At 42.1% G+C, this 72,089-nt stretch overlaps 2 protein-coding genes and 1 long non-coding RNA gene across 4 annotated transcripts in view; all 3 read left to right on the plus strand.

Moving 5' to 3' along the window:
- The first annotated feature begins 29,050 nt into the window (after positions 1–29,050).
- LOC134444610 (uncharacterized) lies at positions 29,051–55,619 on the plus strand. The gene is made up of 3 exons (XR_010034043.1): positions 29,051–29,215; positions 40,323–40,487; positions 55,539–55,619. It is a non-coding gene; the product is annotated as an uncharacterized LOC134444610 (long non-coding RNA).
- A 5,952-nt stretch (positions 55,620–61,571) lies between these two features.
- LOC134444613 (E3 SUMO-protein ligase ZBED1-like) lies at positions 61,572–64,688 on the plus strand. Of its 2 annotated transcripts, XM_063193869.1 has the most exons (3): positions 61,572–63,247; positions 63,462–63,816; positions 64,243–64,688. In XM_063193869.1, the coding sequence occupies exons 1-3, from the start codon at positions 61,766–61,768 to the stop codon at positions 64,299–64,301; spliced, it is 1,896 nt and encodes a 631-aa protein (XP_063049939.1). In that variant the 5' UTR covers positions 61,572–61,765; the 3' UTR covers positions 64,302–64,688. The 2 variants fall into 2 exon arrangements, with proteins under 2 accessions (XP_063049939.1, XP_063049938.1); XM_063193868.1 differs by having other exon boundaries at positions 63,462–64,688.
- Positions 64,689–67,850: 3,162 nt separating this feature from the next.
- LOC134444611 (uncharacterized) overlaps positions 67,851–72,089 on the plus strand; it is a 5,712-nt gene continuing 1,473 nt past the window's right edge. The window contains exon 1 of the mRNA XM_063193866.1: positions 67,851–68,021. Coding sequence (XP_063049936.1) covers positions 67,897–68,021 — 125 coding nt within the window. The 5' untranslated portion in view covers positions 67,851–67,896. The remainder of the gene's footprint in view (positions 68,022–72,089) is intronic.

The raw sequence follows: 72,089 nt of genomic DNA on the forward strand, positions 1-72,089 counted from the left end.
AACATTTGACATCTATATATGAGGTCTATGTATGAGCTTTATCAAATGCCTGTCACAGTACAAATTCACCATTTATACTAGAAGTCTGATGTGCACTTTACTACAAATACAGTGTAAGAGAGAGAGAGGACCATTGGGTTAATGTCATGCAGGTCTCGATTCTGCCCCCAGTGGCGTAATTGCGCATTTCTTTGTTTAAAACATTTTTTTTTTTTTTTAAATAAAACAATTCCTCCGGACCGGATCGAACCTTCTGGCGGGACGGATGCGGCCCGCGGGCCGTATGTTTGACACCCCTGCTGTAGCGCTACAGGTGGGAATGTTTACATTTGGCATCTGTTACCATCACATGGATTTAATGCTACAAATATGATAATCATGTGGATTTAATGCAACGTGTGATAAGTGACTTACCCTGCTGTGGGCCTAAATAAGCACTGCTGCTCTTGTTCTACAAAATTATGAGGTGCCTGCTTCCTACATTGGTACCTAGGCTTTACCCTCTAGCTCATATATCTGGCTACAAACACAGCATATGATGTTGTGGATGTAGCCTTCCTTAGCCTGTTGCAGACCTTTTTGTCAACTTTTATCTTATATTTTGCTGTTTCTCAACAAATTGCTAGTGATTTCTATGGGCAGAGCCGAAATTGACTGGGGTGAAAACATGTCGCATGTCATTCATTCTAATGCTGAGAACCTGGAATACGTGAAAGCGGAGTTTGCGGAAAGGTCAATAGGGTCGTAGCACTGCTTTAACGGTGCAATTTGCTGACGAAGCACGACCAGGATTTCAAACAGTTTTCTTTGATTTTCTTGCGACCCTGCAATTGCACGATCGTGAGGTGAAATCGCTTGTCGTTACCCCATGTACACTGCACGATGCGAGACTCACGATTGACCTGCGATTGAGCAAGAAATCGGCCCGACTTCCAAAAAGTCATGCGAGTGCCAAATCGGGGCAAAAGTCGCACAGTGTAAGCCCAGCTTTAGGCTGACTTAACCACAAACAATCTTCTTATAATCCACTTTGTTTACAGGCGATAGTTTGCCATGCATTTCGCCAGCATGTCCAAACTCATTGATTCGACACAGTGCAACCAGGGCCGTAACAAGATATTTTCAAATACCGCGGTCAACTACTGCATGCTATACATTTCGTTTTTCATTAATCACTGCCTTGAGGATAAATGGGGGGTGACGTAGGCTTATACATACTGAATTTATTGGCAAAAGGAAAAGGATAACGAGCTCTCCAAGTCTTTCCTCCAGATAGAAGGAGTGCATCTGGTTAATCCTTTTAAGGCTTCATAGAACATCACTGAATCTAAAGCACTCTCCTCCGAGTCAAGGTTGAAGTTATAATGTAATGTAATGTAATGTACGCCCTGACGAAGGCCAGACGGCTGAAAACGGTCTGCGTTTTTAAGTTTGTCTACCCCAATGTAGAATATAGGGTTTTTATTTTATTTTTTTATTACTGGCTGAGTATATCAATGGTGGAATCAGTTACCATTTGCTACAAGAACAGGGTCATCCCTCTCAACCTTCATTAAGCTAGTGAAGACTCATCTCTTCCGAAAGAGCTTTTCTGCATAACATTACTAACTCTACTCTCCTCTACTCATGGGTACTAACCTGCACTACACTTCATAGGTCCTCCACTATTTTTTCTGCTCTTTATCTGTTCTACATTATCTGTATACTGCTGTACTCTGTACATGCACGAATGTCCTCATTGTACGTGATTTGGTCGAAGTGTCTGCTAAATGCATTGTAATGTAATTAATATATCAACCAATGTCAACAGAGGGTAAGTATTTCTGGTCCAAAAATGATGGCAAATTCTACATGAATAGAATATTCCAATTCAAAGGATACCAAATATCGTTTTGCTTTATTTACTCTACCACCACCTTTGACCCTTTTAGGCCAATTCAGTTGAACAACTCACATTTAGTAGGCCATTTTAAAGGCTATGTGTCCCCCATGTGACTAATCTGTAGAAATTTGATTTTGCTTAATTTAACCGAGAGGCAGAGCACTAAGTTCCGTACAGCGCCTCCTCGCAGAATGCATTTTTAGCTATTTTGGAGGCTTTTGTCCACATGCATTACCCTAGCTCTGAAAGAAACTAGCCAATTTGTAGCTTTCCCTTTACACTTTCAAATGGTAACATTTATTCTGACATCAACTTATAGTGTCATGATACGAAAAACAATGCAGTCCTCAAAAGTTGGTTTTACATGAAAAACACTTTAGGTTGTCTGACTTCATAGTGATGCTGCTTTCACCTCCATTATCAACGTAGGTGACCTCAGACCCCAATTCTGAATAGATCTGTGTCAAAACTTTTGATCTGCACCCTATAGTGGCTGAGATATGATGACTGTGACAACCTACCCGTGTGACAACCAACCCCGCTCTCCCCTACTAGAACACAATTTCATAGGGGAAATGTTGTAAGAAACATTGAAATTCGACTAACATCTGTCATTCATAGAATCAGTAAAATGCCTTGGTATTATAGGCCTATATATTGCCAATTAGATTAATATAGCCAATTAGATTTCCCTATTATGTACCTTCTTCAGCCAATAGCAGCAAATGCTTTAATTTTATAGTCAATTGCCAAACGGCTTGAAGTTAAGGCCCTCAAATGACTAAATGATCTGTTTGGCTAGTAAATAGGACAACTTATACTTTGACTCGTGGTGAGTGTATGTTTGGCTCATTGATTGTATAGTAGGGCTGCACAATTAATCTAAAATAATCGAAAATGGTGATAAAATTTTGAAAGTCGTGATTTCAATCGTGATTTAATCATGGCAATACTGACCTACCTTTGAGAGCGTCCTTGAAGCCAGAACGTACTGACAGGCTGCTCATCCCGTATACAATTCATTCTTGGTTGTATCTCATCTTGTTATAATTTTTTTTTTTAAATCTGCAGAAAATCATAATAATAAAAAAAATTATAATCATGATTACGATTTTGTCCAAAATAATCATGATTATGATTTTTTCCATAATCGTGCAACCCTATTGTATAGCCTATTATCTAATATATAATCAAAGGTTTGGCTATAGGCGAGTACATTTAGGGTTTAACCCCAAAAAAATTGATACAAAAGTTTTTTTATGGATTCTATTACTATTGGACCAGCTAAATGACATACTAAAAATCTAGTAAAATCTGACTTTGGGAAATGAGTTTTTTCAACATGGCTGCCATAGGCTTATTATAAGGGTCAAGAGACACTCCAGGTGAATAGGCCAAAACATTTAGCTTGCCGATATCACCATGAAACTTAATCCGGTGATTACTCACATATTTGTGAGAAAAAAATGTATTGCAAGTTTTCTGAAATAATATGTTTTAATATGGTAATTGGACTATATCTAATTAAATATGCATTAAATTTCAAAATGCAAAACCTCAAAATCTGAAAAAGCCAAGCTCAAAATTACTCTTTTATTTTGTTTCTAGTAAGCCAGAAGATATCTTCAGAAGAGATTATGGACATCTCTTTTTGTTTCGTAGTAAATCTAAAAATCTTTGTGCAGACACACCAGCTAGCATTTTTTTAAAAAAAACATTATTATTTAACATCTCTCTTAGATAAATAATTGAGTTTTATGTGTCTCAAGTTCTTCCAGACATTCTTTGAGTCTGGTGGTATCATTGTTAGCATGTATCAAGGGCAAGGTCAGCTGTCCTCAAATCATAGCCTCTCCACAGAGGTGTCCTAAGGGCTGGTGCTGGGACTCCTATTTGCCATGTACACCACATCACTGGGCCATGTTATCTGTTCTCACAGCTTCTCATACTACTGTTACACCGATGAAGCACAGTTACTTTGTGCCAGATGACTCCACGGTCACACACATTTCCGCTTGCCTCTCTGAACTATCCACAAGTATGAAGGAATGCAACCTTCAGTTGAGCCTCGCCCAAATGCACTGCTGGTGATCCCAGCCAAAGATTTAGGTTGCCATGATATCGAGCTCAATATGGATTCTGCTACTGTTGCCTCAAATAAGGCCACAAGAAATCTAGGTGTCATTGTTGATGACCATCTATCATTCTCTGACCACATAGCCTCAGTTTCCCAGTCATGTCCTCTTTCTCATGCCCTAATTGAATACAAGGCCCTGACCCTTGCCTATGACGCTACAACAGGCCCTACTCTGGCTTACCTGAAAGCTATGCTAAAGCCCTATGTCCTTTCAGGACATTGTCTGTCTCCAGTACCAACCGTTTCACCTTGCCCTCTACTTACACATGTAGTGGCTCCTGTCTATTCAGTTCAGCTGCTGAAAGACCCAAAATACCTAGTGACACCATGATTCATCACTGATGATGTGCCCTGACAAAACAGCACATGGATATTATCATAGCAGTAGTGTCTTTATCCACCCAAACAGCACTCCAAACAAACAGATCCTGAAAACATGTTAGTTCATGCCAATGTAATTATCATGTAGTAACCTTTATTTTTTAAAACTTTGATCTTGAAAATGACACCTTTCCTGAAGTCAGATTTTCCTAGATTTTTAGTATGTTATTAAGGACACTTAGAGGTAACAAAATCAGTTGAAAAACCTTTTGTATCAATTTTTTTGGGGTTAGGTCTTTTTTTTGCATAGATGTACTCGCCTACTACTAAGATTAACATATAGCCATATTGGCTGGTGATTAATGGGCTAAAGTTTATGTAGAAGACCGATTTCCCGTAGGGCCTACACCTTGGCATTTTACTGGTGTTATGGATGTGAAACAAAATGATCTTCCATGGACCTTTCCCCTATATTTTAATTAATAGAGTATGGTAGTTCAATGTGCTTTGAAGAGCAGGAGAATCTGGTGAAATAAAAGATTTGCCCGATATCCTTAACTGGTCTGGCGCAAGCAATGTAAGGTCAAGCAGGCTCTCAGATGGGCCCGCTGGCGGTCTGGTTGCTTCGCCATGGTGCCGTCGACAGCATTTTTTATACCGGGCTGGGGTGCTGGACACTGTCACCTTTTTTTTCTTTGTCACGTTTGCAGGTCTGTAGATTGTCTTGCGACATTGTTGACAACTTGTAATGAGTAAATATGTCAAGGAAGAGAGAGACAGAGAGACAGAGACAGAGACAGAGACATTCGGTCACTGATTTTTTTTTTAAAAAGGGCGGTGGCTCCATTAAGGATCCAAAAAAACCAAAGCGGCTCTTTTACCATGGGAGAAGCTGTGCATGAGAGACCGCTACCAACAAAATATCTACACCTGACTGTTATTCTAAGAGGCACAACTCGAAATTCCTCATGCTGAACTTTTACAGGACGCGGCAAGCACTAGGCCTACATGCTTGCAGACATGAGCAATACTCCAACGCATATAGCGAGAGTAGGCTAGGCTAGTCGTTAGTTTGTCTTCAAAATGCATTTCCATCACACGGAAAAATGAGCAAAATGGCACAGCCTGGAAAGATTTAAATGGTTCGGGAACATGACTGTTGCTTGTGTTCTATGCAATATGTGAGGTTTTTGGTGTTAGAAATGTGTAGAAATGTGTGCAATAAATATCACCCTTCTGGTTGCACTGCATTACTGTTGCGATGGCAAAATAACTTCTAATGTCCGCCCTTTCCTTTTTTGTCGTCGCTGAGGCTTATAAAGCTCACATTCATCATTAACACCCATGCAGTTTGAGTTGAGGGCTTTCAGCACCACCAGCACATGGACCACTGCTTCCACTTGAAACTAACTGGCCGTCTTATGTAGGCCTACCATCACTCTGTTGCACCCAATATCGGCAACATGGGTCGTCATAGCTTCAAATAAATATCGGAATCTCTCATATCATAAACAAAACAGACAGTTTAAAATGTTTTTTTTTTTTTTTTTAATTAATGCTACCACTGTGTAGGCCTAGTATATTGAAATATAAAGTTATTCAATATAGATTTTCGGAAATCATGCTTCTTATGGTAAATACTGGAAGATGATGTCATCAGTCAAGCTTAATTTTTTTATTTTATGTCTACAGAAAACAACAGAAGATGCGTGGACAAGATTCAAATGCTCAACAGGGTCTTCTTAGTACTTTTGAGGTAAGGGATTGTGTGATTTGGTAAGCTTACATCAATATGTCCATGCTGAGATTTTTACTATGGTTATTACGGTGTGTGTGTGTGTGTGTGTGTGTGTGGTGACACAGCAGGCGACTTGTGATAGCCTTGTTGGTACGTAGAATGCGGGTGTACAGAGTATGAATGTATGTGAAAGTGAGCTATATACATGAGTGATTCTACGATTCCCCTACGCTTTTGGCAAAAGCAAAATGTCAATTATCAGTATTTTTTTTCAACTAAATGACCTAGATGTTGACATAGTGTATATATTTAAGTTTCCAAACAAACAAATTGCCAAGCTTAATCTTAAATCATTTGATAAATACTCTAATGAAAGCGATCATTTGCTTAATTATTTTGTCAACAGTGTTATGGACAAATACTATGTCATTTCAAACATATATAAAAATACTACAGAGTTGAAACAATATATGTTTGAAAGTGCTTATGTCCCTTAGCAGTAATGTTGTCATTAATCTGTGCAACTGAAAATGTGATTGTTGAGCTTCATAAGTAGGATTTTATGAGTCACTGTGATACAGACTGACACATTTTTCATCATAAATCCCTGTAACGTCTGATTTGAATATAGTCACCCTCCTTACACAAGACTTCCTTCTCCAGAGATAATCCCTAGTGTATGTTCATAGGATTTTTCCAACACATAAGGGATCAATAGCGCAAAAACACTTTCAAAACAGTCAACGGTGTTACGGTCAACAGTGCAGGGGAACAAGTCGGCACTTTTTTAGGAGAAAAAACAGAGCAGACAAACCCATCTCCCTAGAACACAAATTATTTTGTTTGTTTGTCTGTCAATATGGATATAAATTGGCAAAAACATACTCTTCCTCAACTGTCATCAGTGTTGCCAGATTGGGCTGGTTCCCGCCCAATTGGGCTGCTTAGGATGGCCGTGTGCGGGTTAAAATGGCATCTATCAGAAAAACCTTCCCACTGCCATATAAATCAATAGAATTGGGCGGGTTTTTAGGGCGGATTTTGATCATTTTTTGGGCTGGAAATCATCAGCCTCATCTGGCAACCCTGACTGTCATACTTAATTGTAACACCATTGACGGTAACACCGTTGACATTTCAGCCATTTTTATGGTGTTGTGCTAACTGAGGACCTCAGAAGTTCCACCACAACACCTTAATCAATTCATGTATCTGTATGCTTTATCTGTGTTTTTCTACATGTGATTTCTAATTCAGATTCTTATGAATATGTTGATAACACAGTTGACAGGCAATTTTCCCGCTATGAGAACATGAAAAAGAATGGATTAAATTATGGAAGGATGGAGCTCAAAATTTACCAAAAATTCTTCCCGTATCCTGCCAAAGAGGTTATGACATCACGTGATGTTATTCGTATGGCCTAAGACCAAACCACTACTGATTTATGGAGGAGGTTTCAGACCGTGACACAGTTAACACAGTTTTCGTGGACACACACAAAATGGCAAATTTCATGTATAATGGAAAGGACAGTGGTCTTTCTGACAGTTTTGTCATATTGTGATGATTACTGTGAATCAACATTTGCAATTGTCTTGGGCAAAACAAGTTTCTTTACATGCTAATATGAAGACTGAATCTGACATTTGGAAAACAGGACGGCATGAAAACGCCCAAAACCAGTATTAAATATTCATTCTTGCTGAGGGAAATAAGGCTATGTCTACACTTTCTGTATTATATGAAAGATAAATGTTTTCTAATGTCCAAAACATCATTGGATGCAGTTAATAGTTAGTGGAATTGCCAAATAAAATCCACGGACTTAAAATTGTAGGCGAATTAGAGAATCACTCACATATATGGTTAATGTGTGGAATGATGTGTGTAATGTCTTGTGTGTAATGTCTTCTGTATTTATGTAAATATGCTACTTGACACCTTAATTTTCCCCTGGGATCAATAAATGATACTCTACTCTCTACTCTGCTCTCTACTCTCCTATTATGGTTTAGACCAAATTAATTAACCTAGTAGGCTATATTGACCAGGCATTAGTTCCGACCAATATCCAAACCCCAACTCTTTTGAAGTTTGGACACAAAAGTGTGAACAATTTACAAAATTGACATAACAAAATACTGTCATTGTCAAAACATCTGATTCTTACATTATATGAGAACAGGACAAAGAAAACATGTCAGCTGCCAAACTGACAGAAATTATTGTTTTGGGGGGTATTCATGAACACGAAAAAATAACACATCTCAAAAGAGTTGGGATGGGGGCAACAAAAGACAGCAAATATTGAAGAAGACAAAAAAAAAAAAACAAAGGACAAAACTTAACAGTTAATTACATTAACCGATTTTTATTTTAAAAAAAAAACAGTGTTAATTCCTGTTTTGGATATGATTTCAACAGCTCAAATGGTAGGTGTATGTTTCATCATGTTTCATAGGGTTTTCCTTTCTATAGTGCTTGCAATAGGACAGGTCTTGACCACAAGTCGGCCATTTTATCACCTGGTTGTCCTTATGATGGAGCTTAATGGATCCGGCCATTTTATCACCTGGTTGCCCTTATGGAGCCTTTGCATCTTTATTTCTCAGTGACACAGGCTCTCTGTGATGGGTATATACATGGGACAGTCATGTTTTCAGTCAATATTATTCATTTTGAAATATTCTTACATGTCTTATTTTATATTATTCTGATGTTTATTGCATTTCACTGATACTGTTCCAATTAATTTGATTTTATGTTGCAGTTATCAGATTGGGAATGAGCACATAGGCCTATGTCCACCAAAACAATATTTTTTCTTGGTTTTAAGTTAACGGATAATATGTTGTCTTTACACTATTCTCCATCCAATGACTGGGTTGAATGTTTTGAAAATGAGAGCATTTTGATTGTATTAACAGTTTACCAAGTTTGTACATACCCCAACTCCGGTGAAGTTGGGACGTTTGGTAAACTGAGAATACCGTAAAATGAAAATGCTATCATTTTCAAAACATTCAATACATTCCTTAGATGGAGAATAATGAAAAGACAACATATCAAGTGTTAAAACCAAGAAAAAAATATTGCTTTAGGGGACATATGTACTTATTTCTAATTTGATAACTGCAACACGTTTCAAATACACTCGCCTCCAAAAGAGTTGTCGCCTATCCATCTGTTTGGAATAACAGCTAATAACCTGACTTTCAATTAAACACTTGGCTTCAGAAGTCACTCATATGAAAGCTACAACCCTCCCGAATGAAAATGTATGTACAAAAATACATTTCATGCACCAACGAAAGATTGACCATTTATTGAACACAGACAGGGCAGATTTTCACAAGACAAAAGTTTTGTCGCCTATCGAACATAATATGAAAATGAGCAGATAAGTCACTTCAAAACACTTCAAATACGCAGATTGGGTGTCATACTTAATCACTGAATCACTCTCACCTCTCCAGAAAATCAACTTTGGCCTTAGGTGTATGTTTATGGTCATTGTAATCATGGAAAGCAACACAATGAAAATCAATGGAGTTCAATGAGAGATGGTGACATATTCGCTATTCGTAGAGCAATACATGTTTAACTTCATGATGCAATCAATGATAAAAGCCCTCAAACACCTGCAGCATGCATGCAGCTCCTCATAAGAGCTGTATCTGTACCATGTTTCACGTTATGCACCATTTCTCTTTTTTCATATTCTTCATCTCCAACACCATATAGTTTTGATGCTATCAGTTCTAAAATGGTTGATCTTGGGATCTTGACTTCAGAGTATGAGTCCCATTAGCCTTCATTTTTGTCAGAATTAGGCCTGACATACTCTTGGCTGGCTTTTTTGAGACAGGACAGTGGGAGAGACTTCTTTGGTGTTAAAGGTGAAGAATTTGGAATAAATACATGGTGCCTAAAGTCAAACATGGGAGGGATACAGCTCTTATGTGGAGCTGCATGCATGCTGCTGGTGTGTGAGGGCTTTTATCATTGATTACATCATGAAGTTAAAATGTATTGCTCTACGAATAGCAAATATGTCACCATCTCTCATTGAACTCCATTGATTTTCATTGTGTTGCTTTCCATGATTACAATGACCCTAAACATACACCTAAGGCCAAAGTTGATTTTCTGGAGAGGTGAGAGTGATTCAGTGATTAAGTATGACACCCGATCTGCGTATTTGAAGTGTTTTGAAGTGACTTATCTGCTCATTTTCACATTATGTTCGATAGGCGACAAAACTTTTGTCTTGTGAAAATCTGCCCTGTCTGTGGTCATTAAAGGGTCAATCTTTCTTTGGTGCATGACATTTATTTTTGTACATTCATTTTCATTCGAGAGGGTTGTAGCTTTCATATGAGTGACGCCTGAAGCCAAGTGATTAATTGAAAGTCAGGTTATTAGCTGTTATTCCAAACAGATGGGTAGGCGACAACTCTTTTGGAGGCGAGTGTAAGTTGGGACGGGGGATCAGTGAAATGTTATGAACATCCAAATAAGATAAAACAAAAAGGAAGATTGTTTCAAAATGAATTGTGCTGATGTACAATTTGAGTGTCCAGGTATAAGACACTCACAGAGAGGCTGAGTCACTCAGAATTAAAGATGCAGAGGGAACAATTACCATAGTTATTACATAAAGTTTTGAATTCCCTTGATTTACCGTGATTGAGTGTATATAAGACATTTTTGTCATTAAAATCATTGTATAGGTTCATCACATCATGAAATATATATTGGCTGTAGTCTCACTCTAGTACTCAGAGAATTACAGCTGGTTAAAAATTGACCATATTAAGGACGCTTCATGTGTCCAAATGATAGAGGGGTTTAACATTCTCCTGTTCACCCGAGCTCACTTGAAATATACCCAGAAGACATGGGAAACTGTAATTTGTTTACAGAAGTCAGCAGAAGTTGCAGAAGTCAATTCTTTTTGAAAATACAAGAGTCTTGCACATTCTGTACTACATTGAAAATTGACCATGCAACTTGTGTTAGTGCTAACTTCAAAAGTCAGCCTCCATGATGGCATGGGTTGCAGTAGTACATTGGTTAAGCTGTTCTAACTCACCTGTAGAATACAGTACTGAATGAAATAAATGGGTTTTAAACAGCATGAAAAGCCACTCGTGCTTTACCTTTGGAGGGAGATCTTCAATTACTGCCACATAGTAAGGACAAATTGCATTCTCTACTATGCTTTAACAGTTTAACTCCAACATAAGGACCAGCAGGACATAAAATGGCTGACTTTTGGTCAAGACCTGCCACACTGTAAGCACTACAGAGAGGAAAACATTGCAAAACATGACAAAATACACATACCATTTAAGCTGTTCAAATCATGTCCAAGATAGGAATCAACACTGTTTTTATATAAAAGCATCTCATCCGTTAATGCTATTAATTGTTAAGTTTTGTCATTTGTTTTGTTTTTAGTCTTCCTCGACATTTGCTGCCTTTTATTGTCTCCGTCCCAACTCTTTTGAGACGCCTTGGATTTACATATTCAGGAATATCCACCCAAACAATAATTTTGGTCAGTTTTGATGGCTGATATATTTTCTTTGTACCTTTCTCCATCTAATGTCAGACCCAGACTTTTTGAAAATGGCAGTATTTTGTTATTATTCACAACTAACCTTGCGTCCCAACTTCTATGGAGTTGGGGTTTGTAACTACAGTCTACATTATGCTGACCACATACAGACAGTGTTGCCAGATTGGGCGGGTGCCCGCCCAATTGGGCTACTTTGGATGAGCGTCTGCTGATAAAAATGGGAAAAATTGGCTGTTTTTGGCCCATAGAAGTCAATGTAATTTGTAGAATTTGGGCGAAATTTCGCGCAATTTGGTAGTTTCTGTGAAAATTTTGGGCAGGATTTGGTCAGACACATTTGGCAACACTGCATACAGACATAACTGTGTTGTAATCACAAAACAGCTGCAGAGGGGCGGAAAATTCCCTGAAATTTTCCATGGAAAATTTTGGGAATTTTTAAATGGTTAACTTTGCATAGGAAGTACGGGAATTAATGAGAATCAACTGAAATGTTGCAACATAACTAACATTTTAGTGTATCTGGTTTTCCAGTAAGGTGTACACTGACACAGCACATTTACATAGCACATTTAGCACAAATGTACAGTATAATCCATTATTAGTGTATCGAAGCAGACAGCAGTCTTTTTTTCAGCATTTTTCTTCAGAATTGGGCACGTAGCACAGATTGCAACATAAATCTGTGTTTGGTCTGCCTAGATGTAGTGTTTTTACTTTAATATTATACTGTACAGTAAATGCAATATCCTTTTTCTCATTATAGCCACACAATTGACCACATTTAGTTATGTGGCTGAAATGTGTAGCTTCAGTATTCTGTATATGGTATGTTGTCAGCATATTGTATATAACTTGATTAACATAAATTTGATTCATTTAGCATTCACAGTGTGTTTTGTGATGTCTTTAAAACTTCCACTTTGAGAATTCCCAATTTATTCCTGGTAATTCACGATTGAATAGTCCCCCATGGAAAGTTTCAACCTTTGGAAATTCCCGGAATTTAGCAACCCTAATGATAAGCACTGACTCGGAAACTAATGCCGGGGACTACTTGACTGGCAAGCCAAACTATAACATGAAAAGTGTAGTCTGGGACCATATCATTAGCAAGGAAAGTCACTTAGGGCGCACGCAAGGAATTGAGAAATATGAAATGTTTCTTAGTGGGATTTTTTTTTGATGAGTAAATAGTATACATCTTCTCTTTCAAAAGTCACTTGCACTCTAACCTTCTTGGTGCTTCCAGTCCAGGGCCTCGTTTCCCGATAACGATGGTTCTTAGCCTTACGTGTGTCGTTAACCAGTGATCCTACGAATGTTCTTAGATTTCCTACAACTGTTTCCCAAAGACACTCGTACAGTACATGAACGTGCGTGCACAGTCTCTATGATCATTCGTAGCGTCGCTCTTAAGGATCGCTGTCCACATATGTGGTGCTGAAGTGTCCTCGGAGTGAACTGCGCCGTCATGCTGCTAAACCATTTACAAAATGTAAGGCGTGTGTCAGTATCAAAAGTTGTTTTCTATAAGGGTGGGACTACATTTGTAGCAGTTTGCAACTATCGACAGGAGTTATTGTTGGCAAATGAAATAAAATGCACACACACAATGAAATCATGCAAAACCATGAGCTACGCCGTTAAACCAGACAAAGCGCGTGCAGTTGGCTACCGTGCTTAATATTTAAGAAGACAAGTAGGCCTAGGAGTTCCAAATTGGGATGCGCATTTGGGGAGCGGCGCGCAAAGTACCGCGCACTCAAGGCTTTAACAACTGTGAGGAACATTTTGCACGGCAGTCTGCTGTTATTAAAACAAAAAATCTACACGAATCCCCATCGCTGCCTTTTTTATGTCATAGTTTACCCTTAGCCTACAACTATCGTGTATTTTCTGCGTCGCCTTCCCTTTCTTAGTGAAAATGAAAGAGGGCGCAACGACTCGCTGACCGTTTTTCTTTTTTTTAATGTTTCGGTAGTGGCCTTCCGACATCACCACTCTTGTCTCTGGTCGCCGAAGCCCCCTATTTATTTTGCGTGTGGATGCAGTGTTCTTGTTCACGAAGCACCCACACAAATTATGATTGATCACAGTTTAATAATGCCCTGATTTATCAAACACAGCTGAACTATTTTACTGCCAGTAAAATATTTCCCAAACACATTGCTTTTATTTTATACACTTACACAATTAATGTTACCTTCTTATTTTCGTTACAGTGTCAACTGTGGTGCCATGATATGTACACTCCCCTCTTAAAACATCAACTTGAAGCGCGAGTTTCCTCTTTTCTTGTGGGTGTCTCCACTGTGCCATGCCATTCGCGTTTTAAAACAGCAATCTTATGCGCAAGTTTCTTCTTTTCCCTTCATATCCTGTGGGTGTCTCCACTGTGCCATGCCGTTACGATCAATCTTAGCGCGTTAAGACTACCCCAGACCACTCGTGGATTTCTCTTAGAGTTACGTGTCAACCTGCGATGGTTCTTTGCTAAGTTGGCTTTGGGAAACGCTCCGTGAGCTCTACGATGGTGTTACGTGTGAACTTAAGTAGCACGTAGCGTTAAGTAGTACTTAAGGCCCTTTCGGAAACGAGGCCCTGGAGAGTAGCCAATGGAAAGCAAACTTGTCCACTTCAGAAAGACTAGGCCAGGGATGACTGGAGCACTCAGATACTTTTCAGTCATTTTATTGTGGTGCAAACATAATGACTGACGTTTCGACGCAGTGCACGTCTTCTTCGAAGCAGTGCACATTTAGTCAAACCATACTGACATCACTGACCAGAAAATAAAGACATCATTCCCTCACTCCACCATTGGTTGTTAGTGAGGGGTGGGTCAAAAGCAATCAACCAGTAAGGACACATTTGTGAAATAAATGACGTCTTGTAATGTGAAATAAATTGAAAAAACCAAAACACCATACACCAAAGTGAAATATAAAAACATTCATAATAGACTCAGAGAAAGCATGTAAGGCATAATTCTTCATTGAGACCATTACAGGCTCCAAATGTATGTATTGAAATGTTAAAAGTATGTATGCTTCACGTTTGAGTAGCAGTTTTATCAAGTCCCCATCTCTTGAGGGAGGCATAATTTTGTCAATGCCCCAAAATCATAGGCGGCGCTACAACAAGACTCTTGGGGAAGCAAAAAAAAAAAGGGGGGGGGGGGGTGCAAACGTCATCGGAGAGACTGTGGTGGTAGGAGGGTCTGGGGGCACTGTATCAGTCGCCACGCGAGGCCCTAACCGCGACTTTTGATATATTATCTGCATGACATTATATGATGTTGAAACAAAATTATGAACAACTAAAACGGAACATTTCCATGTGCAACTACGGGTCTTCATGCTTGTGCGCCAACGGAACTCTCAAACACGACAGGCACACGCACGCAAGCGCACACACACACACACACACACTGGAGGCAGGAGAGGAAGACGGCTATTTGCCAGACCATGGACTATTATCTCCCAAAAATGTCTCGAGCAATCAAATCATACACCCGACTGTCCACACCTTTGTTTCTATTGACATTTTCATGCGCTAGGTCACTCTACCTCAGACCGGTATCAAAACTCGCAATCAAACTCGCAAAACTAATGACGAGGCAAAATGCGCACACACGGGGGGAAGACAGGAGAGCAAATAAGCCAGCTGATTGACCATACCATGCCCAAAAATATCATATGGGGCTCTCATATCCAACAGGCTGTCTTCAGATGTCAGTTTTGCAGCCCAAATATGCTGTAATTTTTAATTTCTACACTGTGTGCAGAATTATTAGGCAAACATGTTTTTTCACCATATTGTCCATTTTATGCATATTTTCCGACACCAACCTTAATGAACATGAAAACCTATTGGATTTAAGCATATGTAGGGGTAATCCCACATTTATTGGACGTGAGGAATATTCTTCCTCACATAGGGGCACCAAAATATGTAGGGTCAACTACAATTAATGGGTACGACGTTAAATGTAAGGGAAGTACAGTAATGTAATTATAATTACATTAATAAGTATACAATTCTTATACAGTTCCAAATATGTAATGTGTTATTACTATATGTGAGGAATAAGAGTATAAGAAATGATGCATGAAGAGTGTGTTAAACTCTTCACGCTGGGTATCAATAATGTGTATGTGTGTACTTATGGAATCGTCAATTGTCTAATTAATGATTGCATAAAACACGGTTCATGACCGTCTCATAAAATCATGACCATTATTGACTAATAATCTGAAGGTTTTGTGTGAATTCTTTTCTGGTTGACTTCGTAGAAATTGTTCAAATAAGACAAACACAGTTCACCACAATGCACATTTATTGTAAAAGCATCATCCGGTCATAACACTGATACAGCCAATGTGACTTGCAGGGCATAAGAACTTAGGTAAAATATACAATATATACACGGGGTATGAGAGGATGCGCTATGCGTGTGTGTGTGTGTGTGTGTTTGTGTGTGTGTGTGTGTGTGTATGTGTACGCTATGCGAGAGAGAGGAAGAGAGAGAGAGAAGGAGGAGCGAGTGGCGTGCGCTTTCTGGAACGCCGCTTGCGGAGCGTTTCTAGAGCGACCGGGGAAGAGAGAGAGAGAGATGTATGCTCTGTATGAACTATGGCTCAAATGATTCTGCGCAGCTCGGGCGCGCAGAACCGAAATATGAGTTCCAAGGAGGGGCGTTAAGCTTTCGGCTGATGAAGCGGGAACTTATCTTCAAGATAGGAGTTCAGGCTGATCAGAGAATACAGTCCTTTGTTTAAAGGTTTTACAGTATGCGTGGGGGGAAGGGAAAGGGAGCGCTTGGCGCTCTTTTCCGACAATAGCTTACGTCCTCGACTCGGTGACTCTATGGGTTAAAACACTGGTACGTGTATCTCTGTGAGTGGATAATTTACATGTGGGTGCAAGTATGGCCTATGGCAATATTGCAACTAATGTAAACTAAGAATAGTGTGTGGCTCTCTGTGGTGATGAGAGGGGGAGAAAGAGAGAAAGAAAATAAAGAACAGATAGAACAAAATAACCCAAAATAAAATATATCACACTCTACAAGTGTGGATATTTAAACACAACTCCTCAAAGCTATGTAACAGTCCTAACTGCATACTTATGTCCAATTCAGTGCTTACTGCGTTATCCTTGGTATGGAGAGAGAGAATCCTTTCGATCTCTCAGGGCGAGATGAATGTGCGCGTCGTCGTGCGCGCGAGATTCCTTCTCTTAGATGCTCGGGTCCTCGTCTGTGGATCCGAGCGATACCACGTGGTTCCGACCGCGAGGTTGCTATATGTCCAAAGAGTCTTGCTTCGTTGAACAGGGAAAGGAAAGGGGTATTTCGTTGTGTAATCCGATTGTCTTTGCGGTGCCTGCGGGGCCAAGTGAGAAAGGGGTGCACGTGAATCCGTTCCATGCGTAAACTGTACTGGGTTGTCCGCTCTCTTGGGGGACAGACCATTAGGCCTCGACCGAATCTTTTCCGACTCCAGGGAGGTTCCTTTGATTTCAGTACTAGTAAAAGATTAACAATTGTCCGTATAGCGCGTGAGTTCCTCGTGTGTCCTGACTCACTGCTCTCCTAGCAGTGTCCGCAAAAGTCAAATGCAATACAAACGAAAATCGGTTGAAGGAAAAAATATATCGACCGTAGTGTTAACCTGGCCAGGATAACTTGCAGTTTCAATAATTTCTAAAATAGACATCTCCAAGGAAGGAGACGTGTCCCGGCACGTCTCACATCTCGATGGAGGAAGTCGGGCGTCGGGGCGATAGGGGTTCATTCATACCTTGACCTGGGTTTTTATAGGTACAGGGGCGGGGCTGAGCCACGTATGTAATTCGAACCAGGTACAGTATAGAGAGAAAATGGTGGCCTCATCTTACAAAATGGCGGGCATTCGTAAAATGAGGGGAAATTAATTAAACTTTGGTGTAATAGTCCCTACACATTCCAGATCATGCATATGTGTATAATAAGATGGGGTGTGATCAAAGGAGCCCAACACCCAATATCCGGTGTGCATAATTATTAGGCAACTTTGCTTTCTTCTGGGAAAATGGGCCACAAAATAGATCTAACAAACTCTGAAAAGTCTATAAACAATTTTGAAGTCTTCCAGAGGGATGTGGCTCTCTTGAAATTGGCAAGACGTTGGTCACGTTAGCACAGAAGTATCAAATGCACCGTTACAAAGTCATCAGTCTCACATGAAATGTCACTGCCAAAATTTGAGAAGAATTTAAGGTGAAACTACAAGAAAAGTATTACCCTGCAGTGCTATCATATTCCAGAATGCAAACTTACATCAGGTGTCCAGAGGAACAGGTTGTTGAGCACTCAGAGACATAGCAAAGGTAAGAAGGGATGACACCAGACAACCATTTAACAAGTTAATTAAGTCAAGACTGGGTCAAGAAATACCATAGGACAGAGTTTTCAAAGGTATTATGGACTGGTGAAAGTGACTATTGACCAACAGGGTGGATGAGCCCATAGCTGGATCTGTGAGGGAAAAGTTTGCAACTTTCAAGAAGACAATAGTATTTATGCAGTATTCTGCTGGCATTTGAGTAGAACTCAGGAACTAATCTGTGTGTGCACATTACCGATCTAGCCATGGGCTCATCGATCTGATCCAATTACAGTCACTTTCACAAGTTCATAAAACCATTGACAAAATTGTCTTAAGACCTTTCTTGACCCAGTGTTGACTTACGTTTCTTGTTGAGTGGTCTTCAGGTTTCAACCTGTTTTACCTTGGTCATGTCTTTGAGTGCTGAATACAATGTTCTCCTGGACACTCGATGTAGGTTTCAGTTCTGGAATATAACCGCACTGCAGGGTAATCATTTTTTGGTAGTTTGACCTTCAATTCTTCTCAATCCGGCAGTTACTTTGTGAGCACAATGCATGTGACACTGATGGCTTTGTAACGGTGCATTAGATGGATATGACCAATATCTGGGCAATTTCAAGACAGCCACATCCCTCTGGAAGACTTCAAAATTGTTTATAGACTTTTCAGAGTTTGTTAGATCTCTTTTGTGGCCTATTTTCCCAGGGGAAAACGATGTTGCCTAATAATTATGCACACCTGATATAGGGTATTGGGCTCCTTCGATCACGCCATCTCTTAATATACAAATATGCATGACCTGGAATGCTTAAATCCAATAGGTGTTCATGTCCATAGAGATTGGTGATGGAAAATATGCATGAAATGGACAATATGCTCAGAAAACATGTTTGCCTAATAATTCTGCACACAGTGTAGTTGAAGTAGCTTGTAATGTAGTTCGCTACATTTTCCAGATGGTTGTAACTAGCTTAATATTTCTATTGGATGTAGCTTGTCTAGTGGAGCTAAATGTTAGCTTACTAGGTTCTACAAATAAGTAGCTTGCGCAGCCAGACAATGTTCTCGCTGCCTCGCACTGTACTGTCCACTCCAGTCACACGCAGATGCCCAACAAACACAAGCGAATATACACACATCACATTACATATGGTAACTAAACCACCCTGGCAGGCCACCATGAATTCAGGAAAGGTGTGCATTTTTGAAAGTGGTGTTCGCTTGGTGACAGGATAGCACAGGTGTTTTGCTTTGAAGTGATGGCTAGTTAGACGGAAGACAAGTAGACAACTACATCGATAACAACATTGACAACAACATTGCCACCAAATAGTAAACTTAGCGCTTCGGCGAGCACATCAGGGGGAAAAACAGATTTCCTACCTTATTCTGTCCTGTTAATTCCTGTTACTTGAAGATAGAGGCAAAATATCCATTTAGATTCGCCAAATAGGCTATCCATTTGATAGATGTAGTGTGGTTGAATAACGAATGCTAAAGAGGAAAATGTCAACATTGTGACCTATGGCTGGTGGAAAAAAACGAATGATCTATAAATGAAATGCAGTGGAATCCCAATTTATTCTAGAGGTCATTGCTTTATCAAGATATTAAACATTCCAGATTTCATTTCATAAGCCACGAGCCCGCCTCACTGCCTGGCTCTGTTGAAGCCAGTAGAATTGACACCTGATTGGTTGACCGCAGCATGACATCGCCGCAACGAGGCTACGAGGCTAGATCTACTAACAAGGTGAATAGGCACATCAGTAGGAAACCCTCGTTCTGTTTCCTTGTGTGTGCCTGCGACATCGCTGGATATAGGCCTAGCCTATATAAAAAACCATGATTTAAAATTTTCATTTCATGTATTTCTTGACAACTTTGGGGAAGCTAAGCTTCCCCTAGCCTCTTAATAGCGCCGCCCATGCCCAAAATTTCAAAGTTGTGCATGAACCGTGGTTGGCTAGGATGTAATGACGCGCAATCGCATAGTCCATATTTTTATTCCTTTTGGCGGCTATGTGCTCAGCTGGAACATGCGTGTGCCATGCTTTATAAATCTGAATATTTTCCTGCGTTCCTGAGATTCCTGCGTGCACCATCTTTTGTCGAATTTCTTCCGTAAAGTTTTATGAATGAGACCCATATACTGTATAGATTTACTTCCTTGAATTTTCAAGTAAATTTACTACGCCTATGAGTGTATGGCTACTTTATGACAGGATATAGATATTTGTGAATATTTCATTGTACATTTTAATGGGATTTTGTCCAAAGAAGTGCTTATAAGTCTTTTAGTTTCTAAATAACCCCAAACATTTTTGTTAGACTGTGTAACAGCCCCTCCAACCACATGAGTAGCCTGTCTCAAATTCAAAAACGCCTATAATATATAGCTGCTATGATAATATATGTTTGTTTTATAGGATTATATTGGTCATTTCAATGGAATGTGTTAAAATATAAATATAATAAGATGATATGTACTCATCATATTGTCCAGCTTCTGCTGAGTAAAATGATATACTGTAAAACACTTGATAGTACACCTCCCTGAAGCACTCATACATGTAAATAAATTCAAAGGCTGATACGTGAAAAGTCACAAAAAAACGCTCAGAGTTCTAAGGGTTAAGCTTCCTTAGACATTTACTGGATATAATGAATACAACATTGACAAATAAACTAATGAGTGACAATTACTACTTGTGTATTGCACACAACAATACAACCAACAATGATGCAGTCAATCAGGAAGAGTATGGTGATAGTTCAAATAGTAAAGCCTTACATGACTTGTAGTAGTTGTGTGAGAATTAAGTCATTAAAAACACACCATGACTTGCAGTCGTTATGAGGATTAAGTCATTATGGTAACACTTTATTTTAGAGATACATCTATTAGCACTAATACATACAATATTAATGCCTGTGTAAGTAACTTGTAAGGCACGTACTAAGCAAACTCAGACAGTTGTTAAGCATGTATTCACAAATGTCTTGTTCATGCCCAATTAGGGATTTATTACTAATATAAGCTTAGTAAGGACCAGTAAACCTGTATTTCTATTTATTAGTAAGTAGTAAATGGCAGAATACAATGTGTATAAGCTCCCGACACACTGTGTGAACAAACCCTGAACATTGTGAAAACAGATGTGGAATAAGGGTCCCTATACTAAGATGCGGCATTGCTCAGCCCAGATGGCTTAGGGCCCCTGCACTACCTAGATCACCCTCATTACCTAGGGCCCCCACACCACCTAGGCCCGCACTACCTAGCCCCCCCTGATCAGCAAAGTGTAAGGTATATTAGGTAATCAATACGAAGTTAGCTGAGACTTCTAGTTTTCTCTTGTTCAAACCAATGCAGGTAAGGTAACAGGAGCCTTTATATAGCAAGGATCGAACGTACACTTGTCAATGGCGGTGGGTTGGTGAAATGTAATGTTTTTCATGTACCACTGAGTTTTAATTATAAAAAAAAACCCAACATAAATGCAGAACATTAATAGTTTTGAAGCGAAACTAAACTATTCTTTTGTGATAATTAAGTTAATGTTTGAGAACATTAGCTTCAAGAAGTGCAGTGCATGATGGGTACGCAATCTAGGCCAACAGACAACCTACCCAGCTCTGAGCCTACCTACGTCCTTAGCTCCTCCCCTCACTCGTGCAATTTAGTTGCTATCCAAACAATTTGCCATGTACGTAACAACAGAAATATTATCATTGCTGCATTGGCCATGCATTGCATTTCTGACTAAGGGCGTACCCATCATGCACTGCACTTCAAAATGACATCTCACCACCCCACCGTCATTGAGAAGTTTACGTCCAATCCTTGCTATATAATGCTTCCTATCACTTAATTGAGTATTAAGAGAAACAAGTAAGATCTACACATCTACTTAGACTAGTGCTAAATAAGAGAAATTCTTACATTTGCTTCCTGGGGGGCTGGGTAGGGTAGGGTAGGGTAGGGTAGGGTAGGGTAGGGTGGGGGCCCTAGGGAATACGGGGGGCGAAGCCACCTGGGCTGAGCAATGCATCACTTTAGAATAGGGACCCTTATTCCACATCTGTTTTCACACTGTTCAGGGTTTGTTCACACAGTGTACCAGGAGCTTATACATATTGTATTCTGGCCCTTACTGCTTACTCATAAATAGAAGTCTAGGTCTACTAGGTCCTTACTAAGGTTATATTGGTAATAAATCCCTTATTGTGCATGAACAAGACATTTGCGAATAAATGTCTAACAACTGTCTTATTTTGCTTAGTACATGCCTTACAAGTTACTTACACAGGCATTAATATTGTATGTATTAGTGCTAATAGATGTATCCCTAAAATAAAGTGTTACCAGTCATTACAAACACACCATCTAACATCTCAGGGTATGTCTGTGAAACTCATATTTCACTCAGCTGTTTCCATATTTCACAATAATGGGGTCGTAGGCATGTGCAATTTTTCTCAGTCATTTCAAATTGGTGTTTAAGTTTGGTTTTCACTTCCAAGTTGAAGTTTAGGGTCTATAGAACAATTTGGGTTCGAGTGTCAAACACACAGATAACAAAATGGCCTGCGGGGGGCGCTCTAAAATATATAAACTGCTATAACTTTTGATTAATTAAACCAAATTTAACATATGAGGTACGTATGGATTCAGCATGAAGAGGAGAAACCGGTGAGCTAAGTATTTGGTTACCAGATTAAAGACACACTATGTAATAAACACACTTTTAGCCCATGGACAGCAAAATTCAGGGGGTTTTTTTAGATAAAGGATGGAAATGCCCTCCAAGTTGCAATGAAACATCATTTATTGTTAAAAGTTATTGTAAATAAAGCCTGGGATATCATTCAACTTGATTTGTTCAGAATATCCCTGAAGCACAAAGATACTTAGGATACCTATAGCTGCATAAAGCCTATGTGATATTTAGGACCCAACTTGCAACTTAGAGTTAATGAATTTAGGATCAAGAGTAACTTTTTTCAATCAAGCCATATTCTATTCACACATAACATTACAAAAACTGTTATATCTGGAAGAAAATAAATCAATAATAAATAAATACATAAATAAATAAATAAATAAATAAATACATAAATAAATACATAAATAAATAAATAAATAAATAAATAAATAAATAATAATAATGCATTTCCAGAGAGACAATGCTATTAGTATGCTTGCGGCTTATGCACACACACACACACAGAGCTGTTGTATACACACACAGAAACACAAGGGAAAGAGACAGAGGTCTGAGTGTGTGTCTGTGTGTGTGTGTATGTGTGTGTGTTTGTCTGTCTGTCTGTCTGTGCGAGAGAGAGAGAGAGAGAGAGAGAGAGAGAGAGAGAGAGAGAGAGAGACAGAGAGATGTGTGTGTGTGTGTGTGTGTGTGTGTGTGTGTGTGTGTGTGTGTGTGTGTGTGTGTGTGTGTGTGTGTGTGTGTGTGTGTGTGCGCGCGCGCGCGTGTGTGGAGATGCTTCAGGTGCCTTTCAGCAATGGGTGGGTAGGGAGAGGTAAGGGTGGGATTCGAACCTGCAACCCTCTGACAGACCAACACCCTACCCAGTAGGCCACTGCCACTTACTGGCAGTGGCCTTCTGGATAGGGTGTTGGTCTGTCAGAGTGGCCACAGCAGCATATTAGGCCACGGTTGCCCAGGTGACAGCAGAGGTCTAAAGTTCTACAAGGCTGCATGTGTGTCTGTGTATGAATGAAGATTCTAAAGCTGAGTAATATGTGCAGCCTATTTACGCTGTCATATCTCCAAACGTTTTGCAAGTTGTCAGATGATATTGACACACAAGTGGCACAACCCTGCTCTTCATGTAAAAGCAGAGATCATTTTTCTAGGCCAAATGGTTCAGTCAAAAAATGGACGGCTTATGCACACACACACACAGAGAGAGCTGTTGTATACCGGTACACACACAGAAACACGAGGGAAATGCCGTGTCCAGACCAAGAGCGAACTACGCTGCCTGGTAGCGTGGGTAGCAGAAGAAGTTTCGCCTTGAATACGCTGTATTCGCTCGAGACGCAGCATTGACATGTTTGATGCAGCTAATCACATAACGGCTCTGGCTTGACAGCCTGGGACATTCGGAGATATGAACGTTCCGATTGGTTGCCGCCGAACAGCGTCAGAGCGAATTCGCCTGCGATTAGATTTAGTTTAATCTTCAAAATTCGCTCTGGTAGCGCAAGAAGCTTCGCTCATGGCGAATTCGCTTTGGTAGCGCAGGTCGCGTGCCCTCCATAGAGAAATAATGACTTCCGTCGCTTCGTTCGCTCCGTTCGCTCTTGGTCTGTACACGGCAAAAGAGATAGAGGTCTGTGTGTGTGTCTCTGTGTGACAAATGGACATATTCGGGCCTATGTGCTGAGCTGTTCACACATTTTTTTCTAAGTAAATGGGGTCACATCATAGGGATTTTAAAACTGGCACTCGAACCGTGTCTCTATCTCGAACGCTGCAACGATTCAAAGCCGCCGTACTAATGAATGGCGATTCCCATAGGCAGAGGTGAATGGAAAAATGTAGAATAATAATAAACTGTTGATGAACAATTAGTATGCTTTCCCACAAGCATACTAAATAACCTGTTGGAGAACAATTAGTATGCTTGCTGGGGACAAGCAGAGGCCTTTGGCAAGCATACTAAATAATACTATAGGACTATTTCATACATGGTGGGACACAATCATCTGCTGTTATGAAGACAATCAATGAGTATCATTCATGAGTATCACTGCTTAGCCACGCAGAGAGCTTAGGCTTATAACAACTTCGACATTTGGAAGTACCCGAAGTGGGCACGCATGGTTAACAGTTATCTCGGTAAGACTTGGAAGATGTTTCTTAGCGCACGTAACATAATGGCAGATCAAGGAACTTTAGGCAGTAGCTCAATAGAGAGCGGCACATTTCCTTTCTTTGGTAGAAATCTCCTCCTGTTTTACATGACATTAGGTCTGAGGTAAATGGAGGAAATCAAACGGTTATTTGCTTTTAATTGTGAACTAGTTTTACAGTGATTCCGTACTGAGAGATATCGCTGAAATCTAACGCAGAGCTCACAGAGATGACTAAAAACCGTCAAAAATCCACGGAAAAGTGTCAAGTTTGGCAGAAGGGCAATAGCCTACTGACATTGATCTGTCTTTGTTGTACAAATAAATACAGACAGGACGCCCTTACTCTGTAAGCAGTCCAAAATCATAGCGTAACAGGCCGTAGCCCAACGCAAGTTTGCCCTTGCTAGAACCCTGACAGGACTCCGATTTTTTCCGAAGGGTGGCAGGGCATAGCAAAGGCGTGGCGGCCCGCCACGGTGAAATGAATGTGGCGGAAACCCTGTACTGAAATGCCCATGTCGATTGATTTATGTGGGACAAACAAAGTGTTCTCTCAAACTGAGAATAGCTAAGCACAAAGCCGCCATAAGGAATAAAAATATGTACTATGCGATTGCGTTATCATTACATCCAACTTTGAAATTTTGTGGCTTTGACAAAATTACTTGATACAACTGCTACTATACTCAATGGTGAAGTATATTGGATACATACTCTTAAAACAGTGGAGCCTAATGGTCTCAATGAGGAATTATGCCTTTCATGCTTTCTCTAAGTCTATTATTAATGTTTTTAGATTTCACTTTGGTGTACGGGGTTTTTTTTTTCTTCAATTTATTTCACAGTACAAGAAATATATAACTTATTTCATGAGTGTCCTTACTGGTTGATTGCTTTTGACCCACCCCTCACTAACAACCAATGGTGGAGTGAGGGAATGATGTCTTTATTTTCTGGTCAGTGATATCCGGTTTGAATCTGAAGAAGACGTGCACTGCGTCGAAACGTCAGTCATTATGTTTGCACCACAATAAAATAACTGAAGAGTATCTGAGTGCTCCAGTCATTCCTGGCCTAGTCTTCTGAAGTGGACCAGTTTGCTTTCCATACTTTTCTTTCAGTTTGAATGGATTTTGGAGTGATAATTTGACCTTGGCATAGTGTAATTTCTTACACTTCATCATTAGGTTATTTCTTCAAATTAGTGAAAAGTTGCTTCATCAGGACACCTACTCTAATCAGACAAGCAGTTGCATTGTTCAAGGTACTTAAACTAATGACCAAATCAAACTTCTTAATGGTAAATGCAGCTCTAATGGGGCATGTGTGCTTTGTTCTTCAATGTGCAGGTTCCTGGTGAGGCTTCAAAAAACAGTAAGATTTTTTCCTTCATTGCTATTATGATGAACTTGCATTACAGACAGCTGAAATGCACAAAAATATTCAGCTGTTATTTTAGTCACATCAGACGTCTTACATTGTGTTCCCTGTGTCAGTACTTGCAAGACATTTTCTTTTTTTTTTTTTTTAAACTAGGTGAGCAGATTGCAGCCTGTCAGATTGAAATGAAAAGAAATCTCAAGAGAAAATATCAGAATGTGTTGGAAGGAATAGGCCAACAATTAAAATCTGGTTTGCTGGAAAATATCTACACTGAGATCTACATCATTGAGGGAGGAAGTGGGAATGTATCCAATATGCATGAAGTCAGACAGATTGAATCCATATCAAAGAGTACAGCCAGACAGGAGAAGCCAATCAAATGTTCAGAAATCTTTACGCACTCACTTGGTCAAGACAAAAAAGTCAAAAGGGTTCTCACAAAGGGGGTAGCTGGCATCGGCAAAACAATCTCTGTACAAAAGTACATCCTTGACTGGGCTGAAGGAAACGAAAACCAAAACATTGATTTCATCTTCCCATTCTGCTTTCGGGAACTCAACCTCATGTGTGACAAGAAGTGCTCTTTCATAAATCTTCTTCACACCTTCTTTCCAGAACTGAAAGAGATCACTTTTGACATCCATATGAATTTCAAAGTGCTCTTTATCTTTGATGGGCTGGATGAGTGTCGACTGAAACTGAACTTTAAAGAAGATGAAAGTTTGACTGATGTGAAAATCGTGAAATCATTGGATGTACTTTTGACAAATCTGATCAAGGGTAATCTGTTTCCCTCTGCTCTACTCTGGATAACGTCTCGACCAGCAGCAGCCTGTCGCATTCCTTCAGAGTGTATTGATATGATGACAGAAGCACAAGGTTTTAATGACGAACAAAAGGAGGTGTACTTCAGGAAGAGGGAGAAAAATGATCGTCTTGCAAATAGAATCATTACACACATTAAATCATCAAGAAGTCTTCACATCATGTGTGAAATACCTGTGTTCTGCTGGATTGCCGTTACTGTTCTTGGGAATCTTCTCCCCTCAGGACACACACAGATCCCAAAAACGTTGACGGAAATGTACACATATTTCCTTATTCTTCAAACTAGACAAAAAAACGTCAAATTTGACAATGTGACAAACCTTGATCTACAATGGAACCATAAGCTGATCCTTGATCTTGGAAAGCTTGCATATGAACAGCTAGAAAAGGACAATCTTATCTTTTATGAGGAAGACCTTAGGGACAGTGGTATTGATGTGCATGAGGTAACAGTACGCTCTGGGATGTGCACTGACATCTTTCGGAGAGAGGACTTTCATCAAGGAAAAGTATTCTGCTTTGTCCATCTCAGTATCCAGGAGTATCTTGCTGCTTTGTATGTGTTTTTGATGATGATAGTTGAAGGAAGAGACATCATATCCACACCTGCACCTCAATCGGTCGCCATGACCACCTTACACAAGAGTGCTATAGAGAAAGCTTTGGCTTATGAAGATGGACGCTTTGACCTTTTCCTGCGCTTCCTTCTTGGACTGTCTATGGAGTCAACCCAGACTCACCTGCATGGACTAATGACAGTAAAGGGCATTATGCACATGATCAGAGAATTTTACAGATATCCTCTGACATTCTTCCAGAATCAGGGCAATGATGAAACAATCAAGTACATTAAGGACAAGATCAAGCAGGACTCTTCTACAGAAAAAGTTATGAACCTTTTCCACTGTCTGAATGAACTCAATGACCATTCCTTAATGGATGAGATTCAGAGCTTCCTGAATGCAGGCACACTTTTGGAAGGTCAGCTGTCACCTGGCCAGTGGTCAGCTCTAGTGTTCGCACTGTTGACATCAGACCAGAATCTTGATGTGTTTGATTTGAACAAATACATTAAATCTGATGAAGCTCTCCTGAGGTTGAAGCTGGTAGTGGAGGAATCCCAGACAACCCTGTAAGTACTATGTTGACAATATTAGGTTTAACAGATGATGGGCCTTTTTATGGCCCACATTTCATCTCACACTTCTTTTACTATTGATGTTGGTTAATGATGTTGGTTAATAGGACTACCATACTTATTTTTTTTCCATAACGCACTTCTGCCATCCAGAGTTTTGATTGACTATGACACTTGGCCAATGAAGATATGCGTATCGTTTTTTTTTTTTTTTTAACTAAAAAGGGGAAAAAAGCCAAAAATTGTGCCTACGTAAATATATAAAACAAATCCTAACCCTAATCGGTCCACATATAATAACCTTGTTGTTATAGCCACATTAGCATTCTATTAACATAACTAAAACAAAACAGTGGCGGTGGTGTTGATGGTTTTGCCCCTATAATTCTAACAAGCAATCCTAACCCTAACCTCTAATGATTCCTAATCCCAACCTGTCAGTTAGATATTATTTAATTTGAGCATGGTGGTAGTTTTGGGAAAAACAACAAAGTAATCGCTGAGGCGGTCGAGGCACTGATTCTTGATGCTTGAAAGACTTATGTTAACAACAGTCAAAACGCAGCGGTCTCTAGTTATGGTACAACTGTGTTGTGAAAAAAGATACACTATAAGAAACATTACAAGTTTACCAGGTGCCTCAGAATTCCTAGTTGATTGAAGTCCTTATAAGTTATCATGACTTACCACTGATATATTTTTACAGTGTACAGACAGCACCAAGGTCTTTATGGTAACTTCTAGTCATTGGTTGCTGTTTTCCCCTTCAGGGTCAATGGCTGTGGGCTCACTGCACAGAGCTGTGAAACACTAGCATCCATCCTCTGCAAAGAATCATCAAAGCTCAGAAAACTGGATCTTAGTGACAACTGCATTGGAGACAAAGGCGTCGAGCAGCTGTGTAATGGACTGAGGAAGTCATATGCCCTGAAAACTCTGAGGTTGGTGGTGATCTGAGACAATTGAAAATGAAAAAGAACTTGAACTTGACACAACTGCGCCATTTATGCTTCCTGAGCTTTAGCTACACCATAAATTCATTATAGATTGTGCTTGCAAGTTTTTGATCAAATAAATAAATCAGCCATCTTGAAAGCTATTATTATAATGTGTTAGCGCACAACAGAAATTGCACAGATGTTGTCGCCTTATTTAATCCTTATATAAGTCGGTTGGGCAGATGGGTCGTGCACTGAACGCCTCCCCCCTTCTCACCCCTTACTTAGCGGATCTAGAGGAAGAGATGACAGTTGCGTTGCGTGAGGGCAAGCCCACCTAGCAGACGTGGATGAAGACTGTCATGGATCTCGTCCTACGGGTCTCGCAGTGCTTGGCTACTGGGAGGACTCTTGGTCTGGCCGTAATAGGGCAGAGGAGCCTCTGGCTCAACCTCCATACCATGGCTGTAAAGAATAAGTTACCGACCCCCCGTGTCCCTATAGTGTCTGTTCGGGCCTGCAGCTATCACTGCCATACAGAAGCAGTTTGAAGCTTGCCAGAAACGACAGCCGACCATTAAGGCCATGGTGCCTCCCCTGCAGCAGTGCACATCACAGCCGCCGAGGCAAAGACCTTCCTCCGCCCCCCGAGCATCCACTTCCCAGTGGACGGAATTCTCTCCCTGTTCCCGATGGCAGGGTACCTCTACGGAATGCCTGAGAAGTCCTAAGCCACAGGGCGAACGGCGGCATATTACGTGGCCCAAGAAGCCCTCCAATACTGGTGCCACGTAGGCTCCCCAGCCCTCGTGACAGAGAAAGACGAAGCAGACTTAACCATTCTGCTCCCCTGTGTCTGAGTAGTGCACGGCGCATTGGGCTGACGAGGCATTGGTGCAGCCATCTCTACGTTTTCTATGTGCACAGCCACCCTCTCCATGTCCGGTTCGGAGACCCGCCTTGTGCGCGTGCTGTGACCCAGTGCCATTTGTCTCCATGCGCTTGCAGTGGGATGATCGCCGCCTTCAGTGCTATTTTGCATGAACTGTTGCCCAGTGCTACTTGTTTTCATATGGTGCTAGGAGCCTGACCCACATGCCCCTTAGGCTAGGCAGTGCTCTGGCTATGCCTCCGGGAGGGGGGGGGGGGGATTCAGTGCTCCAGTGCTTTTAGGAAGACTGAGTAATTGTTTGTGTACTTCGCCAACCCCTCCAGAGGGCTTGCATCGTCGAAACAGAGGTTTGGTTCAAGTCATTGCGTTGGCATATGAGTCCAAGGGGCTTTGACCCCCGGCTCAGATTAGGGCGCACTACTAGAGGGGTCTCTACATCCTGGATCCTCTTTAGAGGAGCCCTATTCTCAGAGGTGAGCAGCTCCTCCACCTTTGCAGGGGTGATAGTGAAAAAAAATCCTGAGCCTGAACTTTTTCCCCTGCTCTAACGACGACGACAAGATACTGCATAGTGACGTAACGTAGGCCTATTTTGACACATTATTCAAACATTTAATAGCCTGTGTATGACCATTATTCAAGCCTGATAGTAGAAGAAAACCCTGAACTTGTAGCACTTTCTGAGATAAGAATAACCTAATGGCTAATTATATTTTTGCAAACTCTGTCAAGCCTGAAATCAGGCATGGAGCCTGAATACTATCAGCCCTGCCTTTGTCCAGTTCTACCAGTTGGAAGTGACCACGCGGCCACTGGAACACAGGGTTTAGGGCACGTCCACTGACTGTCACTAGGTTGAAGGGAGCACCGTCCATACAGAAGGCCTTATGGAAAGTCCTATCTAACGGTGCATACAAACCGACAGCGCGGACGTCTACTTAACGTCCACTTCACGCCACTTAACGTCCACTTCACGTGTCCGGCATCAGTCCGAAACGGTTAGAATACATGAAAACAGATCATGCCATGCACACAGGAGCGCGGTGTGAGAACGGCGCATGTCCGGCCTGACCGGACATGTCCGTGATGTTCCTTGAAAATAGAACTCGAGTCTATTTTCCTGCGTGGACGTCCGCGTTCAATGAGCGGCTTCCATTGAAAATGAATGGCTGCTGCCCGCGGATAGAACGTGGACGCTGACTGTGCAGTGTGAAAGGCAGCCCGCGAACCTCTCGGACTCGCGATGCTCCCGGATGAGTTAAGCGAACATGAATATCTTGGTGTGTATGTACCGTAATGGGGTCGGTTAAGTGCAATCAGGAGTGATTGTAGCGCTCCCATAGACATGGTGAACCGAGTCAATATGAAAGAGAACACAGGGACATGTATATGTCCCCTGTTCTCTGAATGAGATGAGGGAGCCATCTCTCTAGGACACCCTTCTTGCGCCATCCGAAGAGAGCATGACTTGAAATGTGAGGTTTGCGCATAAAACAGATGGTTTTGACAAAGAAGGCATTTCGCCCCCAACGCAGCTCGCCCAATCAGGAGTAATTAAAGACGGTCTTCATCAAGATGAAATGCGTCTTCCATATACACGTTTGTACACGTTTATACACTGTTGTTTTGAAAATGTGGACATCCCGCCCACGAAACAGGTCATTGGACCTCTGGCGTGATTCGTCAAATCGTACAGCTGAATAAAGATGGCTCAATCATCACCATCAGAGAACCGGAGCCATAACTTTGTCCTATATTTCGGTAATTGGTCACGCAAAGGGCGTTATCCATAGAGAGATGTCTCGTTTATCTCCCTCAGATAAACGGGGTTACCCTCTGTAACACATATATGTAACCAGTTCTCTGAATGAGATGAGGGAGCCATCTCTATGGGAGACACCCATTGGCTGTTCGACATGATGAAGACCGTCTTTAATCGGGTGGTTGACGTGACGGCTTGTTTTTTCGTAACATTGGTTAAAAACCTACCTTGCTTTTCCTTTAAAAAACAAATGTCAATGAAAGAAGATGTGGTACATTATGTTTCATATTAGTCTTAGATGAGAAGAAACATTTTTGTTAAGATGTATGTTAAGGTTTTATATCCTGTGGTGTGACTGTAACATTAATGAAACTTGGAATATATATATAAATTAATCAACAACATTTTGAATAATGTATGAAGCATTTGACATGATTACATAAATATTAAAGGGTAACATTTAGGTTACATTTATAACCAAATCTATACTGGATGTTGTCAGAAGAGGTGTTTTGAAACATATATGCGAAATTCAGTCTATAGCAAAGCCAATCTGCAATATTTTTTATGAAAATGTATCATTTTACAGCTACTTCTGAAGTATTGGGCTCCTCGCTGGCAGAGCCTCTATGACGTAGATAGAGGGAGTCCAACTAAAGTTCTGGCTCAGCTCTCGCTTGTGGATGTAGGCTTACCAACCATTTTGGTTGTAGTAGAGAGGCTGGGAAAAGTGGACAGTTATATTGTATGTGGGCTATTGAAAATGGTCTATTACTGTGTTTGTGCATTGTGTATTAAAAAAGACAGATCAGCGGGTCTATCGGTTTATCTAGAATATGAAACTGTTCTGGGTCTCCGCGCTGTCTGTGGCCATGCGTAATTTGCTATTATAAACAGGGGGGCGATATCTAGGCCTATCTCTCCTTTGCTTTCACATGAGAGATGCATTTCATAGGCAAATCTAAAACAGTCTCAAAGTAGACCATTACATAGGCTACTTAGAAATAGCGACTACTTTAATATTTTCCCAAAAACGGCATTTGCCGTGGAGTAACGACATGCATGCCGCCTAAATGGACTTGCGCCCTCTGTCCATGGTGCTGAAACCGCGACACTACTCTTATGTGAAGCGCGTTACAGTTTCACGAGGGGATTGGCTTACAGGCTACAAAAAGACCAAACTATACAATAGGCTATGGTTGAAGGCCCTACCCTTTGCCGACAATGATGAGAAATAATATGGTCACTCACTGTGAGTGGCATGGCGTCAAACGTTTCCTACTCGGTGCAAAACAATAACTCATAGCACCCGAGAAAAATGCCATGTTGTAAAAATGGCATATAGCCTATTTTCAATTTCAGTTCACTGCTCAGTAGGCCTATTACATGAAACTTCAATAAAGCTCATCCACATGCACGTCACAAAACAATAAACCAGGTGGTGGGACTTTCGATTGTATTCCCTCCAAAAATGTCCGCATGTCACAAAAAACAGTTATTTGCATTGTCCGTAATTATACCAAACTAAAAAGGTATCCCCGTAGGCTAGAAGAAATCAAGTCTTCAGCTGGTATAATCCTCGTTACAAAACTGAAACAAAAATGCCAGCACAAATATTACCTATATAGCCTACCTATTTTTGCATTGCGAGCTGTGCATGTGTGTGGTGCTAGGGGCGAAATGTGCACTGGCAGCACTCGTCGTTGAGTTTGGGAGATGTCTTTAGTGGGAGTAGGCCTATTTGAATCGCATTTACATGAACCTAGGCTATCAGAATAGAATCATCTGAATGATCTTTCTTGGACCTTGAAGTGACCCTTCGAATGAAAAAGGTTCCTCACCCCTGCTTTTGAGGAAATACATCAATGTGCTTGGCCACTCTGGTTATTAAATGGTATTCTGAACTAAAGCAAGGATTGTTCAAGGAAGTTCAAAATAGACCGTCTCTGGTTAAATTAGTTCTACACCAAGCCTTTAGGTGGCAGTAGAACTAATTCCCACAATGCAAATTCCACACACAAGCTACAAAGAAGCCATCAACCGCGGTCAGCAACAATTTCCTAATTGAACAGAAACACGCGCTGTCTGTGTCGTTTCACTGTTAAAGCGTGTTACTGAAGACCGCGGCGCTCTCATGTATGCAAAGGCATTCGGCTATAACTTGCAGAGTAAACTTCGCTGTGAGCCTGTGAAGCCCTGGACGTAAATGCGTGTTTTGATTGGCCAAGGAAGTCAGAGAGGAGGTGTGTCAAGACAGCTGAGCAGGACAACACGAAGCTGAGCTTTTGTGCCGGCTATAATTTCATATCAATATCAATACTGATCCCCTTCTAAAAGCGTGACATTCTGAAACAGCGCATGGTTCACAAAAACCTTATTATCTCAGTTTCTTGTGGAATTTTGCTTGGCAATAAAAGCTCGTAGAGACACATGGTTTTCACCCACGACAAGGGCAAAGTGTCCACTTTCAAACAAGCCATAACATGTTTCAATGACCCCATCACAAAATATGCTGTGCCTATACAAAAAACGTCAAAAAAAGGGCTTAGAACGCCAGTATTCTACGACATAATTCCGTAAGCAGCGCCAATATTCAATGTGTTAAGATTAAACACAATATCATTATCAAGTTAGCATGAGTTCAGATGTCTGTCATGTATACAAAATGATTAAAATTGCCATAATGCAGTGAATTTCCTGTGGCGTGACTACATTTGTGTGACATGCCTATGCAATGTGTTGATGCAGGACACATTTTCCCAAAAATGGCAAAAATAAGGCGAAATTCCACGGACCACTAAGTGCTTTATTTTTTCCCCATTCTTTTCCATCGTTTTTTTCAGGAATTGGAAAAACTTTTTTTTTTGCGTTACGCCCTTAAACGTCAACCACCCAATCACTTCTGATTGTGTCCTGTAGAAATGGCTCCCTCATGACATTCAGAGAACCGGGACCATATACATGTCCTATTGTTGTCTTTCATGGGCTCGGCCACCATCTCTATGGGAGCCTTACAATTAGGGATGTCCCGATCCGATCACGTGATTGGAAATCTGCCTGAAATTGATCCGTCCTGACTATTGTATCCAATTGAGTCGCGGATCTCCACTCCCAGATATGTGTGCTTCTGACTCTGTTGAGGTCTACATTTCTAAGGGTTAACGTTCGGCGAGAAGGAATAGCAGCACGACAGAGAGAATCTTTAGACCCCGACGCGGAGCGGAGGGGTCTTGTTCTCTCTGAAGTGCTGCTATTCCACAAAGCGACCGACTCGCCGAAAGTTAACCCGCTTATTATATGGATATACTTAAATGATTCACACATGGCAGGGACATTTCTTTAGGCCTATTTAATGTTAAGTCTATTATAGTTTTTCATGTCAAAAGATTGTTGCTGCACAAAACAAAACAGTGCCGTTGTGGAACACCGCTAGGCAACAGCTAGGTAGCCAGGACAACAGGTGTTGTCTATCACAGCAGCTGATTAGAGTCTTGTTGAAAAGTCGCTTTAGCAGTGAAAAGTCTTGTTGCCATTGACAGCGGTCTGTTATAGACCAACCCGTCCGTTATCGAAAAATAACAGACGTGCGAACGTTGGGGAGCCCCGTTGAAATGAATGGAGCATTCGACCGATGACGTCACACCATATAATAATAAATGTTTACCCTTTTACATCTCAGTCTGTATGCTACTCTTAGGGAAATTATAGTCTACAGACGTGACTCTACTATCAACCACTGCGTTACAGCGTACAGGCTTTAAAGCCACTGCTGTCACTCCCCTCGCCCGAGTCAACAGCGGCGCCCTCTGCGACCTGGTCAGAGACGAATCCTGACTGAGTTGTTGGTAGCAGCGAATCCCCTATGGATCGGATCACCGCTTAAGTTTAGTTTTTGCCATGAGTGTGCGAGTCGCAAAGCAACTCGGCAACAGAAGTGAGTGGTCATCTGCTGCTCACCTCCTGTCTGTCCCTGCTCAACTAGACTTCTGCTCCCAACTATTTGACTTTTAGTCTTCTTATATAGCCTACAAACACACACATCAGGCCAACTTATTGCAAAATCAGGAACATGCCGTTTCAATGCTCCCAAAGACTATTTGAGTCGTGGTCGCATGTTTAGTGAGGAGACCCAGGTGGCTTAGGTGCTGTTTCCACGTAGAAGGATATTTTTTTAGCAGGGTATTTTTTTCTCCTGCTACGTGGAAACGCAACATGTGGATAAAAAAAATCCTCCATTGTAACAAATGCGTTTCAGACCCCTAAACAGGATTTTTTTTTCTCTCCTGCACCTGGATTTTTAAATATCTGCTAAAAACCAATGCAAAACCAATAGAAGCAGGAGAAAAAAATATCCACATATAAAAATATCCAGCTACGTGGAAAAGGCACCTTAGTTCGCAGCATGAGTTTCGGAACTGTGACGATTCAGAGAGTGAGTTTTGTTGATCAAACTGCCTTACTTTCAATGTAAATTGATAAATGGGACAAAAAAGGGGAGGCGCATAGCCACTTAACGGCAGAAACGTTATAAAAAAATTATTAATATTTATTTTTATTTATTTTAAGTAAGTTATCCGTCTAATCCGGATACCGTTAGTGGAATGATACAATCAACCCGGACACCCTTAAGATTCGAGTTAAGCACCTCTAATTGGAACACTGTAACGCACATCAGCTGACGACCCTTCAAGTGCAGGTCCGTCAGCACTCTCTCTCCCTCCCCACGTTAACGCAAGCAAACTGGCCCCAGTCTTTATTCTGACCAATTTAAATGAAACACAATTTAAGCAAATTTGACAGATTAGCAGAACAAAGTATTTTCAAGGTGACTTACAAGTTACTATAGTGTACAACCACAAGAAGATTCCAGAGGGCAAAACGTGACATTACATTACATTGCATTTGGCAGACGCTTTATAACCAAAGCGACTTTCAAAAGAGGACATAATCAAGCCAACATCACAAGCAAATACAAAGTGCACAGGAGATATACAGAACAACAAGTGCAGTTGCAAAGAGGGGTTAGTTGGGTTTTTTTTTGTTTAAATATAAAGAGTAAATAACGAGTACACACACACACAAACACACACTCACAAACTAAACTAAACTAAACATCATGTCAGGAGTCTGCCCTGGGGCAAGGCCAGTTCAAGCATTAGTCTAGTAGATTCTCTCGAAAGAGGAATGTCTTTAGTTGTTTCTTGAAAGCTGCAAGAGATGTGCTCAGTCTTGCTGCCTCTGGGAGACTGTTCCACCACTTGGGTACCACAACGGAGAACAATCTTGACTGGGAGTACCTAGAGCGACTGGATGGCAGAGCCAGACGGCTTGTGCTGGATGAGCGCAGTTCTCTTCCAGTAACATAAGGCGTTAGTAGGTCCTTCAGATAAGCTGGGGCCGTTCCTGTGATGGTTTTGTAGGCAAGGGTCAGTGCCTTGTGCTTGATCCGGGCGGCGATCGGTAACCAGTGCAACTCAATAAATAGAGGAGTAACATGGGTCCTTTTGGGTTGATTGAAAATCAACCGTGCCGCCGCATTCTGGATCATCTGCAGAGGCTTTAGCACACAAGCAGGTAGACCTGTCATGAGTGACTTGCAGTAGTTTGAACATTGAACATCGTACATTGAACATATACGACAGAGTAATCTTTACTGCAGTCAACTGTAGTTCTAATTAATTTGCAACCAGTTAAACCCTGATGAAATAACGAGGACTCTATAATGTAGTTAATACTGATGTTTACTAAACCTTCTGACAATATGCGACAGGATGAAAACAACAAAAAATAGACTTTAACTGTAGTGTATAACAGTCTCAGCCTCTCTGCTTCTAGAGAGCATGTTGGAAGCAACACAGTTTGGTTCTTTCAAGACTTTTTTGTGTCGTGGCCGGGATATGCTGTAGTGCTTCAAACGAATGATGCTGCTATAGTTGTGTGTCTATTTGTCTATGCCCGATGCGGACGGGACTTTTATTACACATGGGCCCCCGGTAATTCGTAATAATTACGGAGAATGTCTCAGTTCCTAGTCCTGACTCCTGCGGGAATGCGCCATGTCCGTAATATGTGAGGTAAAACCCACTGAGCAAAGAGACGTTCATATGACGTCTTTTGTAAGTCATTGTTGGATGTAATTTCATTGTTGGACGTAATCGGATATATGTGAATGTGTCTGCAGTGTAAACGGGCAGATCGGATATATCTAATCAATGTGACCCAGAAGTCATCAGGACAATTTCTCGCACCTGTTAACACAGAGGGTGGAGGCGTTATGACTAGAGCTGTTATAAAACCCGGATGATCCGTTTGGAGAGCCGGATCAAGACCTCATCTGAACAGACCGGATGGATGTCATGCATTGATCCGCCAAATCCGGGTCAGACGGCATTTCATTAATATGTCAACAAAATGGCAGTTACAGCGCGAGAAATTGTGAAACCGGAATATATCCTCTTTAGTTGACTACAACAGCCATTCTCTAATCTCCCTAGTATGCTGTTCAGTCACGAACACTCACTGAGTAAAACTGAACCAACTCCCGCCTCGTCATTCATCAAGCCTGTTTGATCCGTCCAGCCTGTTGTGGCCAATTGAGTCGCGGATCCCCGCTCCCTATGTGTGTGCGTCTGACTCTGTTGAGGTCTACATTTCCAAATGTTAACAGTGCTCTGCCAACGCTTTAACATCTCAGTCATAGGCTACTCTTAGGGGTCTTACACACCAGGGCGGTAAAGCGTTGCGGAACGGCTGCGTTTTTTACCGGCGTCGGTGAAAATACATTGAAACATATCTGTCCTTACACACCAACCGGCGGTAGTCGAGCGTCAGCGGCGCGGGAGCCGGCTCCGCGCCGCGCTGCATTTGGAAAATAGAACTCGAGCGTATTTTTCACGCCGGCGACCGGCGGTGTCTCATTCAAATGAATGGCAAAGTAGCATGCTAGCTTTGGCTGTGGGGAGGGTTTTGAATAGGACTGGCCGCGCACGCCGACGCTGTCAGTGTGAAAGGCAGAGAAAAACACGCTGGCCAAAGACCGCGTTCGTCCCGGGACCGTTCCGTTCCGCATTGGTATGTTTTGGCCCTTAGGGAAATTATAGTCTACAGACGTGACTCTACTATCACTCACTGCGTTACAGCGACATACAGTCTTTAAAGCCACTGCCGTCACTCCCCTCGTCTGAGTCACTCAGCAGCGGCGCCCTCGGCGACTCGGTGAGACGAATCCTGACTGAGTGTTGGTAGCAGCGAATTCCCTACGGCTCGGATCAACGCTTAAGTTTCGTTTTTGTCACGAATGTGCGAGTCGCAAGGCAACTCGGCAGCGGAAGCGAGTGGTCATCTGCTGCTCGCCTCCTGACTATCCCTGCTCAACTAGACTTCTGCTCTCAAATATTTGACTTTTAGTCTTCTTAAATACAAACACACACATTATTTATTGCAAAATCAGGAACATGCCGTTTCACTGCTGCCAAAGGCGAGTCGTGGTTGTATGTTTAGTGATCAACCCAGGTGGGTCGGATCGCAGCATGAGTTTAGGAACTGTGACGATAGTGAGTTTTGCCGATCAAACGGTCTTACTCTTTGATTTATCAACGTGAATTGATAAATGGAACAACAAAGGCGAGGCGCATAGCTACTTAACGGCAGAAACGTTTAAAAAAAATACATTATTATTATTTATTTTTATTTATTTTAAATAAGTGATCCGTCTAATCCGGATACCCTCCTTGGAATGATCCAATCAATCCGGACGCCTCAAAGATTCGAGTTAAGCACCTCTAGTTATGACGTCAGCTGTAGTGGATCTAGAAAACGCAGCAAAGACGTGGCAGCATGGAGCAAGATTGTGTTGGCACCAGGGTGCAATTTGTATAAAAAATAAAAAAAAAAAAAAAAAAAAAAGGGTGATGTGTCTTTTTTGACATGAAAAAATAAGGGACCCATTCTGGTTCACCTTGTCTTTTCGCATAGCATGCACACGTCCTCAAGGTGCTTCCCTTGAATGGTGGCTCAACCTTGAGGAAGTCCCTCTCAACGGTAGTTGAGTTGGTTACTGACTTCGAGAGGTACATGTTTCCTGCCTGGCGTGTGCTTTGCAACTTAGTGGATAATATGCTGTATATAGTTCGCACTACAGCTTGCATTACAGCTTTCTGATTTGTTTGATGGCGAGCTGAAAATAGCGCAATGTTTTTGCCTTGACGCATAGTTCAAACTCAGCCTGGGCAATAGCCTAGTGAAGGTCTTAAATAAAACAAATTTAAACTTAAATGTTGCTGTGTCTATTTGTGTCCTCTTTACAAATAATATTAGCTATATATAGGCCCATGCGCTTTTCAAGCAATCGTCTTTTAAGTTGTATGCCAAAATTAACACGATTTGCCTCCAGGGTTCAACTTTTTGGAAAGCTGACGCTGACTATTACAACAACACATAATCACTTTTCCTTTAAGGTTGTCAGACTGCGGTGTAAAAGAACAAGGATATGCTGCTCTGGCCACAGCTCTCAAATCTAAACCCACACAACTGGAGGAACTGGACTTGAGGAGAAACAACCCTGGAGATTCTGGAGTGAAGCTCCTCACTTCGGTACTGAGCAATCACAAATGCACACTAAGGTGAGAAAGTGAAGCTTGATGAAAAATCTTTGTATGCCTCCAATTATGAAGCACTCGAGAGCTCAGCATGTACAGCACAAATATATACTCCAATTAGAGATGGCAAATTAACCTAAATTAAATCAATACATTACAATTTCTTCCATTGAACAAGACTTGTGAAAGAATACTGGTGAAATTGGAGATTGACATGGTTTTGTGTTATATTTGTCCTGGGACCTCTCATTACAAATAAACAGACTACAGTATAGCCAAGTCACCTAATTCTGACCGTCTTCCAATACCACCCCCCTAACTTTTAAGTGATGATTGTTAAGTATCTCTCAACTGTAGTCCCCTTTACTGTTTGTACTTCACAATGTGAAGTGATCGGCCTGCGCAAGCATTGATTCAGCAAAATCGACCATGTACTGCACATTTTTATAGGTGTTATTTCTGAAACTAGAGGCACTCTGAGAGTGCAGACCTCCGCCCAGGAAGCTGCTTGATAGAACAGCTGACTATGTTCCACTCATAGACCTAAATTAAACTAGACAGGCAGTGGATGTCTCTAAGCAGCAGTGTTAATTTCGTCAACCATGACTATGACTAAAATATTTCGTCAAAGCCCTTTTTTGATTTTCGTCATTTAGACTAAGACTAAATTGGGAAGGCAATGACTAAAATATGACTAAGACTAAAATTGATTTTCGTCATTGTGACTAAGACTAAGACTAAATTTCAAAAAGCTGACTAAATTAACACTGGTGTTAAATAAAATAGAGAAAAAGAGAGTGTGTGAAAAAGTTTCATTCTGTACAGTGTGATAGTATGTTAAAAAGAGAAGCAGTGTGCGGAGAAGGTTTATTCTGTACAGTCAATGATATACGTATGTTAAAAAGAGAAGCAGTGTGTGGAGAAGTTCTATTATGTACAGTGTTGACTAAAATGACTAAAAATTGACTAAGACTAAAATTGATTTTCGTCATTTAGACAAAGACTAAGACTAAATTGGGAAGGCAATGACTAAAATATGACTAAGACTAAAATTGATTTTTGTCATTGTGACTACGACTACATAAAAAAAGCTGACAAAATTAACACTGCTAAGCAGTAGCAGAAAATTGGACTAAGCAGCGCCATCATTCCCCAAACTATCTCAGCTCTGAGCCATAGAAATGCATACGATTTCAAACTGTAATTACAAAGTTGTTAAATTGAAGATTTTCACAAGTCATTTGATCTACATTATCACTCAAGGAAAAGTATAACCACCACTACCACTGAATGTTTTATTACCCTAGCGTAAAATCCAGTTGAAAATCCAACTGGAAATCTACTGGTATGAACTGGTCCGAACTGGTCTCTATTGGTTTGAACTGGTGTCAAATGGTTTTGGAAAAATTGTACTGGTTGGCCCAGTTAGAAGACCAGTAGAACCATTATGGCCCGTGAAGACCAGGCGCTACATACGCGACCCAGGTGGTTGGGGTGGTTGAAGAAGTTTCGCCAGGAATTTGCTTTATTCGCTCTGGACGCCACATTGACATGTTTGATTCAGCTAATCACATAACGGCTCTGTCTTGACACCCAGGGACATTCGTCGATATGAACGTTCCAATTGGTTCTCGCTGAACCGCGTCATAGCGAATCCGCTTAAGATTAGCTTGAGTTTAATCGTCAAAATTCCCTCTGGTCACTCAAGAAGCTTCGCTCCTGGTGAATTCGCTCTGGTAGCTTTATTTGCCTTCTCTCCATAGGGAAATAATGACTTCCACCGCTCCGGTCGCGCAGTTCATGCTTGGTGTACACGGAGCTTTAGGGGTCTTACACAACAGGGCGGTAAAGCGCCGCGGAACGGCAGCATTTTTTACCGGCGTCGGTGAAAATACATTGAAACATATCTGTCCTTACACACCAACCGGCGGTAGTCGGGCGTCAGCGGCGCGGGAGCCGGCTGAAACTAAGCAGAAAGACTGCGTTCGCCCCGCGACCGTTCCGTTCGGCTTCGGTATGTTTAGCCCCTTATACTACTGGACTAAAACGAGTCACCAGTTCAGTACAGTTGAATCCAGTAGGATTTAACTGGTGTGTGTGATCTATCACCATTTCCATGGAGATGAAACCAGTAGGATCTAACAGCTAAAAATCATCTGACAACCCTGAAACCGAGACTGTTGTGGTTGCAGCTTATGCAGTTGAATCGTGAATACTGAATCCGCCAGGCTTGCTTGTGTCTGTACAACTTATTTGATACACTTTACTCAGAGTTAGCACTAGCAACTATGTATATAGGCATTAATATTTCTTAAATAACCCGTACGTTTTCAGTAAAGCTAACTATGCTAGTTCCCAGAAGACGCTGAAGGTAACCGAGCAACAACACAAGACCAGACAGAAAGCTCCTTAACCACTGACCTGATATTTTTGCAAGTTGCATGTGCACATTGTTGTGGCATGGTTGCTGCTGAAATATCTGCTGAAATATCTGCTGAATATCTGGCTGCACAATCTGCCTCTCCTATCGAACCAGTGTTACAATGGGTGGTCACACAATAACCTCAGATTTGAGCCCTGCACTAATCTAGTTAGTGCCTTAGTGCAGGGCTCAAATCTGAGGTTATTGTGTGACCACCCATTGTAACACTGGTTCGAGAGGAGAAGCGGGACCCAAAGCAAACCAGTGCGGCGCGGGACAAATATTGAAAGCTCATTGTGGGAGCGGGCGGGAGAGAGAGCGCTCAGTGCGGGTGGTGATAAGCGGCAATCCCGCGAGCTAAAAATGTGTTTTAAAATGTAAAATAAAGTCATAAATTATCAGACTATGTCTATCATTTATATCATAATGTGCTGGATATTGTGTTTGGTAGCCTTTCTATTAATAAAAACATTTTGGAATATATTTCCGAATGTGTAATCTCGCATATCCGATTCTGTTCTGCTCTTCCGTGTTCTGGCTCTTCCGCTCTGCTCTCCGATCATGGCAGAAGAGCAGAGCTCCTCTAGTGAAACAACACATAATGCTTCAGAAGTAAGTGCTGGTCTAAAGAGAGGAACATTCACCGTGAAAAAATCGAAAGTTTTGAAATCAGATATTTGGAAGTCATTCTCACTCGTGTATGACGCAGAAGGAAATCAGCTGCCCTTTGCCTGTTGTGACAAGTGCCAAAAGGTTCTCACATACAGCGGGCAAGTGTTGGAATTCAGAGGGAACAAAGCAAAAGTGTCAGCTTTGAAGGAAAAGACTGTGGAGAAATGCGTTGATTTCGTTGCCGCGGACCTCCGTCCATATGACAGCATCGCTGGTCGTGGACTAGTTCAGTTAGCGCAACACTTAGTTGACACAGCAGCCAGCATAGGCAAATTTGACATGCGAGACATATTGCCCCATCCAACCACTGTGTCACGCCATTTTAAAGAAAGGGCACTCAAATTTAGGAGAGCTGTAATAGATGACATAAAAGAGACCATTGGGAAATACGGGTGTGCTGTTACAACTGATGTTTGGACTGAAACGTAGGCTATAGAAAAACATCTTTCCTCTCGGCCACTCTGCATTACATCAATTCAGACTACAAACTACAGTCCAGGGTGTTATTTTCTGCTCCGTTTGATGTGGGAACCTCCAAGACGGGAGAAAATATCCATTCTCTTTTATTCCTGAATTTATGAGCCTTCGGAATCGACTGCACAGTCTTGGGGAGAAAGATTGTGTTCGTCACAGACAGAGGTGCGAATATGGTGGCCTCCTTATTCAAAAGGCTAAACTGCAGTGCCCATGTAGGCTACTGAATTCAGTCCTCTACAGCAGTGTTTCCCAACCTTTTTTGTCTTGCGTACCCCCTAAGCCTCTTCGTTGTGCCATGAGTACCCCCTAATTCATTTTCTATTTCATTTTCTCTGTCCTGATGTGGTTGCTACATACATTTGTTATGATAATAACACTTTTCCAAGTACCCCCTGCAGTGTGCTCGCGTACCCCTAGTGGTACACGTACCCCTGGTTGGGAAACACTGCTCTACAGCACTGTCCCATGCTGTGATGAGCGAAGTCCCTGACGCAAGTCAGCTGATCAGCAACGCGAAGAAGCTCGTCAACTATTTTAAACACTCGGGGTTGCAAGTCAAGCTAACAAAATCGCTCAAACAGTCAGTGTATACGAGATGGAATTCAACTCTGGATATGCTGGATTTTATCTCACAGCAGTATGACGAGGTCACAGCAGTTCTACTCGAAAAAAACTGAATTAAACAGTGTTCTATTTGACATGCAAGCCTGCCCACATTGTAGGCAATGTTCTCTTTTTCTTATTCATACAAAACCACACGCGCTGGAGACTCATGCCCAACTAGTTTCGTAATATGCAGATGTTTTAAATAGTGAAGGCTTTGTAGCCAACTGTTGATTTTTTTTTTGTTATATGACGAGCATCCGTCAACGCCCAGTGTTTCCCACAGAAATTTTGGAAACTATGGGGGCAGCCGGGGTTTATTTTGTTCGGGGGGGGGGGGGGGGGGGGGGGGGGGGGGGTGGGGGGGGGTGGTGTGTGTCTTCTCACACGGGCCTTTTTTTTTTGGGGGGGGGGGTGTATTCTTGCAGCGTAAATGAAAAACGGCAAAACAATGACTACAGTATGACATTGGCGCATGGAGAAACTGTAGGCCTGGGCCTATATTTCAGCCATTTATATTTTGAGAAATAAGGCTACATAAGTAGTACATTGTTGTTACAAACGGTAACATAGAAGGACACCAAAACCAGAAAAAAGGTTCAACGATGATATTTATTACGCTCGTTAGTCTAGGGGGTAACAAAAGAATCCCGAACTCGTAAGTCTAGGGGGGAATGTAACAAAATAAAGGAGCCGTGCTCCAATCCAAAATAAGAATCGTCAATGCCGTGTAGGCGAAAAACAGCAGGTGGTCAAAGGTACAAAACAGAGAAAAAGGCAAAAGACCAAAAATGTCAAAATGGCAAGAGCGCAACAGCCAAGCAGCAGTAGTCAGCGGGCTTCGAAGTGGAAGTGCCAAGCCGGAAGTCGAGGAGCAGGAGTCAACCCTTTGGTTAAATAGGCAGTGCTCCTCCCCTGGCCACAGGTGTCTCCACTTCCCAGCCCGGCCGCTCTGTTAATAGCAATCACTGCATTTGAGGGGTGAAATGAAAAACAATTAGCAGGGGGAAAAAAGCAAAAACCAACTAAGACTGGTGGTAACACCCCCACCGCAAAATGGTGACTCTAGTCTCCAAAAAAAGAAAAACAAGAAAAAGGAGGGTGCATAATAGTATGCAAATATTGCATAAAATTATGCACCAATAGATAAACATTTTTACACTAATAGTGTACACCAAAACCCACCACCACAACACAAGATATGTACAGGTGTCACCAGCCGACATTACAAACGGCGGACATGCTGATGACACTTGGGGGAAGAAGGAAATTTAGGTAGGGCCTAAGTCAGGATTAAATAACTGTTTAGATGGACGGGCACGTCGTATCAACAGAACGCTCAGGAGCCACGGCTCGGGACAAAGCGTCGGGTACGACGTTGTCCTTGCCGCGAACGTGCGAGATGCGGAGATCAAACGGCTGAAGCAGTAGACTCCAGCGCATGAGGCGGCGGTTGCTGTTGAACATTCTGTTCAGGAATTTGAGGGGGTCGTGGTCAGTATAAACGACAATTGGCTGTGACGACGAACCCAAATACACCTCGAAATGCTGGATCGCCAACACGAGCGCCAGGGCTTCTTTCTCTATTGTGGCATAGTTACGCTGCGCACGGTTGAATTTCTTGGAGAAGAAGCAGACCGGGTGCTCGTGCATTTCAGCACTCTGGAGAAGGACAGCTCCCGCGCCTGTATCACTGGCATCGATGGCTAGGCTGAACGGCTTCGAGAAGTCAGGCGCCACCAAGACAGGCGCTGACATCAAGAGCGTTTTGACATTTTCAAACGACCTCTGACAATCATTGGACCACAGGAAGGCGGACTTCGGACTGAGCAAATCAGTGAGAGGCGAAACGACGGCGGCAAAGTTTTTGCAGAAGCCGCGATAATAACCCACTAAACCCAAGAATCTGCGCAGGGCACGTCTGTCACAGGGTACAGGGTAACCTTGCACAGCTTCAACTTTGGCCGCCACAGGGCGAACCATACCACCACCCACTATGCGACCCAAGTAGGTAACGGTCGCTTTTCCGAAGTCACATTTGGCAAGATTGACTGTGAGCGACGCTGCAGAGAGCCGTCGGAAGACCTCACGCAACCGAGCCAAATGTTCAGACCATGTATGGTCATGCAAAACGACGTCGTCCAAATAGGCATCACAGTTAGACACGCCCGACAAAACCAGATTAACGAGACGTTGGAAAGTAGCACCGGCATTACGCATTCCAAACGCCATGACATTGTACTGCAAAAATGCATCCGGAGTCACAAAAGCAGAAATTAGTCTTGCTCTGGGGGTGAGGCCCACTTGCCAATAACCCTTTAGCAAGTCTAATTTGGAAACAAACGTGGCGGATCCGACCCTGTCAACACAGTCATCTACCCGAGGCATGGGATAGCTGTCGGGAACGGTGACTGAGTTGACGCGGCGGTAGTCGGTACAGAAGCGATACGAAGAGTCGCTCTTCAAGACTAAAATGCAGGGCGAACTCCATGGACTGACACTCGGTTCAGCCAGTTTGTTGGACAGGAGATAATCCGTTTCATGCCGCAAGACAGCACGTTTGGTCGGGTTAACCCTGTATGGATGCTGTTTAATTGGGGGACTGGTTCCCACATCGATGTCATGCAATAGAACGTTTGTCCTGGAAGGGACATCGCGGAATATCTCCGGGAACTCGTGGATTAATGAGACAATATCACGCCGTTGTTCAGTAGTCAAATGCGATAAATGGGTTGGCAAGGTTGCTAACATCTCAGTATTGTTTAGGCGGCCCTGAACGACACATCGCAACGGGGCCGCATCAGAATCCTCGCTCTCAGCCAATGAGAGGAGGACAACAGGTGGATCAGGCGACTGGCGAATGAGATAAGGCTTCAACATATTAACGTGACAAACGCGGGAACTGAAGCGCTTATCTGGCGTAGCAATCACATAATCCACGTCGGACAGTTTCTTCTCGATACTGTAAGGGCCACGATATTTGGCCTGAAAAACAGAACCCGGAATAGGCATCAACATGAGGACTTTGTCACCGACTGCGAAGCTGCGGTTACGAGCCTTTCGATCGAATCGTCGCTTCATCTCAGACTGCGCGCATTCTAAGTTGGCTCTTGCAATAGCGCGAGCTTGGTGCAAGCGTGTGCGGAAGTCACTTACAAATTGCAACAAGCTTTTTGGCGGGCCAGCACCAATCCAGCGCTCGCTCAGGACTGTCAGGGGTGTACGCAGTTGATGAGCGAATACAAGTTCCGCCGGACTGAAACCGGTGGATTCTTGCACCACTTCGCGAGAGGCAAACAGCAGCCAAGGGACGGCGTCTTCCCAAGACGCTCCAGTTTCCAGAATATACGCACGGAGCATACGTTTGAGTGTTTGATGGTACCTCTCCAATGCACCCTGACTGGCAGGATGAAATGCAGAGGACACGCGATGGGTGATCTGGAGTGCCTTGAGGGCTTTGGCAAACGCCTTGGACATAAAATTGGTGCCCTGGTCGCTCTGGATTTCGCGAGGTAAGCCAACGAACGAGAAGAAACGCAGTAAAGCTCTCATGATTGCCTTCGTGGTAATTTTTCGGAGGGGAATGGCCTCAGGGTAGCGCGTGGACGCGCACATGACAGTTAACAGATATTGATAACCACTTCTTGATCTGGGGAGCGGACCAACGCAGTCGATAATGACACGTTCAAACGGCTGGCCTATAGCCGGTATGGGGTGCAACGGCGCAGGTGGAATTAACTGGTTCGGCTTCCCAGCGAGCTGACAGGGGTGACATGACTGACAGAACTGGGTTACGTCACGCCTGACACCGGGCCAGAAGAAATGTCGCCTTATACGATCGAATGTTTTAGCCACGCCACTATGGCCAGCAAGACCGTCGTGGGCCAAACTCAGGATGGCGGAGCGGTATTTGAACGGTACTACTATCTGCGGAACTGGCGGCTGGTCCTCGGACTTTCTCATGAGAATACCATTGTGTAGGTAGTAACCCTGGGTGACAGTGCCTATTTCCGAGTCAGAACACAGAGAGTTGAAACAGGTTACGAGACTATCATCCGCTTTTTGCTGCTTAATCAGCTCAGATGGGGACAAAGAAAAGTCAGGACCATCATGCAGTAATTTAGGCATTGCTGGATCTAACACGACCTTATTTTTAGGACCTTTTTCCTTGAGTCTAGCGCACGCCTCTGGCTTTATCATAAAAGTGTCGGCTAGAGAGATGTCTGGAACTACTTTAGACTCAGCAGCCTTCTTAGCTTGCGCGCGCGTCACTACATTGGCGGAAAACACTTCAGGATGCTCGCGCTCACATTGATCGGGTGTGTTAGATACCAATGGTGTTGCCACTACTTCAAGCGGTGCGTCACAGCTAAACACGCTGCCACGGCCTATGTCGTTACCTAACAGCAGTGTGACGCCGGGGACAGGTAGAGAGTTATGGACAGCAACAGTCACTTCGCCACTAACAAGGTCAGACCGCAATAAAACACGGTGGAGAGGCATCCTAGATACCCCCTTTCCAATGCCACGAACCAGCACGCTACTGCCTGTGGCAGTGCGCGCTGACAACGGGAGGACCCCCTGTAGAAGGATAGTTTGATTCGCGCCGGTGTCGCGTAACATGCGTACTGGCACTGGAGCGGCACCAGACACGGACACGGATCCGTCTAACAGGAACGGTTCATACAACGATTCGTCGGTGGTTGTGACATTATTGGAACAACGCTGTAGAGGCGAAAGTGTGTGCACCAAACTCACTGTCGTGGTGTTAGCATCACGCGCACGTTTAAGCTTCAATTTAGGACAGTCAGCAATGACATGGTCAGATTTCTTGCAGTAGAAACAACTTGGGTTATCAGACGGTACAGACGGCGACTTTGTGCCATTACGTTTGCTAGACACAGGAGACGATGGGCGAGGCTTGGCACGGTCCTGGTGAATGAGAGTGTACTCGTCTGCTAGAACACATGCAGCAGACAGAGTTTGGGGCTTCTGTTCGCTGACGTGTGTTGCAACAGAAGGTGGCAGACAGTTGAGGAATTCCTCGAGGAGGATTAACTCGCGTAGTTTTGCGCGGTCACTTGCGTTAACTACATCGCACCAGCGATCAAACGAAGTTTCCTTTAGCCGGCCAAACTCGACATACGTCTGGTCTGTTTTTTTACGGAGTTTTCGGAATGTCTGGCGATACGCCTCGGGGGTTAACTGGCAACCACGGAGTATGGCACTCTTTACGTCGTCGTAAACAAGACTCTTGTCGAGAGGAAGACACGAGTAGATCTCCTGGGCTTTCCCAGTTAAAACACACTGGAGAAGCGAAGCCCATTGTTCTTTTGGCCACGCGAAATTGGTTGCCACCCTCTCGAAATGCGGAAAATACCGCTCTACGTCGGTATCAGAGAAGGGGGGCACCAACTTGATATTTTTCGCCACGTCAAACACAGTTTTACTTTTAGCCTTTTCGGCATCCAACCTAAGACGCTCACGCTCTATGTCAAGTCGCTGTTTTGCGAGGTCAGTTTCTAACTCTAACCGTCGCTGTTCGAGATCTAGCTCGCGCAAGCGGACAGCCTCAGACGGACTAGACGGAGTGGAGTGCGAGGTCGGCGATGCAGCCTTGGCTGGCGTTCGGGGCGGCAATATACCCTTTTCATTGAAGACCCCAAGGAGCTTTGTTTTTATACTGTCCTTGGTTCTCTCCTCCTCTGTGTTTAACTCTACATCGTACTTCTTCGCCAATTCTAGTAATTGTGGTTTGTTAAACCGGTGCAACTTTGTGCGAGACGGAGATTCAACAAAACCTGTGATATCGGACATGATTGTTGATAATGAACAGCTGATTAACAAGATAGTCGTAACAGGACGTGTGCGGAAACTATCCGGCAAATATACAAGCACACACCAATTAAACTCGATGCTCCTCACGAGTAGCAGTTAACAAAGCCAATGGGCTCGCCGTAACGAAGCTACAAACAGACTACACATAAGTAGTAACAGGTGGCCAATTAGACACGGGTACCCGAAGTGCAGACAGGACCACAAACACACAAACGGACTTCCCACAAAATACGAGAATCACTCCAAAAATCAGACAGGAGTGAAGCCACGAGAATCACTCCAAAAAGTGGGAGTGAGGCCAAGCTGATTGGCACGCTGCGTTGGAGGTAAAAGTGGTAAGCGTAAACCTGGGCAGGGGGTGTCCCTACTCTGCCTAATCTGAAAACAGAGAAACAAAAGGCCTCACTAGCTACGTCTCTTCCGTGGAGTACCCAGCTCGAGGCTTCAGGGAGCCCCCTCCTGGGATATCCACAAAAACGAGCTACAAGAGAAAAAGAAAAACACACCTAAGCCCAAAAAGCGAAGGTAAACTCACCACAGGAAAAAAACCGCAGGAAACACAGCGACCAAAAAGCGACAAAAACCCTACAAGGCTAGACTACAAAAATGCTATATATCAAAAATAGCGACAGGCTGCGAGAGGTACCGGGTTCAAATCCCGGACGAGCCCCCAATATGTTACAAACGGTAACATAGAAGGACACCAAAACCAGAAAAAAGGTTCAACGATGATATTTATTACGCTCGTTAGTCTAGGGGGTAACAAAAGAATCCCGAACTCGTAAGTCTAGGGGGGAATGTAACAAAATAAAGGAGCCGTGCTCCAATCCAAAATAAGAATCGTCAATGCCGTGTAGGCGAAAAACAGCAGGTGGTCAAAGGTACAAAACAGAGAAAAAGGCAAAAGACCAAAAATGTCAAAATGGCAAGAGCGCAACAGCCAAGCAGCAGTAGTCAGCGGGCTTCGAAGTGGAAGTGCCAAGCCGGAAGTCGAGGAGCAGGAGTCAACCCTTTGGTTAAATAGGCAGTGCTCCTCCCCTGGCCACAGGTGTCTCCACTTCCCAGCCCGGCCGCTCTGTTAATAGCAATCACTGCATTTGAGGGGTGAAATGAAAAACAATTAGCAGGGGGAAAAAAGCAAAAACCAACTAAGACTGGTGGTAACAATTGTCATTGTCAAAAAATGCAGTACAGTGAATAATTTCTGTTTACAACACAGTTTCATTTGTCCCTCATGCAGGGGTCTGGGAAACAATAATAAAACAAAATAGGAGCAGAGATAAGAATTTAAGAGCACTGTGAAATTGTTAACGCATAGACAAAAAGGGTCTTAGAGGGTAGGCTATGCCTTTTCCCCCACACATAGCCTATCTGTAGGCGTACACATTCTACATGAGGGGTGCTGGTCACAGGGCCAGTTTTTTCCAAATTCCTCCCATTAAAAGGGCTGAACAACATATTACACATTTATGTCTATATTCACATTCATTACACATTAATTTCTATATGCAGCCCGATGTCTCCTCTGCTGTGTCAATGAAGGTCTGTCACCAAACTCATTACAACTGTAAAACAAAGCCTCGGGAGTGTTAGTAAACTCATCCCAACTGTCCCTTCTCTGAAGGTTTTTTATATTGCTCCCAAACCCAAGTAAACTACAACAACTTGACTAGGCTTTTGATCCCTGTCTTTCAAGCACTTGTGGTTCTCTCTATAGCAGGGGTGCCCAACCTTTGTTTAACCAAGATCTACTTTTGAAGTTGATGGTCTGCCGTGATCTACCAAGTCAAATTCAAGGATGTCAGTATGAAAATTTAAGACCACCATTTATTAATCACCATTATTATGAACAAAATGTTTTCAGTAGGCTACTATGGCCGTATCTTTTCAGTGTGTTTTTAAAGTGTGTTGAATAGCCTATCTTTACAAAGCAATGCAGCACTGATAGTATGCAGAGATAATTTCAGTCATACACAAGTCATAAACAACTGAAACAATTTCAAAATGATAAACATTTGGTATATAAAAGGCACATAGGCCCTATTTCTAAAATATGATGAAGCATTATCATGCCTTCAGTGGTATAGGCTACAAATTAAAAAGGGCTCAGAAATTCACCATTTGTTATGGGTAAATAGTAGGCTACTATGAGAGAGAGAGAGAGAGAGAGAGAGAGAGAGAGAGAGAGAGAGAGACACGGAGAGAGAGAGAGAGAGAGAGAGAGAGAGAGAGAGAGAGCAATGAGAGAACTCATTGGATTGGTTAACACCCCTGTTAAGTGTGACTTCTTCTATGAAGGTTTTTTTTTTTCAGCTCTCTGGGACAGTAGCACAGCAAAGGCTTTCTATTGTGAGTTTGGCCAATCGTTTTGTCCACAACTGAAGCAAGAAACAGCACAAATTGAAGTGAATTCCATACATGTCAACAACTAACATTTCCCTTACACGCGGCACGCGATGTAAACGCAGTTAGCGATGATGCATGCGACTAGCGATTTGGACGAAGATCCTCGCATATCGGCGTGTCATAACGCATCGTTGCGCACATGTTCTGTTACTCACCCGATGTTACACGTGTGCACACATGAATCAACTGTAATGCCTACGGTCACTTCCTAATGCTTTCCCCTCATTCTGTGTTACCGTGGGACTACTTATCTAACCAATACAGAGTCTATAGGATGTATTTACTCCAGGAGGAAAATGCGAAGGAAATTCAAAATCGTAATTCAAATCGTTTTTAACAAAAACGGATATCGTTAAAAAAAAAAAAAAAGTAAAAAAAAAATTAAAAAAAAACATTTTTTTTTTTTTACATTTTCGTAAACTATGGCGGCCAAATTTAAACTATGGCGGGCCGCCATAGTTTCCTCAATGTATGGGAAACACTGACGCCATTCAGGGACTGTGTTTTGTTGTAACATAATGCTGGGTTAGCCAAATGTTTTGCTGAAAAACAAATTATTTTATAAAATTCTAGCTTTCTATTTGACATGCAAGGCTGCCCACGTTTTAGGCAATGTTCTCTTTTTCTTCATACAAAGTCCGCTTATTATAAGCGACCTTGGGCTTCTTTTTTTGAGCAGTCGCTTTTAATTTTGTAAAGTCGCGGGTTGCGTTTTTTTGGGCTTGTTCTTTTCAGGGTTGGGCTTGCTGTTTTCTCCTGCTCTGCCGGTCATTTGAATGTGTTTCTCAATGGCAACTCGCCTACTACAGCATTGTTAACTTCCACTTTCTGTGGTTACTTGGGGATTTTAGCTGCCACGCAGACCCCCGCAAAGAGCAAGGTCTTCCCTGACTAGGCACGCGACTGACAACCCACCCCTTCGGTTGCTTATTTTGGGCTTGTTTTCACGACGCCCGTCAGTCGCTTCTTTTGGGCTTGTTTTCAGGACGTCAGTCGCTTCTTTTGGGCTTGTTTTCAGGACGTCAGTCGCTTATTTGTTGCAGAAAATCTGGCAACACTGGCGTCCGTCAACGCCTGCGGGAGCGGGACTGAACACTGCGGGAGCGGGCTGGAAAATCTGTCCCTCTACCTCAGATATGCAGTGGGCGCCACAGACACAGGCCTTGCTTATATTAGAGTGTCCTCAGTCAAGTCGGTGCATTAAATTTCTTATAACCACAATCATTCCTGGAACAGCCTGTTCCCTCTCGTAATAGCGTAACAAGTGTACTTTTTAGGATCTCCATTTTTTTTTTTTTACAACCGTACATGCGTCAGGATGACAGGACTCTCTTCAGGGTCTGCACTGTCTGTGTGTGTGTTTGCGCCAACAATGCCCATGCAGTCAGAGATGACTTCTAAACCTCTAAATGGGTCAATTCAATTCAGGAATGGATATCCTCATGACACAGAGTTTGTATGCTTGCAATTTGAACCAGTAAAGACAATAAACAACATTGTAATGAAGGGTGTCAAGGGTGGTTTATGCCTCGAGATCAGCGTCCCTGCGTCATGATGCAGTGAGCCGCGCAGTTAACGGAGTGAAGCCCCCCCCCCATCACGCAGGTACTCTGGGGCACCTCCCCGAAATTGTGTCTCGACGCAGGGATAATGCAGACAGCGACGGCGTGAAGGGCGAAAATAGGTCTCTGATTGGTCCTCTCGACCAGCCTGCTCTGTCCTCGAGTCGAGAGAACAAGCTACTTCCTTGTTCTAACCTTCGTCGGTCTCGGACTGTGAGCTCTTCCTTAAATAAGTTGCCCGTGCTTTGTCGTTTGATTTATTTACACGAACCAAAGACAACACGTGCGCTTGCAAGTTACGACGCTGTTTCGAATTGAGCCGAAGTTATTTGGACAGTTGAACAGTGTTCCGAGGTCGAGGAAACATTCCGCTTCGTGCGACCTATCCTCGACAAATGAGCCACTTCTTTGTTCCAAACTATGCGCTGGCTGCCAGTGCGATCAAAAATGCACGTGACATAAATATGTAATGTTTCATTTTCATTGTCGTCGACTCTGTGAAGCTAAAAAACAACCGACACGTCTAGGTTACTCTTTGTATTGAAGGCAGTTTGAGCGTGAAATGACATCGTGCAGACCGCGCTTCAAAACAGGGCATAAACCAAAATTAACTGCATCATGGCTGGGACAAGCTCACTCCGTGGCACTGAAAGGAAGTATAACCCGCCCTTCACGTAGCGTCTGCATTAGAGAGATGGAATTTTAATTTCGCGGCGACATTCTGACTTCAAACTCGCTGACCCTTTTCACTTTGAGACAAAAATTATTTAACCGTTTCCAGAGAAATTACCTACAGTAAGTGATTTGGTAAAGCCAGAACTAAGACTGTGAACAAACGTAGCACAACAGCATAAAGAAATAAACAATAATGGTAATACTGATGTGACCTGAAATCAAGCGGGCGGAGTTGGGAGCCGATCACCGGTGAATTGGCTTATTAACCGATCTACACAGTTGCCGCTACCCAAAAATCTAGGGTAGCACAACTGAACAGTATTTGAAGTAGGGGTATTATCATGTTTTCAATTAAATGGGCGGAATTTAGCGACCTTACGATATTTACTCAATGCCTTGTTTTTGCTCCCCAATATGTAGGTTGTTGAAAAGTGATGCCTCAGAGAAAGCCCATGGATATTTGAGTTCAGTTCTGGGTACAAGCCCCTTACTCCTGACTGAGGTGGATCTGAGTGGGAAAATCCCAGGAGACTCAGGAGTGAAACAGTTATGCGCTCTACTAGAAGATTCACACTGCAGATTCAGAAAACTCAAGTAAGTGTTTGAATGTGTTTGTTCCATAGTGTATGTCTAAGGGGCATTTCACGTGAAATCAGACACTTTGGGATCCGACCGACACAGATTTCAATCATACTTGCTGTGCCTGTTTAGTATCAAGTTACCACCCCAGAACTGCATTTGTGTGAATCTGACACCAATATTAAGGGAGAAACAGACTAGCAAAGGTTTACATATGAGGGTAGGACACTATACATTCAGCCTTGATTATATCAGTCAGTGTAAGTCACAAAAGGATGTCTGAGGTGTTTGAAAGCTCTTTTCTGGCTCTACAAATTACACACACAACATGGAATACAACAACCTTCAGAATATGAATTATGATGAATTTAAAAATTGAATATTAAAAAATACATATATTTTGAAATGGCCGGTTTCTTGTCTAAACATAGCCTGTAAAGTTCTTTATTCATTTCAGAGATAATGGGACATAAAGGTTGAAATGATTTGTAATGAAGTAGTAATAGAGTAGTTTTCCCGGTGGGCCCGGCACCCTCGTCTGTCCCTATTCCAGGTACTCAAAAACTACACAGCTTCTGCCCATTGTCAATGGACACAGTGGAAGCTAGACCATTTTCAGCATTCAGAGAAGGCAGGGTTGAAAGAATTAGTGTGAGTTGAAATTGCAGCACAAAGAGGTTTAGGAACATTTCATATAGATTTTTCCTAATTGTTTTTTTTATCAACTACAATCCCCATAGTCTTCAAATCCACCTGTTTCTATTTTTTTCCTACAGTGGAAACACCCAAAATCCAAGATGGCGGATGTGCAGTCATATTCTAACACAATTGAATGTAATTGAAAGAAACGTGCCGTATACATTTTTGGAATTGGTGTTTTTATATATTTCTTGGACCCCCTGAATACAAAACAACCTGTTTACATTACCCCCCTCAATTTCTAGTACCAAAATCCAAGATGGCTGACATAATATATAGCAAAAATCAGATATTTGGGGTTTTAAGGTCCCTAAAGTCATAGTTTTTTTCTTGTATTTGTAATATTCATGATTGATACAGGACTATTCAGTCTGCAATTACATGACCTTTATGCAAAAATGATTTTAGAAGCAAAATCCATTATGGCCGACATTAAAGCAAAATAGAGACATTTTGTCTTTTAAGGTCTATGAAGCTATTATGCCTACTGGTAATATTTTGATAGGCACACAACTTTCATTACATAAAATGTTGTCAAAATTCAACATGGCATCCAATAACCTCTGAAATAGCAAATAGGCCTATCCAGAATCTCATCTATACCTGAACTGACCCCTTTTCCAATTGGTTTATTTTGAAGTTTTGCTTGTAGGCACATGACAAGTTTCTCAATAGCCTAGCAGGAGGTGCAGATAGGATTCAAGACAGGAGCATGGCCGTAGCCAGCTATGAGGTCAGGGAGGACCGGACCTCCCTAATTTTTCAGGGAAAATAATATATATTTTGAACCCATTGATGCTGGATACTGCATATGCAACATTGACCTAGGCGCCTAGAGCACCGCTCAGGTTCAGGAAAATTAAAAATGTTAGAGCTTTAGGAAAACATTCCTATTCAAGATGAAGTATTTGCCTTTTAAATTTGACCTGAACCTATAAAAACCTAAATATCTCAGCTTCTGAAGCACATAAAAATAACTAATGTCAGCATGCACATGATGGACCTCCCTAATTTCAAAATCCTGGCTACGGCCTTGGACAGGAGTGGAGACCTGACTGTCCATCATCAAGTTTTCCCAGTCTCAGAGGAAGTGCATTTGAAATTTGGGGTGACACACTACACAGCTTGTGCACAAATGTTTTCTTGCAATTAGCAAGTTTCAAAAGGTAGGCCAGTTGCCTCCAACCACCGTAAACTCTCTAGACTGATCAGGAAGTAACTGTCTAAAAGAATGGGCAGGAGGACCACCTTCATGGAATTACACACATTATTATAGAAAATAATGTGCAGCATATGAGGGAGATACATTTAATTTCATTCTAATAAAGATTCACACTTGTGCCCCCTACACCACATGATGCCAAAGGTCTCACAAAGGTTAGTGTATGATAGTGTGGCCATTACTAGGATCGTGGGTGTGCTCTGACTGTCATGCCAATGAACACTCTCTTTGCTGCAGCTGTCAAAACATATGTTTCGAATTACTGTCAAACAACCCAGAATCTTGCACCAAAGACCAAGTTGTCCTCTTGCCCGGTTGCTCTGCTGTGTGTGGGAGCAGACTGTTTTTTAAAGGGGTTTGGTGCACCTGTAGCCTACACCATCTCCACTCATGAACAATCAGCAGTCAGCACACCGGCCAATAATCTTGCACATGAAACTGCCCATTTTAAAATATGCCGTTTTTTTAATATTTAAGATAATTCATATTCTGAGGATTGTTGTATTCCATGCTGTTGTTTAATGTACAGTATATCACGAAAGTGAATACACCCCTCACAGTTTTTGCAGATTTGTGAGTATATCTTTTCATAGGAAAGCATTACAGAAATTTCACTTTGACACAATGATTAGTGACCTTTTAACAACATATTTAACCGCTTATATTTCTTGTTCACTCAGAAAAAAGCAGGATACAGCCATTAATGTTTGATCATGTACTCACAAAAGTGAGTACACCCCAGATGAAAATCCGGTAGAGAAGGGGCTGTGTTTGCTAGAATCGTCTTGAAATGAAAAGGGAGGTCATCAGAGTGCGTTTCAACCTTTCTTTGCATTGAACTTTTACATTTTGAGTCTGCATCTGGCTTAAATAGATTGGTGTGAGATTTGAATGCAATCCTATGGAGAATATCATGATCTGCTTCAGTAGTCACAGTGCATGCTGACATGCATGTTTCTTTTAGGTGTATTTCAGATTACCAATGTTGACAGCATCCATGCATCCCCAAACCATGTCAGTCTCACTACCATGCTTGGCTTTTGATAGGATACACTTTTTGTTGTAAAACTCACTTGTTTACCACCACACATGCTTGACACCATCTAAAGTATATTTGTTTATCTTGGTCTCTTCAGATCACACAACATGGTTCCAGTGATCCATGTCATTGGTCTGTTCATCTCTCTTGAGACCAAGATAAACAATTTTGCTTTAGATGGTGTCAAGCATGTGTGGTGGTAAACAAGTGAGTTTTACAAAAAAAAGTGTATCCTCTCAATAGCCAAGCATGGTAGTGGGACTGACATGGTTTGGGGATGCATGGATGCTGTCAACATTGGTAATCTGAAATACACCTAAAAGAAACATGCATGTCAACATGCACTGTGACTACTGAAGCAGATCATGATAATCTCCATAGGATTGCATTCAAATCTCACACCAATCTATTTCAGCAAGATGCAGACTCAAAATGTATTAGTTCAATGCAAAGAAAGGTTGAAACTCAGACTGATGACCTCCCTTTTCATCCCTTTTCATTTCGTTTCATTTCGAGACGATTTGAGCCAACACAGCCCCTTCTCTGCAGGATTTTAATCTGGGGTGTACTCACTTTTGTGAGTACATGTTCAAACATTGATGGCTGTATTGTGTTTTTTTCTGAGTGAACAAGAAATTTAAGGGGCTAAATAAATTGTTAAAAGGTCACTAATCATTGTGTCAAAGTGAAATTTCTGTAATGCTTTCCTATGAAAAGATATACTCACAAATCTGCAAAAACTGTGAGGGGTGTATTCACTTTTGTGATATACTGTATAGAGCCAGAAAACACCTTTCAAATAACACCTCAGACATCTTTTTGCGACTTACGCTGACTAATATAATCAAGGCTGAATGCATGGTTTCCTACCCTCATGTAAACCTTTGCTAGTCTGTTTCTCCCTTAATATTGGGGTCAGATTCACACGAATGCAGTTCTGGGGTGCTACCTTAATACTAAACAAGCACAGCAAGTGTGATTGAAATCTGTGTCGGTCGGGTCCCAAAGTGTCTGATTTCACATGTAATGACCCCTAACAGAAGAGGTTTCCTTAGTGTTTATGATATGGCGTCAAGATCGGGACAATAGGTTCACGAGCACCACGTACTGCACACGTGAGGTATTTTATTCTGCGCGCGTAGACACTCTCGCGCGCACGATTTTGCTCTGCGCGCGCAAACACCGTCTCACGCGCGAGAGGTGACATGAATTTCCTCACGCGCGCAAGCAGAAATATGAATATTTAAATTATCTCCTCCCACTGGTTTGCTTCGTGCGATGTAACTTGGGTTGTTCATCGGTCTTCGGATACAACTGTAGCCTACTTTTAACAGCTCATTTCTTCTGCAAGTGCATGTGAACTCTCAATAATAGTTTTTAAAACACGTGTTAGATTTTATTTTTAGGACATTTAACCTAGAGCAAGCAGTGCCGTAAGGGCAAGTCTCTGATCCCCAGTGATAATGTATGAATTACCAAATGATTCTGTAGTGTAGAAATCACAATGACCGGATCTGCTGTGTAAACTAGCTGCCATGGTCAGATAGAGCGTCAAATGCAATACTAGTAATTCTCTGCGACATTCCACCCACATGTGAACATTTTCAAGTCAAATGCAATCTAACTTGCAATGTTGGACAGGACCCAGAGTTAGTTTGCTAAGCCAAACAACGGAAACATAGGCCAACCCAAACCAAAACAGTGGCCAAAGCAATGTGTGTGAACATAAGACAGTAATTCTACCATACCTACTTGTAAAGGTGAATCCTTAATAGGCAGCTGTAGCCTACTGTACACAGGAGTAGAGCGGTTTCCATTGCTTCATCCGTGTCAAGCTGGATATGTCTGGCCCAGTTCTCACAACTAACAAAACAAATATTAACATGTTTTATGCGCAAGATAAATGCCACTAAGCGGACGATCTACAGTACATGCTAGTGTCTACATGCTTTCTGGTAGTGTGCAACTGCTAATAAATTATACAACCAATTGAAGGCAGCTAGGGAAAGACCAGATGTTTACCTCTTATCAATGCAATATGCACGGGTTAGGTACAAACAATTTGTGCATTACTTGAAGCATTGCACGTAGAACACGTTAATCCGAGATATCTGTAATGGCACTGATGTAAATATCAATTTTTGTGTAGACCTATCGGTAGTTTGCTTCGCTTAAATATTTCGTTGTCATCGTGCCAACTACCACCTTAAGCTGGGCATACACTGTGCGATATTTTCGCTCGTGGGTATTAAGCTCCTGCTCACATTGCACGATGGAATTTCACTATTTAAAAGTTCACATCTCACGACTCACGCCCTCACACTATACGAGCGGACAATCGGATGCGAGCCAAATGCTTCCACTGCGCGACGCGACAGACATGTTTCCCCGGTATGCAGAGGAGGGAACATGTGCACCTGAGGTGGAGATGAGGTCGCGCTCAACAGCAAATCGCACGGCCCTATTGATTTGTGCATGTGAAGTGTCAAATCGGGTCATACCACTGCTTTAACTGTGCTATTTACGCACGAGCCACGACCTGGATATCAAACAGTTTTGATTTTCTTGCGACCTCGCGATTGCACTATCGTGAGGCGAAATCGCTTGTCATTACCCCATGTACACTGGACGATGCGAGACTCACGATTGACCTGTGATTTAGCAAGAAATCGGCCCGACTCCCAAAAAGTCGCACGAGTGCCAAATCGGGGCAAAATCGGGGCAAAAGTCGCACAGTGTAAGCCCAGCTTAAGATAGCTTGCTAACAAGTAAATACAACACAGTCGTGTCGTGTCAAACGAGGCTTGAAAAGCTTATAAGCGGAGAACCATGACACAACTAGCCGCAACTCAAATTTGACATGTTCTTAACTTAATGAAATGTCTAGAGGCGTAGCAATTAGGGGTGGAACAGTTTATGTGGACAAACCGAACCGTACGGTTTGCTTCTCACGGCACGGGGCATGTGTAAACCGTACGGTGTCCACGGTTTAAGTTTTTTTTTGTGACCAGACGTTCGACGTGCGCATTGTAGCCCGTATGTTACCACGTGGTTATCATTCGCGCCAAAGAAGCGAAACTAAAGCAAGGAGGAGCGGCGTGTACAAACATGGCAAGTGGAAGTGAGGAAGGCGGGCCGCCTAGGCCGGACATGGAGGATGCACCCTCGTCATTTAAGTCAGGTGTGTGGGACCATTTTGGATTCCGCGTCACTTATGATGATGCTGGCAAAAAAAACGTGGATCGAACGGGAACGCTATGCAAGCATTGCAAAATGTATGTCCCGTACGCTGATGGAAACACTTCAAACATGGCCAGCCATGTGCGCAGATATCACCCAAGTTTGGTAGTGGAGGGGAGGAGAGGAGCGCCTGCCAAAAAGCCATTCACCATTAGCGCGGCATTTAAACAACCTCTGGCTGCGGACACCGCCAAGGCCAAATCAATTTCAAAAGCCATTGGTTTATTCATCGCAAAAGACATGCAGCCCTACAGCGTGATGGAAGGTGAAGGCTTCAGAAACATGCTGAAGGTGCTGGAGCCGCGATATGTGATGCCCACTCGGAGATACTTTGGCACGAATGTCATTCCACACCTATATGAAGAGACAAGACAGGATATAGTTAAAGAGCTATCGGAGGCATGCCAGGTAGCGCTGACAACAGATGGATGGACTTCCAGGTCCACGGAAAGTTACCTAACAGTGACCGCCCATCACATTACGCCCCAGTGGGAGTTAAGAAGCTGCGTGTTACAAACGCGCCCGATATACGAGAGCCACACCAGCGAATTCCTATCCCAAAAGCTGAGAGAGGTGGTGGAGGAGTGGGCGTTGGAGAGGGGCAGCGGCAGTATTCCTGTTACAACGGACAATGCCAAAAACATTGTGAATGCCGTAGGTTTGACGGAGGGACTTGGGCCACAGATTTCCTGCTTTGCGCACACCGTCAACCTGGCAGCCAAAAGTGCAATATCCAATGCCCAGATCGCACGACTGTTGGCGAGAGTCAGAAAGGTGGTTACTTTTTTCCACCGCAGTACTACTGCCGCCTTCGTATTGAAAACGAAACAGGACTTGCTGACCTTGCCAGATCACAAGTTAATTCACGACGTGCAAACTCGCTGGAACTCGACATACGACATGTTGGAGCGCTATGTGGAGCAACAGGCGGCCATATATTCCGCCGTGACCGACAAAGACATGAAAAAAAAAACCAAGGACATTATCCTGTTGAATGACGGTGAGACAAAGCTGGCAGAAGGCCTCATAGAAGTGCTTAAACCGCTGAAGAATGTCACCACCCTCATGAGTACAGAAACATCCCCCTCCGTCTCAATGATCATGCCACTGCAGAGCATGGTGCTGAAAGCAATGGCACAAAGTGCAGATGACAGTTCTGCCATCAAAGACGCCAAGGCAGCCATCAGCAAGGATCTCCAAAGCAGATACAGTGATCCTAGCCTTCAGGACTATCTACACAGAGCCACAGCACTAGACCCAAGGTTCAAGTCCCTGCCTCATCTAGATGAAGCCTGTGTTGACAAAATCTGGGGTGACCTCACAATAGAAGTTGTGAACCTCGAAAAGCAGGTAGGCTATTCTGATGTTCTGTACATATACAATAGGCCTAGCTTAAATGTTATTCACCATTTATAAACTGCATTTAATCCTTTTTTTGCTATTATAATATATATATAATAGATGTGTATTCTCACTGCCCTGTGGGAGTTACTGTAACTATGTTACTGTCACCTGCTTCATGCCATTAACATTTCCCAAATGTCTATCGTCTGATTCTTGTTAGGCTCAACAAGGCATTGAAGCCCAGGCAAGCACTTCATCCTCAGGAGCAGAATCCGGCCCGCCAGAGACCTCTCCTCCCTCCAAAAAATCGGCCATGGCAACAGTTTTTGCAGACTTTTTTACAACAGAGGCAACAGCAAGTGCAAAACCTTTGTCAGATGTCATAAAGGAAGAGGTCACATCCTACAAGCAAGCTGGCTGCATCTCTGTAGATGAAGATCCCCTCGCATGGTGGAAGAGCAATGCACACAAGTATCCCCATGTGGCGAAGTTGGCACAACGTGACCTGGCTGTCCCAGGCACATCCGTGCCAAGTGAGCGGGTTTTTTCTACAGCAGGGGACATTGTCACGGCAAGTAGGTCTCGTCTCTTGCCAGAAAATGTAGACAAACTGATTTTCTTGCAAAAAAATCTGAGAATTAAGTGAAAGGGGGAGGGCTGTTATTAACAGTGCAGTGTTAAGGTTTATTGCAATATTTAATTGAACCTGTATTTTTTGTATTGTTTTAATATGAGAGTGGCAATTTAAGTTAAGATATATTTTTTTAAATATAAGAGTGGCACTTTATGTTTAGATTTTTTATTGTTTTTAATCCATACGTTTCTTTTTTAAGCCATATGTTTCACAGCACTGCACTTTAATTTCAAGTGAAACAATACACATATTCTCTCTCAGGGATTCGAGTTGTTGATTTTATTTTCTGTTGAGCTGGTTGGATGGTGGGCTCATTATGTTTACAGCCTCATGTTCTCAGGCAATTGTGTGTTCTTCTGTTCTAAAGACTTCGTCTGTTCCTGTAGATGCCACCAGATGGCAGCAAACATCCTGACACTTTTTTGAGTAATAAATGTAAAACATGTTGAAATCATCCATGTCTTCCTTCTTGCTCTATCAAAATACTAGGTTTCTGAAATAAAATGGTGTGCTTAGAGGCAAATGAACCTCTGCATTATTATTACATTATGACTATAATTCTATAACCTTTTGCTGTATCCTAAAATATGGTAAGTTAAGGTAAATGGCAATTAACTTGAGACTTTACCCCTGTTATAAATTGGCTGTTACCAGAATGGCAAGGACCAAGGATATTACAAAAGGCACTGTAATTTCATAGTTGTGTAGTACTGTGGTAGTAAAAACTTTTAAGTGATTATTACAGTGTTCCACTGGTGTAATGGTGTGTATTATGGGGCCAAGATAAAAAGTAAAAAAAAAAAAAAAAAAAAACCGTACAAAACCGTAAACCGTAGACCTCATACCGTGATACACACCGAACCGTGACTTTTTTGAACCGTTCCACCCCTAGTAGCTACTCACTTGTTAACGGCGCTTCTTTTCCGCAGCTGACTGCAACCACCAAACTCGCACTTCAAAACCGAGTCAACTAGCCTCTACTCCAACACCACCAGCAGCTAACCCTTCATTCGCCTCCATCCCTCCACGATGGGCTGGTTATGAAATAAAACAAACACATATTGACACAATGTTTTCATCCATCAAAAAATAAAATGGGTTTATGAATAAAGAGGTGAATGCCCTTGTCAGCAGCAGCCGTGGGTTGTGTTTCAGTTGTGTTTCAAAGGTGGTTGGTTGCAGTCACCGTAGCAACGATATCAACAATTGATCTTGAGATCGATGTGTGACTATTTTGGACTAAACAAACTTCCACCTCATTGGTTATGCTAACCAGTGGGAGGAGATAGTTTAAATATTCATATTACTGCTCGCACACGTGAGGCAGTGTTTGCGACAGCTTTAATACCATGGTAATTTTAGACACATTATATAAGGACAATATTTGAAAGGTGAATGGAAGTGGCTAAATAGCTACCAAATGTATATGAAATTATATTCATTCATGTTTTAAGTAACTTAGATATTTAGCCTGACATTTCAAATCTGGTCCTTAATTAATGTGTCACTTTATATTCACAGTTTTAGGCAATTTTGTGTACAGAAGCGGGCATTGTCTGAAGAGCACAGGTCTACCTTTATACAACCAGATTCAAAAAAAGTTGGGACACTCTGTATTTTGTGAATAAAAACAAAGTGCTGCCATTTTCTAAACATTCAATATGTTAATAATGTAGAGCATTATGTACAGACAACATATCAGTTGTTAAAGCCGAGCAGAATAATTGTTTTGAGGTAATTATGTGATCATTTAAAATTTGACCCATGCAACAAATCTCAAAAAAGTTGGGACAGGGCCAAAACATGTTGTAATAGTTGGATAATTCTAAAAATTACACAAGGAAGAATATTTTAAAAGGAACTATATTGACTGCCAACGTGAATCCACAAATATAATACCATCACATAGAGGCTGTGGCATTCAGCAGCGAAGATTTTGAGGGACTAATTACTTATCTATTACACACAAAGATTGAATAACCAAAATTGCAGGCCTATAAGGCCTATTTCTGCAATATAGAGTTCTGTGTAGTCATTGCACAAATTATAAGATCATAACATACTCAAGATCAATTAGCAAACTATGACACTCCAACAATGACAGCTCTCGAAAAAATGATCATAAACACAACACTTGATTAATGCACATGATGCAGACATGAAATAGTGTTGCGTGCGGAAAATCTCATTCTATGGACCTAGGAGACATGTGAAACCGTCCTCTGATTACAGAATGGTAAATATTTAATCCATTTTGAAAATTATGGAGTCATGCACCCTCCAGCTTATATAGAAAATGAATACTTCAGCTTGATTTAGTGGTCAGTCTGAAAGACAGCATATATGATGGTAAGGGGGTGCAGAGGTGACTTGGTTAGGGTCTTCTTACTCATGTAGAGCATTATAATCTCTACTATGTCCCAACAGTGTGGTTCCATCATAAGAGTAAACAGGTCACAAAATTATTTTCTTGCAGTCAGGATATGCCACATATTAAGCATAACAAAAAGGTAAACAAGTTGAAGAACACACCTATCAGTTGAGCTACTGAAATCATGTCTCGCACATCAAAATATCGAATTTTTGAATAAAATTATGCCATCAGTCAAAGTATTTAACTGTTCAGTCTCCTCCCTTGTGTTGTGTTTAGTCTTATCCAATATAAAAAGCATTTTATTGGCCCTGTCCCAACTTTTTTGGGATTTGTTGCAAGGGTGAAATTTTAAATGATCACATAATTACCTCAAAACAATAATTCTACTTGACTTTAACAACTGATATGTTGTCTGTACATAATGTTCTACCTTGTTAACATATTGGATGTTTTGAAAATGCCAGCATTTTGATTTTATTCACAAAATACAAAGTGTCCCAACTTTTTTGGAATCCGCTTTGTATTACAATGCTTTTGGCAGACGCTTTTTTAACCAAAGCGACTTACAATTGAGGACAAAATCATAGCCAGTAAATGGTACATTGACGTAGGGTTAAGTAGAGTACATAAACGTACACATCAGTTCAAGCATTAGTGTAGTAGATAGTCACGAAAGAGAAGAGTCTTTACTTGCTTCACAAGTAAACAACAACAGAGAACAGAAGGATCACTTAGATCGAGCAAGCGGCAGGTTCAGACGGCCTGTGTTGGATGGGGGTAGTTCTCTAAGGCTTTAGTATGTCCTTCAGATAAGCTGGGTGGTTCCTGTGGTGGTTTTGTTGGCAGGGTAAGGGCCTTGTGCTTGATCTAGGCGGGGGTAGCCAGTGCAACTTGATGAATAAAGGAGTAACAATGGTATTTTTGGGTTGACTGAATACCAAACGTGCCGCCGCATTCTGAACCACCTGCAGTGGTCTACCTACACAGTGTGCATGCCATTTTCCGGTGCCATTGAGAATTGCTGTGACGATGTCATGCCGAAAAGCTAGTCCCTGCCAGAACACGACTGCCCTCATTGAAACCAATCACATTTTTTGAGGGAAAATTATACTATTTTTTGCAGAATGAATTACATAATTTATGAACTAAACATATGCTTATGAAACATTACTCGTCCTCCACTTAATATGAGCTATTTGAATGAAACCGTAACATTTGTTATGACAATTCTTCGATTATTTTATGGAATTAATACTGAAATTGTAACCAGCTCTTTGTAATACTTCCAGAAGGAATGTAGATGCTTTATTGATAGGCTTTCCATCTTAAATTGTGTTGGATTTGTCTGCAAAAATGGGTAAAAAATATCTGAAAAATTGGTCATTGGTTTCAATGAAGGTACTCTTGTTCTGGCAGGGACTCGCTTTTCAGCACGACAACCCCTCTAGAGTTATGGCCGCTATGGCCAAATCATTCAGAATGGATATGGGCAGCCAAGCGGAACTTGTAATGGTGGTCTATATCTACAATTGTAGTTCTGTCGAAAATAATTTGTTGGTAAATCATCTAAACTTCCTGTTTATTTATTTCTTAAGTCTGCGTAACAGCAATATAACAGCGGACGGGTGTGCTGCTCTGACTTCAGCCATGTCATCAAACCCATCACTAGTCGTGACTGAGCTGGACCTGAGTGAAAATAACTTAGGAGACACAGGAGTGAAGCGGCTCTGCGCTATACTAAATGCTTCACACAACAGACTCAAAAGACTCAAGTAAGTGTTTTGATATCTTGATTGTATGTGTATTACAGATAAGACTTCCTTTTCTATTCTCCTTCCACAGTGAGAAAACCACTGCACTGTAAAACTGACACTTACAGTAACACATTGTTTGTTGTGAGACAAGATAAAAATGTATCTTGATTCTACTTGAAAAATTCTACAGTGGAATTAATGATTCCTGTATAAAAATGCTAGTTTTAGCCAGTGGTTAAAACTAGGATATATTATGGGTATGTTTAAATGTTGGTGATGCACACACTCAGGAGACAGATTGTCTCAGATTTGATGGAAAGTTCACTGTCAGTGCACAGCACAATGCAAAATATCAAGGCAGACATAACATGAATATACAGTATAGGGCAAAGGTTTGGATTCACCAATTAATTCAATGCATTCTCTTCACTTTCGTAGGTATTTAGGTAGATAGGTAGGTAGATTCTCACGGAGGGCATCAAAAATGTGCATGAATATATAGAATTAGCACAAAAAAAATCATCTAGCAGTCAACATAGCACAACTGATGGTCTCACACCTTTCAACAACCTTATTTTTGTCTTATTTTCAAGTAAAAACAACCAGTCAGTCAAGTCAACCTTAACTATTGTAATTTCCAGCCCATAAGCCACTACTTTTGTCACACATTTTGCATCCTGTGGCTATTACGACGATGCGGCCAATTTATGGATTTTTACTGGCAACCTGTGATGTTCTTGTATTTTAACAACTATGGGAGGCCTAATCTAGACGGCTCTGCATTTAGACACCAAAGACTCCCATCTAGTGCCCCAAATGTTATTACCAAATGTGTTAAAACATGTTACCGCCAAACGTTCCTGCCAAAAACAAAACAAAAACGCTTTCATGCGCTTTCAAACACCAATTTATGACCTCCAGTAATTCAGTTTAACCCTCCGACTAGAACCTTGCCTGGGTGGTAACGGTTAAGGGAGTTGAATTATGAATTAAATCACCTACGTACCTTCAGCAGCACCAGAATAGGTAAGTTTGAAGACCGGACCGAACACCTGCATTCTTTTCTGCAGGTCGACGTCTTGCCTGGGGTTGTTAAGGCTGGAGCCAAGCATGACTGGAATAAGAATAGTCATTTGTACTATATCTTAATTCCAAGCCATACTCTCTTATCTCGAAAGTGAAGGCTGTCACTGGTCTGAGGTATTTTGCGTCGGCAAAATTGTTAGTAGTCTTTTTCACCCGGCTTTCCCGCCTCTGAGTGACAAAGCTATTAGCTACCCTCAAGAGCTAGCAGTTGGCACTTCACTTAGCCCTGACCACATCCACCCCTGTGTCTGCTGCTACTACTGTTGGATCCCCTACGGTTACCCCCGACTAACACAAGGGTGTCGCCTTATCAGCGAACTAATACGCCTGTCTCTTGTGGGTTTTCCATAATAAGACATAAAATGTTATCTGTTCATGGTCAGGTTACGGTAGCTACACAGCTAGTCGGCTAACCTCTCCTGGGTACATAGCTGAGGCATTTTCGGTGGTTGGCCTGAGACACTCATGGCTCAACCCACAAATATCCTATAGGAACACTAGATGCGTCGTCTGAGTTCCCATGATGCAAGTCGAACGTCCGCGCATGGCGACCATGTTAGCGCAGCCGGCTGGCTCAACCAATTGCAGTGAGTTTTTGGTGTTGTATACTCTTCAGATGGCCATAATTCCCTCAAATTTCCAGCTATTAGCCATTCCCATAATATGGCTGGTTAAGACAGTGGCAGTCTGTGAAAACGGTCGGGGTTCCAGCTTTTCATTTTACGGTCGCAGCCGGTGTAAGAACCGCGGACCATGTTTAGCCTACCTAGCCACCTGATTGAGTAGCCTGCATCCGGGTCAGAGAGTTGCAACAGTGAGACACCTCAGATCTTCTCTGTGCCTCGGTTTGATTGACGAGACCTTTGTGATGAAGTGTGTAGCGTTTTTGAAGTTGTTTATAGCGGGGAAACATCAGAAAATAATAGGCCTATAATTGGCCCCGCCGTGATGCATTGGCTGCGTTTTTCGCCAAAAAGCTTAAAATTAGCTAACTCCATAACGGCGCGGCATTGCCCGGAATGGATCATCATTAGATACATTATGTGGCATGGGAAAGCGATGGTGAAACTTTCATTTTACGCCGGAACTATCCTTTAAGTAGTCAAGTAAACTGATCGGTGAATCACAGCTGCACCCTTCTTCCCTGTATGCAAAGCAACTACAGCGGATAGCAATGGCTATCCTAGATGATAGCAGACACCCTTTGAGTGAGTTCCAGTACCTCCCCTCTGGACGGAGGCTGGTAGTTCCTGGTTGCAGAACCAATAGGTTCAAAAGCAGTTTTGTCCCAGCTGCAATTACTTTGCTAAACAAGATGTAAAATAAAGCAAAACAAGATGTAGCCTATTTGTAAAAATGCTATTTGCACTTTAGCAGCGCCAGAAGTGTGGTGTCACTTCCGCCATGGTCCTGCAGTGGTTGTATGAAGTGTTGTGGTCCACCACTGCAGTAAGTTTATACCCCCGCCCCCCGCCCCTGTGTGTATGTGTTGTATGTGTATTAGTCAAATGTCAAACATTTTATTTATTTATTTGTGTAGCCTACGTGTGTTTTTTTAGACTCCATGTTTATGTGCCATGTGTCTTGTGGTTCTGATGTAAGGTCAGCCATCTTCTTCTCTTTTAAACTGCAAACCCAGTTTACCTTCGGGTACCAATAAAGTTGAACTGAACTGAACTGAACTATCTCTCCGAGCCCACAATTCCTCGATCTGAGAGCCCCTTGGACTACTGGACAAGCAACAAAAAACGGTTTCCGCAACTTGCCCCCCTCGCACGGAAGGACCTGTCCTCTCCTTGCACAAGTGCAGACAGTGAACGTTTATTTTCTGCCGATGCAAATTTTATCGATGAAAAACGAAGCTGAATTGGATGTGAGAAAGCAGAGATGCTTCTGTTTGTTAAGAAAAATCTCCCACTGATGCCCTACCCCAGAGTACAGAATATATAATGCATATAATGTAGACAGTGAAAAGTTTGGGGGAGGTTAGGATATGAAATGTTGAGAAGAGCTTTTAAGTTGAAGTTTTAAGCATTTAATCGAGCATTGTTAATCGAAATGACTTTCAGTTTTGAATATTTACCTCACCAAGCGATGCACCTTTTTTTGTTAAAATGAAGATTGCATATTTTTGTTAAGTGTTGTGTTTTGCTATGTTTAATGTATAGCAGATGCCCATGTGTTGTAATGGTATGAAACAGTGACAAGTTTGGGGGGAGGTTAGGAAAGGAAATGTAAGCTTTTTAAAATTGTCAATCTGAATGAGTTTCGTTTTGATGTAGTCAAGCATGAATGATGTGCAGAAAGCTCTTTACATTACATTTTATTTTTTTATTTTTATTTTTTTTACCTCCATAAGGGATGCGAAGTGTGAAGCAATAAACATTTGCAGAGTCAGAAAGTTGTTGTTTATTGATATAGATAGGTCAGACGAACAGCTAACTCATCCGTTTTTTTTATCTTGCACAATTTAAGTAGATTATATCAATTTATCGGTATCGGCCCTGAGAAGTAGGAAATAATCAGTTATCGTATCGGTTGAAATTTTGAATATCGTGGATCACTACACAATAAATAGAACCTTTCAAGGCCACACAGGTGGTGGGCCATGAATAAATGCAGCTCATTGATCAAATTGAAATAGAGCTTCGGCAAATGGTCATGCAGAGAGCAGTACCCATAGTGAGATGTCGTGTTCATCTCCTTCAGAGAACTGGGGTTACAGACGTAACCTTCAGTTTTTTGTCACCTCCATCAGATGTTACCACCATCAGGTTTTGTTCCGTAGCTTGTTCCTCATTTGACTGAATAGTGCTGGTTAATTAAACATTAAAGGACATATCGCTTAACATTGTGATCCAAAATTATACTCTAGGCTCCACTGAGGCGTATTTGGAGAGTTTTGGATTTGAACGACTTTTTTTCTATCAAAATTAAAACCTGTTTTAGCCACATTCTGAAGTATATGTGATGTACTGTGCTACAAGTGTATATGTGTGC

Source organism: Engraulis encrasicolus, unplaced genomic scaffold (assembly GCF_034702125.1).
Source record: "Engraulis encrasicolus isolate BLACKSEA-1 unplaced genomic scaffold, IST_EnEncr_1.0 scaffold_62_np1212, whole genome shotgun sequence".
In the NCBI taxonomy this organism is placed as follows: Eukaryota; Metazoa; Chordata; class Actinopteri; order Clupeiformes; family Engraulidae; genus Engraulis; species Engraulis encrasicolus.

Bases quoted from the DNA above. Each gene is read 5' to 3' on its own strand.
- LOC134444613 (XM_063193868.1), top strand. From the start codon at position 61,766: ATGGCAAGTGGAAGTGAGGAAGGCGGGCCGCCTAGGCCGGACATGGAG. The intron at 63,248-63,461 runs GTAGGCTATTCT...GATTCTTGTTAG, and splicing joins TTGTGAACCTCGAAAAGCAG to GCTCAACAAGGCATTGAAGC.